This window comes from Diorhabda sublineata, chromosome 3, assembly GCF_026230105.1.
Source record: "Diorhabda sublineata isolate icDioSubl1.1 chromosome 3, icDioSubl1.1, whole genome shotgun sequence".
NCBI classification, from domain to species: domain Eukaryota; kingdom Metazoa; phylum Arthropoda; class Insecta; order Coleoptera; family Chrysomelidae; genus Diorhabda; species Diorhabda sublineata.
In genome coordinates, this window is record NC_079476.1 from 36,841,427 (window position 1) to 36,913,515 (window position 72,089).

The following is a 72,089-nucleotide window of genomic DNA, read 5'->3' on the forward strand; positions in this document are numbered from 1 at the left end:
TTTTTAAATTACCTTTTTCGGAATGTTGAAACGAAAAATTTGTCAGAAAAAATCGTAATTTTTATAAATTTTTTTATTAGGTTAGATAAGGTTAGGTTACGTTTACGTTTCTTAATTTTTTATGCTTTTATTGTAATGTTGCGGAAGTTTCGTCATGATTTAATTAGTGTATTTGTTTCTTATTCCTAAAAGTAATAATATGACTTCGTTTATCAACCATAAAAGTCGAAAAATCTTCAAATTTATCCACTATGTACAAATTTCTTTGTATTAAAAAAAGTAGAATATAAACATCTGTAACAAAAAATGAAATTGTGGAAGTGGGGTCCACTCTAATTTTGGTCATAACAGAACGAAAATTTATTCAATATTTTTTTTTCATTTTTCTAGCGCAATTGAAATGAGATTGAGACCTAAGTTTAAAAACCAAAATATCAACACTTTTTGAATTAATAAAACATATTATTAACAAGAAACAAATTTTTTATATACCAATTAAATCATGGCGAAATTCACGCAACGTTACTAAAAAGCATTAAAAATTAAAAATGAGAATCCTCATCTAACCTAATTTTTTTTTAAAATTGTTCAAATTATGATATACGATTTTTTTTCGAAATGTTAGTTCTCATGTGTAATTCCGAAAAAAAATTTTAATTATAGTTTTCGGAGCCAAATCGAGGAATTTAAGGTTTTTGGATTTTTGCTTGGTTAATTAAGTATTAAAATTTTAATTTTTAAGTTTAAGTCTCATTTTTATCTTAAAAGCTCGGGAAAATGGAATAATGAAAAAAATAGAATGGACCCCATTCATAAACATTTACAGCACATCTTTTTTGAAGAGACTCAACATCTCACTAAACTTTTTTATTTATTGACAAATGACAAGGCATTCCTCCATTATTGTTTTTACCTGTTACATCTTCAAAAAATAGGCATTTTTCGTCACAAACATCGTACTTTTGGTCAAACTCTGTTGGATTATTGGGGATTTGAGTATAAACCAATTGCTCTGAATATTATTTGATCCTTCTATTGCTGTACACGAGTCTAATAATTAGTAAAAACTTATAACTGCTTTGATTGTATGAAAAACATAAAAATTCGCTTCTCCCTTTCTGTTTCTGTTCGCCTCTTTTCAGTGCAAGTCCGCTTCTTGCCGACGCAATCTACTTATTTACTTTAAAAAAAAGCTTTAATACTTGGAATTTAATATGATTTTTATAAACTTAAATATGGTTTTAAAACGATTATAACCATAAAAGACCTGTGCATCACAAGGACGTTTTAATTGGAACTTGATCGTTTACGAGAGTTGTCTGCAAAGTTCCTGATCTCAACCTGAAGATCAATCAATATAAGTTGAGAATATATTTGTCACGCGTTTAGAGATATTCCCTAGATTTTGGACGCTTCGTTTCTGTTTGACCATCGTATAAGTTAGATAGAAGAATTAGACATAAGAGGCCATCCATAAAGTACGTCACACGAATTTTAGAACTTTTGAACTCCTCCCCCCGTCCTCGTCACAGGTTGTCACATTTTTATAACCCCCCCTCCTGATGTGACGTCACACATTTTTTAAATTTATGTATATATTTAAAAATAATCGAGAGAAAACAGCTATTTTCCTTTTTTACTTATTTTTATTAAATAATAATCAACATAAAGTCCAACATTTCATAAAATTTTTTAAATTTTCAATTCACACCCAAAATTTGCGTTTTAGTATTTTAAATTTTAACATGTGGCGTCACAAAACTATTGACCCCCATGCCCCTTGTCACACAATGTCACACTTCGGTGATACCCTCCCTCCCCATTAACGTGTAACGTACTGTATGGATGGCCCTTAAACATAAAATTTTTGAAAGTTGAAAGTGAAAAAAAACGTAGGAAACCCATTGGAAAAGGAGGAGAATATAATGAAAGTGAAACGAAAAATAGTTGACAGTCGTAGTGACAAAGTTTTAGGTAATGAAAAGATCTACAACTTTTGTATTTCTACTTTTCTTAAAATGTATATCAAGAATTGATATATCTAAGATTTTGGTTTTTTGTTTTCATCTTTTACAAAAGACGTTTTTACGAAATTTGGTGAAAACACTTTTTTATGTCCATGACACACTGTAATTTATTTCATTTGGAATATTTATTTTTTTCACCTTATTTTGACTTAATATTGAAAAAGCACCCCAATTTTGAATCGAAAATTCTACCGTCAGCTTTATTTAAAAGTTTTTTGTTCGTCAAAATCTCTACTTTCTGATGATGTAAAAAAATATTACCATTACAATGGTAAATTTTCAGAGAAGTCAAGAAAAAGGAAAAAAACTTTAGAAAAAAAACCATTAGAAAATTCTCTATTAATAATTATTACATTTTTTACATATTTATTAAAATTTTCCACTCTAAATACTTAGGTTTATCAATGTAACAAAGAGAGAGTGTAAAATTTTAATAAAGAACCAAAAATTGTACAGATACTTGAAAACATAAATTCGGATGCGAGCTTTTTTCGTTTATTTTTTTGCCTTTTCTGAGAAAATTTACCATGGTGCTGATAATATATTTTTACACCACCAGAAAGTGGAAATTTCAGTGAACAAAAATCTTACTGATTTTCTGAAAACAGGAGATATTATGACGGGAGAATTTTTTTGATTCAAAATTAGGTTGCTTAATCGATATTAAGTCAAAATAAGATGAAAGAATAAATATTTTAACTCAAATACATTACAACGTGTTTGGGATATCAAAAGGTTTCACCATATTTCATGAAAAAACATGTTTTCTGTAAAATTGAAAATGAAAAACTAAAAAATTGGTTATTTCAATTTTTCACATCAATTTTAAGGTTATGTGAAAAAAGTGTAAATACAAAAATTGTAGATTGTCTTATTACCAACAGCTTTTTCAAACAGTAGTTTTGCTTGAAATCGAGATAAACCGTTTTTTACCCTTAAAAACTAAACGCCTTCCCCTTCCCAACGTCATATCGCCGGGAAATTATTTTTTCTACGACCGTGCGTTTTAACCCACTTTCCCGCACGCATTTTAGTTTTGAAAGTGTCACTTTCCCGCACTAGTGCGGGAAAGTAAAATTATGCAAATTTTGACCTTATTAGATAGTTTCTTACTTCTGAGATTATAACTATTGTTACTACAGGTAAATAAATATTTACGAAATAGTCCATCAAATAAAATTTAAACCTTTTCTAGCTTTTTGTAGCATTTTTAATTTTTTGAAAATATAAAATAATACAGATATTTTTTATATAACCATGTAATTGTTACTAAAACGTTAAAGTTGTTCAAAACGTCTTGAAAGTGACCGAATATGTGGAATCTTCTTCTAAATTAAACCACATTAGACCGAATCCGATACAATAATATTAATGGATTCATCGGACGAAGAACTTCCCGAAGCCATTTTGAAGGCTGCAAATGAAACTAATTCCGAGCTGTTACCTGCCAAATGACTTAAAACCGTTGCCGTCATCGTCATCTTTATGCGACCTGCAACCGATGCCATCCTCATCGACGTCATCTACCTTCCAGTTGAAACCAAATAACTCCACTGGACCGGCAATTCTTACTAGTCTACAGAATACAACAAATTGTGTTTTCAATATTAATATTTATAATAATTAGTAGTTTTTAGTTAAAGTTTTGTATATTATTATGTTTGTTGGAATAAAATAATTTTTGAAAAATGGGTTGGTATACTTTTTTGTATATACGGCCGTAGAAAAAATAATGTTCCTAACTAATGCGTAAAGTGTCTTTCCCGCACTTGACCGCTTGCCCGAACTCCGCTCCGCGTCGTTCGGGACAACTGCAGTCGCGTGCGGGAAAGTATCACTTTCCGCACTTGTTAGGAAAATAACTATTTATTTACAACCATAAATGCAATGCTGTCATTACTAACGTCATTGAAAGTTAAAATGTGTCATATTACACACCTCTACTTCCCGCCCTCACTTACCGCCTTCTAAAATATTGTAATCGTTAAAATTTTTCTCATCTATTCGAGGTGAATATTTTTTATATTTAAAAATATAACGCTTTGACAAATATTTAATGACAAGCAATAAAAACCAACAATGAACTAAAATACAACAAAATACTTATTGAAATGAAGCCCACATTTTGTCGTTTTAGGAAGGCCAACAGTTTTCAATGTTTCGAAACATCAGTTTTTTTCTTCAATTTGTAGCATCATATTGTACATTACCCACTTCGGAGTGTAATATACCATTTCTATTATATTCTCTTCCTTTTAGGGAGGTTTCATCCTTCTATTTTTTTTGGTTTCAAAAATTATCGACCCTGGTCTATAACATTTTCATCAGAAGAGGACGTTATCTCACTCGTAGAAACCTAATTTAAGGAGAAAAAGGTTATTTATCAATAGGAAAACAAATGTATCTGGGATAAGTGTATAATCTATGTTGAAAAATAAAAATGATTATGTAAAAAAGTCTTGTTTCTTTGTTAGTTTGAATACTTTTAAAACAACCTTCGTGAAATGCTATTGGTGCGTTCCATTCTTAAAACTAGGACTGTATCCAATCACATTTAATTTGACAGCAACGTTAACAAAATTAGGAATTTGCTGACAAATTATTTTAATTTCATATTGTCATTAGACTTTTTTTGACGTGAACATTATACAATCTACAAAGAATGTATTATCACAAGTTTTATAATACAGTGATATTCTTTTTCATTTTCGGTGTTTTACATGTAAAAAGTGATCAAGTAAAGAATGAACAATCGAAAAATATTCAACCTGGTAAAGAATCTGCTTTAAGAGAAGGAGATTGCGCGAAAGCTGTATTGGCAGATATGGTGTATCAAGATCATGTTAGAAAACCGGGAATTCCTTTTATCACCAGAAATGCAACTGTAAGTATATTTTGGGTTCATCAATTTCATATCCAAATCAAAAGGAAACTTCGTGAATGAAATAAGGATAATAGCTGCTTTCCATTTACACCAAAACTCAGATTATTTTCACTTGTGACATCATAACTTAGTCCAACGTTGCTTTTCAGTCTCACAAGTGAAACCTAACTGAGTTTTTACTTGCTATCTGCACAAGCTTTAGTGGACTCAGATTGAAAGTGAGGTGAAGGACATCACCTTGTAATCGAAATAAACAAGTAATTACGCAATCCTAAATTATTGTAAAAATTCTTTGATGTAAATAATCTTATAAATAACACTATTTTAATTATGTCGTTTCTTTTGTTTAGAATAACAGTCGGTTGTATCACCAATGATAATGGTGAATTTTTTGAGTTTATTGTGAATATTAATCCACATTATTTGTCGCTTTTATTCACTGGACAGTAACGTCATTATCTGTGTGTCAGTTCACTTGAATGTAGATGGTAGATTTTTAATACTATTGAGCCTTCTTGGACATTTCCTAGCTTCCTATATATGCCGTTTCCAGGATAGTCTGGAGTCAAATATTAAGTAGGTAGGGAAAAATTATTTCAGCGGTGAAAGAGAAACATCTTCCATACAAATTTTTATTTAGTGTGGAAGAGTTGAAGGGATAAAGTTGAATTGAAGAGGTAATATTGTAGCATTATTTGTTAGATTATATTTCGAAGAACTATAAAGAATTGTATTGAATGCCATTTCAATAACGAAGATGGAAAAATCGTTACTAATTCGAGTTTGTTTTAGTTACCATGGCATGGTGATGCTAAAATTTACTGCGTGATCGTGGAACCGGACAGAGAGCAAACACCCGGGGCTCGTGTATTAATTAAAGATGGCGGAATCAATCATACATTTGTAAACTTGGAGATTGTGTCTAAGACAGGTGAAGGATTGGATTATGTCGTACAAGTGTTTGGAAAAAATGTGAAATAATCCTCATTTTTATTGATATTTTATTTTAATAAAAAATAAACTGTATATTCAATTCTTATATATTAAAAATCCAGAATAAATATCGATCATTGTCCGCCATCCATAGATAAAATACTACTTAGTTGGAGTACCTTTTAAATTATTTTTACATGTTTCGTATTAAATTTCTTCACTTGAATTCGGTTATTTTTTTTAAATATCTCTGCTTGCTGCTCGTGAAAATAATATTTAACTTAGTTTTGTTGTACAAAAAATTATATCTTTTATTAGATTATTTTATTGTCCTTCTTTTAATAGTTTTACCAATTCATTTAATTAATGTTTCTTTTATTAATTTTAAATTTCTTCATCCTTGATTTCATATTCAAGATATCAATAGCATTTGAAGGGTTGGGGGGAAAAACCAGGCAACTCAACTTTTATCGAAACTTAGAAAAACGCAATTTAAGGATTCCAACTTAATAACACCATTGCTATTGTTTTAAAATTTTGAAAATTTGATAGAAACTCAAGTTTGGTAAATGAAAAATTGCAATTAGACTTAAAGGATTATTCATAGCCTTCTACAAAGACAGTGAAGCCTCGTTTTACCTCTTTGATCTTAAGCGATGGATTGACATCTTGACGACTTATGCGATGTTGTCTCGACAACAACTTGAGGCCTCTTTGTGAAAAACCAAGCTCGGATCTACGAATGACGGAAATTTGTAGCTCTTGGAAATTATTTAAAAACCGTAAAAGCACGTGTGTGCGTATACAATTGTAGTTGAAAGCTTCTGCAATCTTGTTGATCAAACAAAACTATACTTTTTCTAATATCAATGTTGAGACATAAAACAGACAAATTTGGATACGAAGAACTGAGTAAATAGTCTTCTACACAAACGATGCATTATGGTATGGTCAAATCATAGCTTAAGAATTTGTAAATGGGAAGTTAGTTTTATATATCTATATAATGACAAAATTGTCATTTGAATGGAATTTTCCGATTTTCCAGTACTGTATAAAAATATGTGGTCATTTTTCTAATAATTATTATTTTAATTTTTTTCTTATCATCAATTGCTTCCCCAAAACCACTTAAAGATGATCGTAATTCAATTTAGGCATGCAATTAATTTTAAACTGCAATTTTATTATGTCTACAATGTCTGATACCATTATTGTTTGATGAAACGCCAAGATTGAATAACGTTGTTTACTTACTCTGTTTACTTAACGAGACAATGTTTATTATTGCATCAAGTAATGTGATTCATTAAGAATGTCGATTCTCATTACTGAACATTTTGTAACGATTCTTCCAATTATATTACAGGTTTCTATTTAGACATATGCTTGTTAGCACCATAACTAATGTGGTCTGTAGCATCGCCAGTAGAGGACACTGGTTATAGATCAATGTAATGTGCGTTGCCTAAATTGAGTTGGTATTAATGTTTTATATGAAATAAAATTGATCTTGATAAACGTAGGCAATAATCATTAAATTGAGTTAAAAAAACGCACATCGATGTTATTTACAGGTGTTTTTAAGTACGATATTTGATATTTAGAGGGGCCAAGTTTGGATAAGTTTTTTGGCGCATTTTCTGTAGCGGCGGTTTCTCCTCACAGGAAGCATGTAGTGAGCTCGAGTTTTGTGCCGAAAGAAAGAAGTTTTGGGCATTGTTAGGAAAAAGTAAATTAAACTAACCAAAATGTGCTTTATTTGCCAAATGACCTCAAATGACATGAGATTGTTTTAAATTGCATAAATCTAATAACAATACTTATTATTATTTCTATGAGTAATGAATTTTTATAAATAAAAGTAGTCAATACGTAACGCAATTATATAAAAGTGATTGAATAAGAACAAATAATAATCGTTGTAAAAATGCCCCAAGGTCTTACAAGTAACCGTGTCCTACCCACGTCCATCTCTAGATAGCAGTGTCGCGCCATGGCTATTTCAGGACTACAAGAGAATCAAGCCACTTTATTGGGCTTGGTTTCCAGACCTGTATGTAAAACCGTGATAATAAGATATCGATCAACATCAAATAACAATAGACGTCAATCTGCTTCGATGGACGTCATATTTCATAAATCAAATGTTATGAGAAATGTCAAGAAATAATGAGGATAAAATTATTAAATAAATGAAATTATTTATATTTGTGAAACATATTTTGATGTGGTTCCTGGCTGCATTGCTTGTTGCCTACCCGGTAGGCTGGGTTTTAATTCTTATACCCAACATTGGGAACGCGTTAGTAAAAAAATTGGATGACAAGTGACAGAGATCAATAATAACGTGCACTAGCACGTGATCCTGTAGAACGTTTTCTGATTTATTTTATTTTTCTAAAATAGATTATATTTTTATAACAAAGCACCACAACTATCTTTTGACTAAGCCGTTTGGAAAAATACGACATTGGTTCTTGTTTCGTTTTTCATGGATCCATAGAAGCCATGTTCTTGACATGTCATAGCCAACCGTGAAGTTTGCATTAACCACCTCAGCCCTGCTCGTGGTTAATAATTTTGTGGCTACTCCGTCGATCCACGTCTTCCTACTCATCTTCTTATATAGTTATTACAACTCTTGATACTTAAGATGGCATGAGTACAAATTATAAATTACAGAAATTAAATAAAATACTTTTATTGATAGTCTTTTATTTGTAAAATTAACATTTGGTGTAATATTTTACAAAATACTTTTTATCGAGTCTCTATTTTACTCTCAATATCCTTCAATCTCTCTTCCAACAATCTCTTATCTAATCTATGTTTACACAAAAACTGACCGTTTAAAAATAATACTGGAATTTCGTATCTATACAAGCGTAAATAGCGAACATTTTCTTTTTTTGCTATATCAACTGTATTAAAATTGACCCTTTCCAAAAATGGTGCTAGCTCTGATTTTAGTTCATCACATAAAGGACATGGATCTCTGGTGAATAATGTCAGTTTAGGAAGTTCGTTAGGAAGCAGATCGTCATCTCTGTCAACAAACGCCTATAGTTAATATTTGAAGTATTCTCATAATTAGGCAACACATTATGCAGCAGGAAGTGACGCACATAAATTTGACACAAGTAAATCATAGAATTAATATTGAAGATAAAGTATGAGAGTCCGCCTCCAACTGCTTATAGAGAGAGAGAGAAAACTACTTTCTACTCAATTCTGATTGGATCAACAAGATGTCGAAGTTTCTACTGGTGGAAATGGAAAAGGATAAGAATAATAAGTTTTGATTTCAATGGAGTAGAGAGAGAAAGAAACCGCTGCTTTCTCTCTCCCAATAATACAGTTCCACTTACACGCCTCTCTCTCTATTATAATATTACCTCTACAGGTTATTTATTTTAAGATTCTTCTTCTTTCTTTCTTTGTAATTTTGCTTTTTACTTAGATGATAATACAGTTATCAAATACTCTGCAGTGTTCTATAAATGCTTAGATCTGTTCTATATATATATATATATATATATATATATATATATATATATATATATATATATATATATATATATATATATATATATATATAGTTATAAACCTTGATTTCTGTAATGAAATATAAAAAACAAGGTAACCTTTTTTACTCTCAATAATACAATTCTACTCACATGCCACTCTATCTTTAATATTAACTCTATGAGCTAGACAGGTTTTTCATTTGGAGGTTAATCTTTTATCCTCCATAATTCTGCCTTTAGTCATATTATTATGCAATTATCATATAAACTAGTGTTCTATAAATACTTATACCCGTTCTAAAGAAATTAAGATAATATTTTGGGGCACAGGATAGATAGGCTTTAAAGGCAATATAAGACAGGAGAGACATGACGCGAACAGCAAATGACATAATAATATAGAAAACGACAAAATTCAAAGTGGGTTTTAATACATTTCGGCCAAGAAACAATTCCACTTATATGCCATTCTATCTTTAATATGAACTCTATGAGCTTGACAGGTTTTTCTTCTTCATTTCCTCGTAGTAATTTTGTCTCTGGTTATATGATTATACAGGCACCTATCATTTTAGATTGTTCTAAACTTAAGAGAATATTTTAAAGCATAGGATAGGCAGTGGACAACAGGTGAGACATGAGGTACGAAACAAATGATATAAGATTACAGAATAGCATCAAAATTTGAATTAGATACTTATAAGCGTTGATTTTTGCAAATTAAATTTCAAACCACAGTGGGTTTCTACGCATTTAGCCGAGAAACGTTAATATATGAGAAATTTGTCATTTAACAAATTTTATCTTAACTCAAACTTTATAATTAAAAGGAATCAGTTTCAAAGATAAAAAACGGAATATGCCAAAGGATTAGTCAATAAAATGAACATATTGTAACAATAACAAATATTTTTAATATAAAATTTAATGGAGTAAATTGAATATATAAACAGTTATGTAAACATATATTTATATAAAAAATAAACCTTTAGCCTTATGTTGTTATAAACTTACACTACATTGCCAATAATCCAAATAAATCCGTTTTCACTTACAATTTTTCAATCATCATTGAAGAGGCTCCACCACCTCCATTACAAATAGCCGCTACTCCTTTTTCACCACTTTTCAGAGCATGAACCAAATGAACAATAAGTCTTGCCCCTGACATACCAATGGGATGACCTAAACTTACGGCACCGCCATGTATATTAACTTTGTTGGGATCCAGTCCTAAAATCTTCTGGTTGGCTAGTACTACAACACTAAAAGCCTCATTTATCTCCCACATGGATACATCATCTTTTTTTACACCAGTTTTTTCTAATAGTTTTGGGATTGGTATGGATGGTGCAATAGGGAAATCAACAGGATCACATTCACCGTCTTGGTAACCTAAGACTCTTGCTAGAGGTTTAGCATTTAATGCTGCCGCTTTTTCAGCTGTTGTGAGAATTAAAGCTGCGGCCCCATCATTTATAGTTGAAGCATTACCTGCTGTGACAGTCCCATTTTCTCTCTGGAACACTGTTGGGAGTTTTCCAAATTTTTCAAAATTCACTCGTTTGTATTCTTGATCATTTGAAACTATTACATCCGGTTGTCCTTTTTTCTGTGGCACCTTAACAGAAACTAACTCTGAAGCAAATACATTTTTCTCATATGCTTCAGCGCTTCTCTTATAACTATTAATTGCATAATTGTCTTGTTCCTCTCTTGAAATATTTAGTTTTTTTGCAGTGTTTTCTGCGCAATTTCCCATATGAAATTTATTATAGACATCCCATAAACCATCAACTATTATACCATCACTAAGATTTACGCCTCCATATGGAGTTTGGCCTCTTTTCAAATAATATGGTACATTTGACATAGATTCCATTCCACCAGCTAGTATGACATCTTGATCTCCTAATAAAAGACTTTGTGTGGCAAACATAATTGATTTCATACCGGAGGAACAAACTTTGTTCACTGTTGTGCATACTGTTGACTTTGGAAGCCCTAAAAAGATATGAGAGAACTGATATACAGGATGTCCAAAAATTTGCTACAAATATTAAATATTAACCAAAAGTTCCCACTAAGGCAGCTAGCGCCCTTTGAAGTCGATTATTAGTGATATACCAAAAAACACTTCTCAAAAATTCTTGATAAGTTATATCTGCAGTGATAGATTGTTTGATATAATCTCGTGTTTATTATTGCCATTCAAGGAGCAGTAGGTAGATTTGGTCGAAGGTTTTCTGTATCAGTTTTTCTAAACTTTATTGTATATTATAGCTTTCAAATATTTTCCAAAATATGTCAAAAAAATAATGGCAATTCAAATAGGCAGATTTGTAGCAAACAATTTAAACAACATAAGGAGTATAAAGATAGTTAATAGAAATTTTTTTGAGATTGCTTAAGAAACTGACCCAACGGCGTCATTTTCAAAAAAAGTTTGAAGGTGACATGTCTAGCATCAGCTGCATATGACAGGAATTTCTGAACACCTTTAATGAAATTATTAAAACCTAGGTACTTTACACCTAGTTCATCAGATTTCACAAATATTCATAGCAAGTTTTGTCAATTGTATACCTCTAACAAAACATATTAAGAAATTAAATATTTTTAATATTCTAAACTTTAATTAATATGGATTTTAAATTAAAAGAATATCAATAACCTGCAAATATAGCAGCTTGCCTTGCTGGTGCTTGTCCTGCTCCTCCCTGACAAACATGACCCATATAAACTTCTTGAATTTCGTCTTTGGGGATACAAGCTCTTTCTACAGCCGCTTCAATTGCAACTGCGCCAAGTTGTGTGGCAGATAATGGTCCAAAAGGTCCCAAAAACGTACCAATGGGTGTTCTAACTGCTGATATAATAACCACATCTTTTTTCAAACCACAACTATAAAGCCTTTGGCTCATTTGCATAACCTAGGAAAAAACACAGCAACTTTACAGATATGTCGAATATATAATCTCATGATAGTACCTTGAATGATTTTAATAAAATCATTGTGCTCAGTCTTTATAATAGGATAATCAAATTTGAAATCGTAATATTTCCAAAATGTAAATTATTTTCCCTTCCACTGTACATGAACTTTGACCTCCCTTAATCTAAATGACTTGAAATTTTAAAAGCAATAGTTGAGTTAGATAAAACTATAATATGGACTAGAAAAAATGATTTACAAATTTATATAAAACAATTTAATCATTTATCAACTTTTAATTGAATACTGCTTGGAGCTACGAATTCGGAAAATAGAGGTTATGTTTCTATGGTTTTTTATTGGCATAATATAAATTTATGAACAATATTATTAAATTCATTTTACATTATAAGTAATATCCCGTTTCTGGTATATTTTTGTTCCCGAAAAACTAACTAAAGTTTTTGTTTTGTTCTAATTCTAAAGTTTAAATTGGCCGCGTCTACTTGTCAAACATTTTTTCGCGATTCATTATTAAATACTTGATTAAAAATATTTGAATTTTATTATTACATAATAGTTTTAGATATTCAATTATTTTTTCCGTGTTTTTTCTTAATTTTAAATCGACTATATTAACATATTCTTCGAATTTCATTCCATTCTATAAATATGACGTAATCGTAATACACATTTTACCCGTTCCGGAGAAGTAGCGAAAAAAAATATAACTGGGAAGTGACATATATGAATATAATTTAATGTGAATTGTTTCAAAAGTAAATATTTAAATTTCAGCTTAAATAAACACTATGTTGTTATTTATTTCACTAATAAATATAAAACGATATATCTTCCATCACCATCAAATATTATCAAGTGTCAGCTGTCAGCAAGAAATTGAAAATCCCCTTATTCTGTCAACAGCTGAGCCGAATAAAATTAAAAAATTAATTAAACTAAGCAATACCATATTAAACAAGGTATATATGGTACAGTATCAAACTGTTTTTCATTCAGAAGTATGGGCTGTTTAACTATATTTTTTATAATCAAGAATAACAATTCAACTAGTTACTTAGCATGATTAAACTTACACTACCAAAAAAATGAACGAAGAAGTGCACCGACTTGCAACCTTTAGCGAATGGCCAACTGACGCAGAAGTAAGCCCTGAAAGGATAGCGAAAGCGGGATTTTTCTCAACAAAACAAGGCTTAGAAGTGGAATGTTTTTCTTGTCATATAAAGATATCCGAATGGAACTATGGCGATCAAGTAATGACCAGACATATAGCTTTAAACCCCGAGTGCCCCTTTGTCCTGAATCCCACTACCTCAGGTAATGTTCCTATAATATCACCTACAAATGTACCTTCCACTTCTAGTAGAAATCCTTATAAAACATATGATTCTCGGCTTGCTACGTTTGAAAATTGGCCTGCTTCTGATATTGTTACACCTGCTAGTTTAGCTCAAGCCGGATTTTATTATCTTAAAGAAGGGGATAACACAAAGTGTGCCTTCTGCAAAGGAGTTGTAAGAGCTTGGGAGATTGGAGATGATCCTGAAAAAGAACATATTAAACATTTTCCATGTTGTCCATTTGTTATTTTTGTTATCAAACCTAAGTAAGTACTGAAAGTCATCTCTCACATCTATAAAAAAACAGAAATATCAAAAATATGTAGCTATACATTTGTGTATTTTTATTTATGTTGAAGTTAGACTTTTCATAATTTGGTTTCAAAAGATATGCAAAAGACCTGTAATATATTTATGACTAAAATTATTAAAAAAAATTCCTCACTGATTAGGTGTTGTTGTATTTGCTATTTTGCATGATAAAAAAATATATGGATTAAAAAAATAGTCAATGATTAACATCAATTTTATAAAATAGTTTTAACATCTTAAGCCTTTTATTCTGTAACTTTGTAATCAATAATCTAATAATAATTGGAGTAAAAATTATTAATGTTTCCATAGGTTATTTGCTCATCTCAACTCAATAGCTAAAGAATCTTTTTCTAATATAAATGTAGTTGGAAATGAACAAAATTTGGACGCACTAGGTGTATACGCTCATAGAGGCCCAAAAAAAGCTAACTTTGCAACAGTTGAAGCTAGACTACGATCATTTGTTGGATGGTCTTCAGATTTAATACAAACACCAGAAGTGCTGTCAGAAGCCGGGTTCTATTATGAAGGTACATAATAATTAAACAATTTGATTAATCTCATTTGCCCATAGCATTAAGTAGTTTACTTCTTTAATATCATGGTATTAATTTGTGAATTTAGTACACATTTACTTGTCTTGTGAATGTGATGTATATATAATTTTGTTTTATCATACCTAACTGTTTTTTCCCTCTTTCACTTCCGGTTTATTTAGTCTATTTTTTTTCTTCAGTGGCAGCGCTAGACACCGCAAGGGTATATCAGAGGGGTCCTCCTGCAGAAAATTTTGAAAATTTAGGTGCTGAATTGAAATCATGCATTTTAAGCCTTTCTAGATTACTTTTTTGAGTGTTATATCTCTATAAGTATGGGGAGCATGGCTAAATTAAGAGATTTTCACTAATTTGCACTATATACAAAATTGTTTGTTGCAGACATGCTACAACATTGGCTTTTTTATATGCTTGTCACCCTGGAAGACCTAAATAATAATACAAATGCTTACAATGTGCAGATATTTGTAAAAAGGCTCCAAATTATTTCTGGATGTGTTGTCTGTCAAGTAGCAGGAGCAATTTCGCAATCTTAAAGTTTGATTTCATTCTTCAAAACTTGCGTGGCCCCAGACAATTTTAAAACTTGAAAACCATGTAGACAATATTTACATACAATTGATTTATTTGTATTTATTTTTAAGCATAACATTAAAATAACCTAGAATGGGGAAAATATTAGATAAAACCTCCACAGCTATATTAAAAATACTGACACAATAGTGCTGGGGTCCCGGGAGGAGCGGTGCACTGAGCTGTCGCACTTGCCTGGCGGCGCCACTGTCTTTCTTACATTCCCCTTCAGTTTTTAATGATGTTTCCGGCCCTCATCATTTTTCTATTATCGGTTCTTGATTTGTTACTTTTTGTCTTTGTTATTTATTTATTAACACAAAGTTTTTCTCCATATTTTTTTAGGGGGTTCATATTGTATATCCTATTTCTGCATCTATTTTCTTGACTTCTGTCACTATACCTTCAAGGTATTTGTATCTGTCTTTATATTTTATTTCTTTATTGTATCAATTTTTTGATTTCCATTTATCATGACTTTGATGTTATTTATACAATCAAACTATAATAGATTACAGGTTCTATGTTCTTATACCCAATCTTGTACTTAGATATTTCTTTGTTATGGGTTTTACTTTTGTCCATAATAAATATAAACAGTAGTGTACTGAAACTGACTGCCAATTTAAAATTTAATAATCTATCCTTAATAATTAAATCCTTTTTCAAAATATTTTTCATTACCAAAGTTTAAGTGGCTTTAATATAGCAAATATTATATTATATGTAGAATTTTGATGTGGTATTTTAGGTATGGGGGATCAAGTAAGATGTTTTCACTGTGATGGGGGTTTAAGAACGTGGGACCCACACGACGATCCGTGGACTGAACATGCAAGGTGGTTTCCAAATTGTGCATTTGTTAAATTGGTCAAGGGTCAGGATTTTGTTACTGCTTGTACTCTAGAACATATTACTGAAAGTAATGTGGTAAGTTTGTTAAAAACCGGGTTTTTCAATTATTAAGTTATGTGCTACAAAATGATAGGTACATATAAATATTTCAAAAAGGCTTTTGTGAACTTGATTGATGTGGTTTATCTGGTACTTCCTATAAATTTGAGTTGTTGAAAATATTCGATCCTTTTTTTTTCTACTTCAAGTTCTTAATTATGGTATTAGCTATTGGTAAAGAATGTTGAGTCTAATAACAGAATTCATAAATGACATTGTTTTTTTCCCTTGATTTATAATGGAGGTAGTTGTATGGTTCATATGGATGAAGTTATAGATGGTTTTAAATTCATTCCGTTCTCTTAGGGTACCTCCTCTCATCATGAGTTGAAACGTACATGTGGAACCCACAACTTACTTCAAATAGCCTATATAGTATCAAATGAAAAATATATGTGTGCATTTATACTATTCGTAATGTTAAAGTTCAAATCCTATTCCAAGTATGAAGGCACACATATACTTTTCATTTGATATTTCATTGAACTGAAATCGACCAGAGAACAGTATCATAGAGAAGATGGACCCTTTTTTGCCAGAATCTTTTCAGATCTTTCTCTTCACCACATCACAGATACTTTCTGAAGTGATGAAAACATTTTTCAATAACTGACACATTTTAATTAAACGAAACATTCAAAATAGTTGTTTCTAGGACTCATTTTAAATTTATTCAAATATACTGGTATTAATTTTTTTTTTATTTAGGGTTGGGCTCATACAACATAAGTGCTTACAAACTTAACCACTCTTTGTAAATATAACCATCCCAACAACAATAATTAATTTAACCTCAAGTAGCTGCTATGTAAATTTGCAAGGAAGTCTTTTTCTAAAAAAAATAATATTTATCTTGAAAGCAAGAGCTAATTGGTGATTTTGTACTCAGTAATTGAAAATTTATTGCAAATTCTATTCATTGACTTCAAACAAGCATTCAACAGGAGGTTAATTGTAAAGAACATAGAAATACTGAAAGTACCCCAAGAGATGGGTGAAAATGATTATGTTAAATTCTAAGAGAAGGGTGATGACAATAGAAGGACCATCTGAGAAATTTGAAATAAATGCTGGGGTAAGACAAGATGGACTCTCAACAGCATCGTTCAATATTGTAGTAGAAGGCATAATAAGAGCTTGTAATATCAATGGAAGTATCATTAATATCAAAACAAATAAAAGCATAGGTTGATGATTTAATTCTAATAGTAAGGGACTGGAAAAGTCTTGAAAACACATTAGAAAAGGAGGATTGAAAATAAATCATAAAAAGACAAAATAAATAGAAATCGAAAAAAAAAGTTCACGATCAGAAACAGTTAAGATTACTGACTTCAGCTTTGAAGTAAGTAGTCCACACCATTAAGTACTTGTGAATCATGATTAGCAACAAAACTGGAACAAATTATGAGACAATAAAAAGAATTTATACAGGATGTAGGACATAAAGCAAGTACAAAATCATTGTGCAGAGTAAGAGAATAAGCCGAGCAACTAAATTAAGAGTCTACAAAATACAGAGCAGAAACCATAAGACTAACAAATATGAACGAAGAACAATAAAGAACATATGTAAGGAGAATAATTAGGAGAATTAATGGATCGGTGAAAGTTGGAAATAATGAGTACTGAGGACTATTAAATTAAGAAATGATTACGTTGGCACATGTTTTGAGTGAGAGTTGTAATATCCAGCTCGGTTGCTCGGGCAACGATGAGGAGGACTCACTTGTTAGACTTGGATCGCCGAACTCACCAATGGGCCCAGAACCTATTCTTGATGTAGTTATAATTGTTGCGAAGATGGATAGAAATCCCTGGTTTGCTTCTCTCACTACTGTTCCAATTGAATAGGCATATAATAGGACTTTTAAACGGACAAGGTCAACTAAGACGTCATCTTCACACCATGTGCATTACAGATCATCCGGAGTATCACTGAAGCATGGAGGAGGATGCAGTACTCACACGAGTGCGATTCAAACGCTGTGCGGCTTGCCTAGAGACATCGAAAGATTCAAGCTAAAGCGCCTGATCGGCTTCTCAAAGGACATCGGCTTAAATGGCGCACGACGGGTCAACCATTTGAAATGTGGTTACAGAGACTAATGTTAATTATAACATGAGTGGCTATGCAAGAAATGGAAGACTTCAACAGAGGAAATGCAGTTGGTAAACATTTGATAACAGTTAAATGCAGAAAACTATCATACCTTGATCATGCTCTTAGAGGAAATCGTTAGTTAAATAACTCAATTCATTACTTTGAAAAAAGTATTTATTAAGCAAAAAAAAAACAATTGACTAAACTTGGTTTCAATAATTCGAATCAATGAATGTCAAACTATTAAGAAATTCTTATTTGTATACAAGCTGTCTCAAATACTAAATCCTACTGTATACGATAGCTATAATTAATTATATTTATGGTCGTTAGAGTCCCATCAATATAAAATAAAAGTAAGTAATTTGATACGTTAATGGCCTAAGGGACTATTGGTATCACTTAACTATGAGATGGGTTCCCATTAGGAGTGGTCAGTGTACAACTTGTCATAAGTAATAAATCTTAACGTATACAATAATAATTAAAATATTCAGTAGGCAAGGGAAGTTTATGGTTCTTCAGAGTCACATTAATATGACAAAAACTAGGAAATCCGAGACGTTAATGGGGGGTAAAATAAGGGGCACTCTGTGTTACTTAACTAGATGATTAACAGAGATCAGGTCGCTGTTGTGATTGCCAACGTCAGTGGGACCAAACAGGGCACAAAAAAAGATTTATTTTTGATTACTATCTATTCAATCATTAGTTTTCTTTTTAAGTAATGTTTACTTTTAAAAAAATATATTTGGAAACCTAATCCTTAGGTTTAATGTTACATATAATGTGGTTTGTATATTGCCATTTTACCCAACCGCAAAATTTGCTGATAGTTGATTTACATGCAAGAATAAAATTATAAACAACCACTATATATTCTCTTTCAAAGAAATCTGGGTTTCATTTCAGATTCATTTTTATAAATAAACTCGTTCTGGGAACTTTAAACGTGATGACTCACCGTTTCTCTCAAGGATGAACTAGAAAGGAATTTTATAATGTCGGTAGGAAAGAGAATTGAAAATTGATCCGCCCGATATGTTGCATTCTTGCTAGTTTTAGTAGGGAGGGTCGTTTTGATTAAACATATTTTAATTCTTAAAGGTCCTTTTTGTTGAACTATCTATTTAAAGGTATAATAAATGGATAGATGACAGTTTTTATGAAATCCTAAAAGTCCTAGCAGTTTTTAAGGCCGCCTGACATGATGCAATAAAACGTGTAATGCAATGCAAGATGCAACATTTCTTGATCAAAACCATGCGCAGATGAAGTTCAGCTGATTGTTTCTTGCAAAATATCGCACTTCCAACTTTATCGGTTTGGTGTCATTTTTATTGCATACAAGTTGCAATTTAGAGAGAAATAAATAAAATAATATTTGCTGATTTTTAGTTAGGAGTTTTTTATATGTTTCTTCATCAATTTTCAACTATTTTTTCTATTCTTCTTCTCAGTTAAACTGTCCATCAGACTCCAAAAGTAAGGTAGCATCAGATATAATTATTGCCAGTGATGCACTAATTTTGTTATTTTCATTATTAAAACCGACACAAAATATTAAATAAAGTTTATTTATATTTATTATTTATTTTACAATATTTGCACCTCTTGGAAAAGCTTCAGTTGCTTTCAAAGCTTTTTCTACAGCAAGGTTGAACAGAAGGGGGGACAACCCGTTTCTTTGTCTTACTCCTGTGGTGATATATCGAAGGTATCTGTTTTACAAGTCTTATTATCTTTTCTGGTTATTCTCTCTGAGCACTTTTCTTCTTATTAGGGTATCATAAGCCTTCCTAAAGTCGATAACAAGTATATATAAATCTCTATCATATTCCCAGTACTTTGAGGTCAGCTCGTTCATAAGAAATATTTGGTTAGTAGTTGATTTCTCACTCATAAATCTTGCTTGGTGCTCACCGATTATTTCATCTCCGTATTTTATTAATTTATTTAATATTACTTTAGACAAAATTTTAGTACAGTTCAGTAGAGGTATCCACCTGTAATTTGAGCATTCTAGTTTATCCCCTTTTCTATCATTGCTTCCTTCCATTCTTTGGTTACTGGAAGTGTTTCTGTGAATTCTGTTCAAGTTGTTCAAGACATTTTTTAAAATCGAGATATTAAAAATAATAAATATGAAGTAGCAAAGTAAAGACCTCGGTGAAGACGTAAAACAATGCTTGTTAATATTTTTCTTGTAAGGTAACCGTTCAAACAATCCATCATTTCAAAATAGAAGCCGATTACCAATGAAATTTGACAAAGACGACATAGCTTCTTTAAGGTATTTTTTTTGCTACGAGCCGCCACTGATATACACCTTTGTCATAAAAAAATTGTTTGGAAGTTTTTAACCGTGTCTAGAATAGAGTCGAAACTAACTGTATGAAACTTTAGTTCGGTTAAGTAGTCACTATCTAATTAAAATACGGTATAGGAAAATCGCGACGAGCGGCCAGGCCGGCGGCGCTCTGCGACGATTCATGATTATTTTTATTAAAAAATGTTGGACTTTGCGGCTCCGCTTTGTATAATAGCGACATGTACATGGCTGCCGTGGCGTGGGTTTTCCCCTTTACTCTTCAAGACGTTATATAACGGTGATTCTAATGAAACGACGTAATGCCAGTATTTGGATGACTTTAGAAGACATCGTGGGTGTATGCGTTAACAATATTAAGTTAAACGATTCGGATTCGCATATTTAGTTCAGTCAAATTGGATTTTTTACAAAAGGAAATTAATATATGTGGATGTCACGTGTTTTTTCTTGTTCAAGGAAACCCAAATATACAAAGTACTTATTATACGAATTTTTTGCACTTATCCTTAGTAAAAACACATTACCCAATACGACTATCTAAGAAAAACACATTTTTTGCCGAAAATCGATTTTATTCATCAATGTAATCTCCAATACAATCATTGCAACGCTTCTCTAACCTCTCGAAGCCGTTCTTGTAGAAGAATTTGTCTCTTACCTAAAAATAGGCGTCAGTTTCAGCAATTGCTACTTAATTTGAGCTGGATAGTCAATGGGAGTCAGATCTGGATCATACGGTGGATGAGGAAGCAATTCGTTCAATTTAAGCACCGTTGCCATTGACTTATGAATCTGTACATGGTCTTGGTGAAACAGTGGTTTTTTCTTCGACATTCGAGGCCGTTTTTCCTTCATTTTTGCATTCAAACGATCCAACAACTCTATCTAGAATTCGCTATTGATTGTTTCTTCCTTTTGGAGATAGTCGATGATCAATATTCCATGCGTAAACTTTTCAGCTGACTGTTGTGCCTCTGGTCATGGTTCCGGCTGCAGTCCACTTGATAATGATCGTTTTGATTCCGGAGTGAAGTGATAGATCCATGTTTTATCCATTGTAATTTATCGACGCGAAAAATCTGATTTATTACGTGTAAACATGTCCAAACCCTGCATCATTAACACGTTGTTGGTTTTGATCGACTGTAAGTAAACGCGGCACCCATTTTGAAAAAAGGTTTTTCATGGTCATAGATTCATACATAATTGTAAACACTCTGTCTTATGATATCTTTACGGCCTTAGCTATCTCACGCAATTTCAATTTACGATTAGATATAACTAATTTGTGGACTTTTTCGATGTTTTCTGGAGTAATCACCTCAATTGGACGAACAGAATATTCACCATAATCGGTGTTTGTACGACCACCACGTTTAAATTCAGCAAACCAATAACAATTTTGAAGCCATTTTCATCAAGAAGAATAAATTAACACACGAAATTGTTTTGAAAATAAGGAAAGCAGATTCACTTAAATGGCTGTCACTTTTTTAATACTAATCGAAGTTGGTACTTCGTAAACGTCATATGGACAATGGTAGCGCCATCTGTGTGTAAGTCACACGACTTATTAAGTGACGATATTGCATATTGTGCATAATTAGACAAATTCTGAAAAACGTTTAGCTTTGGCAGGCGTTTCAAGACAAAAATATAAAAGAAAATGTTTGGCTATTCCCAGTCGGAAATCAAAATTCAAAATAAGTCGTATGAAACTCTTAGGCCAAGGATCGGCAACCTTTTGAGTCGGGCAAACTAAAAATCACAATTTACAAAATTTCAAAGTATTTAGACCCACAAAATTTTTTGTTACCAATAGTAAATAGTACTCGCATAAATAAAGTTTTTTGGTACAAAATACTAATGATTTTTCAAGTGATTGTAATATTTAAATTAATCGTTGAAACCTAACCTAACCTAACCTACATACTTTTCTACAAAATGAAATCCAATCACAAGCTGTTATCGAAAACTCTCCCATAGTTTTTTCTTGATGAGGTGGTCGACAATAAATAAAATATGCGATGATTCTACATACAGTTTGTATATCTCTTTATTTATTGTCGACAACCTCATCAAGAAAAAACCATGGAAGAGTTTTCGATAATGGCAACCCCAGCTTGTGATTGGATTTCATTTTGTAGAGAAGTATGTAGGTTAGGTTAGGTTAGGTTTCAACAATTAATTTAAATATTATAATCGCTGAAAAATCATTACAATTATTTGATTCTTTTAACGCAAAAAGGTACCGGAAAGGATGATTTTCGCGCCCTATATATACATATTCTTGTTCAGCATAACTTTCTTTATAACATACTAAAATTTTAACGAAATCGAAGGGGTAACAAACAATTGGAAGAACAAATTCAATGGCTTTGCATAGTTTTAGAAAGTTTGGATAAATTTGATTCATAACTCGTTGTGTTAAGTTTCAAATATGACCCTTCGTGTAGTGATTTATTATGAAATAAAAAAATTGGTAATTTTATACATACATTTTGGAAAAAAAAATTGAAAAATGATTGTTTATTCATTATTTTATCTCTAACAGTCAACTTTAGTAAGATACCATTTTTTTTATGGTGAAAATTTTTCAAAGTTAATTTTTAATATTGTACATTTGATTACAATAAGTGATTTTGAGAATGTTTTTGTTCATGATTACTTAATAAAAAAGGTACAAACGATTATTTGTGATATATCAACATTTTTGAATAATTTTTTTTCGTTTTTTTTTGTGTAAATTATGAAAAAAAAAAAATAAAACAAATTCATTAGATTATTTGGAAAAAAGTTATCAACAATTTTACGTGAATTAGTGCAAACATTTAAAGCCCTGAAACCAATATAAGTTTTCATTTTTTTTATTCCCACAATTTTTTTCGTAAATCCACCATAAAAACGAAGATTTAAAAAAAAATTCATCGAAATCGGATAATTTTTTGATTTTCTAGAGGCAAAAAACGAGGGGATCGCGAAAGTATACAATTACCAAAAAATTGAATCGTTGATGGATTTCTTTACATTGCGAGGGAAAGGGCCCCATCCGATTCAATTACATGGGCCTCGAACAGTATTATTATGCCACTAAATTGAAGTGTTTAAAAAGAGAAAAAACTATACCCCGTGTCGGTATGACATCTAATTCCTGCAATAATTAATTTCAAAGAAAAAGCGTTTTTTTTTGCTTGCAGAATAAATTTTTACAATAATTAATCGCTAATGTCAGCTACATAATTTCATTCGTCGTGAAATGATCTGTAAGAATCTGCAAAATTTCAATTAATAACTTTGATAAACAAGTTTTTGTTGAAAACAATCGAAAAACTTAAATTTCATTACCTAGACACAATAATAGGCGTACCGAACAAGAAAAAACATCCACATATTAAATTTATTAAAAAATAATCTTTTTGCAAGCAAATTTGACTGGACTAAAAACGGAATTTAATGAATGACTACATGCTATGTTTAATTTTCAAGTGTTTGCTGTGAAATGTCCCAGTAAAAATATTTAATTTTATCTTTTCTTCTTGAATTGATTCGTTTTCGTTCAATTGAATTTTTTTATAAACGACATTGATTGTTTGAAAAGTACCGCATCGCATCGTCGTGACTATTAATTAGTTGACAATAACAGTAAGATTAATTACATATCGAATGTACTTCTCCGTTTGGTTTGTGACTCATTCGAATGATATTTGTTTTCGCGAGATTACATTTTCATGCACATTTATGCACACGTCCGCTCCAACCAGGGTCGTCTTATAAAAAACGATGTTTACTTCTCCGCTAGTTTTTTTTTGAACAGATTTGATGAAATTAATGTATGAAAATTGATTTTTCAAACATTTCTTTCTTTCAATACGTCAGTTAAACAATTCAAGGTATTAATCTCCATTCCAAACTAAAATATCAGGTAGTAAGTGTAAATTCACAAGTAACTTAATTGTAGGATCCGATTTTACAATCCGATTTCGTGTCTGGTACAGGATTTCTATCCCGAACTTATCTTTTAACTTCATCCCATAAGTAAATCTTGTTCGATGCAATCCCATTCTTCAGTTAGCTCCGTTTTGAGACCTGATTTTGTAGCTGGTGCAGAATTTCTATCGCGAACTTTTCTCTCAAGTTCATCCCGTAAATGCTAGATATGATTCAAGTCCGAGTTACGTGCTGGCTAATCTATAGCGGCAATTTCGACTCTCTACCTACCTGCAGTATGTGGACGGGCATTATCCTGCGTTATGATGGAAGTTTTCGTCGATGAAACTCTCTTAAGGAACGACATAATCCCCTATGTATCGGTTCGCCATAAATCCACCAGTTTCAATAAATTCAACTCTTCCAATTGGTTCCATTGAAATTCCTCAAAGCATTCAGAAATCTTATCCAAAAGTCACGTCTTCTTTTATGCGCGAATCTTTATCTAGGTCTTCTGTAGCCGTGTCCACTTCTATCACTACCATGCAGACACACTCTACGGAGCCCCATCGTTCGTCAGTCCAATTAACGCGTTTTCTGGCAGAGCGTAGACGATGAGCTGAGTTTAATTTGGGGCCTTTCTAGCTCAAGATTAGCTGCTTATTCAGCTACTCATAGCCACTCCTCGTGTTTCTCTGAGTTCTTATTGGACACCAGTGAAAACCCGATTTGTACTGATGATGATTCGGTCATCTCTCTTGGATGTACACCTTCTTGAACCGCGTCTTCAATGATATTTATCAGTCTCTTGGTAACGACGTTAAATTATGGAAACAACAGACTAACTCATGTTCAGTGCACTGGCCACTTCTCGCTGTGTCTGACTTTGAGCAGCTTCATAATTTGGTGTGTCCATTCTCAGGTAGAATTCTTGGTTAAAGTTTGTTGGCTAACTGATAGTGCTGGGTCAGGGCCGGTGTACATTATAGCTAAGAATGCGACATGATGATTATTTGAATTTATGAAAGAGATCAGCCTTCGTATTTTCCAATGTAAATCCGACACTACGATATCACAATTTCTTTTAAATTCGATTTATAAAAGATGTCGCAGACGATCCTGTGCATTTTATCGTAATAGATATGCACATTCTATGACCACATGATCAATTAGTAATTAGTTTTGTCAACTTGTTCGTACCATGCACGATTACTCAGTACTACGTAAACAATGTTGATATTATATATTACATATTTATAGAATAATTGAAAGATGGATTTGGTTTAATGATAATTATTATGAAAAATACGGTTTTACCGTCTCTATTAAAAGACTTTTTTAATAAAATCTATTAAATTGCTGTCATATAAAAATAATAAAATAATAAAAGTTTCTCCCTCATATAATTTTTCAAGTGGTTACTTCCATAAGAAATTGGAAATAAAATTTCTAAAAATGTATTAGTAGTTATTGAAAATTATTTTCTTAAGGTAACCGTGAAATTAACTTTGATTAAAACAATTATATTGAAAGAATTGTTTTATTGTACTCATTAAACAAAAGAAAATTGATAATATACAGTTATAGAAATAATTAACGATAGAAATATTAAAATTTGCGAATATTTACACTAGAACTTCTTCTAATTTTGAATATTCAGTCTTTTTTTGAGAGTACTAGCTCTCATACCATCTTTTTGGTAGTCTGCCTAGTGGTTTCGTTGTGTTCGGCTTTTGGTTTTTTTCCCATTTTGCAAATCTACTTTCTGGCATTCTTTCAACATGATCTCTTGAACCTCGCCCACGTCCTCTAACCCATCTTACCACATTTTGAATTGCTAGTTCGTCTCGAATATCCTGATTCCTTATTCCATCTTTAAGGCTCAATCCCTTAATTGTTCTCGGCGTTTTCATTTCAGCTGTCTTCATTATTTTTGAGGACCATTTGTTTGATAATGTGCCTAGTGGTTTCGTTGTGTTCGGCTTTTGGTTTTTTTCCCGTTTTGCAAATCTACTTTCTGGCATTCTTTCAACATGATCTCTTGAACCTCGCCCACGTCCTCTAACCCAACTTACCACATTTTGAATTGCTAGTTCGTCTCGAATATCCTGATTCCTTATTCCATCTTTAAGGCTCAGTCCCTTAGTTGTTCTCGGTGTTTCCATTCCAGCTGTCTTCATTATTTTTGAGGACCATTTGTTTGGTAATGTGCCTAGTGGTTTCGTTGTGTTCGGCTTTTGGTTTTTTTCCCGTTTTGCAAATCTACTTTCTGCCATTTTTTCAACACGATCTCTTGAACCTCGTCCACATCCTCTAACCCATCTTACCACATTTTGAATTGCTAGTTCCTCTCGAATATCCTGATTCCTTATTCCATCTTTAAGGCTCAGTCCCTTAATAATTGTTCTAGGTGTTTCCATTCCAGCTGTCTTCATTATTTTTGAGGACCATTTGTTTGATAATGTGCCTAGTGGTTTCGTTGTGTTCGGCTTTTGGTTTTTTTCCCGTTTTGCAAATCTACTTTCTGGCATTCTTTCAACATGATCTCTTGAACCTCGCCCACGTCCTCTAACCCATCTTACCACATTTTGAATTGCTAGTTCGTCTCGAATATCCTGATTCCTTATTCCATCTTTAAGGCTCAATCCCTTAATTGTTCTCGGCGTTTTCATTTCAGCTGTCTTCATTATTTTTGAGGACCATTTGTTTGATAATGTGCCTAGTGGTTTCGTTGTGTTCGGCTTTTGGTTTTTTTCCCGTTTTGCAAATCTACTTTCTGGCATTCTTTCAACATGATCTCTTGAACCTCGCCCACGTCCTCTAACCCATCTTACCACATTTTGAATTGCTAGTTCGTCTCGAATATCCTGATTCCTTATTCCATCTTTAAGGCTCAGTCCCTTAATTGTTCTCGGTGTTTCCATTCCAGCTGTCTTCATTATTTTTGAGGACCATTTGTTTGGTAATGTGCCTAGTGGTTTCGTTGTGTTCGGCTTTTGGTTTTTTTCCCGTTTTGCAAATCTACTTTCTGCCATTCTTTCAATACGATCTCTTGAACCTCGTCCACATCCTCTAACCCATCTTACCACATTTTGAATTGCTAGTTCGTCTCGAATATCCTGATTCCTTATTCCATCTTTAAGGCTCAGTCCCTTAGTTGTTCTCGGTGTTTCCATTCCAGCTGTCTTCATTATTTTTGAGGACCATTTGTTTGGTAATGTGCCTAGTAGTTTCGTTGTGTTCGGCTTTCGGTTTTTTTCCCGTTTTACAAATCTACTTTCTGCCATTCTTTCAACACGATCTCTTGAACCTCGTCCACATCCTCTAACCCATCTTACCACATTTTGAATTGCTAGTTCGTCTCGAATATCCTGATTCCTTATTCCATCTTTAAGGCTCAGTCCCTTAATTGTTCTCGGTGTTTCCATTCCAGCTGTCTTCATTATTTTTGAGGACCATTTGTTTGGTAATGTGCCTAGTGGTTTCGTTGTGTTCGGCTTTTGGTTTTTTTCCCGTTTTGCAAATCTACTTTCTGCCATTCTTTCAATACGATCTCTTGAACCTCGTCCACATCCTCTAACCCATCTTACCACATTTTGAATTGCTAGTTCGTCTCGAATATCCTGATTCCTTATTCCATCTTTAAGGCTCAGTCCCTTAGTTGTTCTCGGTGTTTCCATTCCAGCTGTCTTCATTATTTTTGAGGACCATTTGTTTGGTAATGTGCCTAGTAGTTTCGTTGTGTTCGGCTTTCGGTTTTTTTCCCGTTTTACAAATCTACTTTCTGCCATTCTTTCAACACGATCTCTTGAACCTCGTCCACATCCTCTAACCCATCTTACCACATTTTAAATTGCTAGTTCGTCTCGAATATCCTGATTCCTTATTCCATCTTTAAGGCTCAGTCCCTTAATTGTTCTCGGTGTTTCCATTCCAGCTGTCTTCATTATTTTTGAGGACCATTTGTTTGGTAATGTGCCTAGTGGTTTCGTTGTGTTCGGCTTTTGGTTTTTTTCCCGTTTTGCAAATCTACTTTCTGGCATTCTTTCAACATGATCTCTTGAACCTCGCCCACGTCCTCTAACCCAACTTACCACATTTTGAATTGCTAGTTCGTCTCGAATATCCTGATTCCTTATTCCATCTTTAAGGCTCAGTCCCTTAGTTGTTCTCGGTGTTTCCATTCCAGCTGTCTTCATTATTCTTGAGGACCATTTGTTTGGTAATGTGCCTAGTGGTTTCGTTGGGTTCGGCTTTTGGTTTTTTTCCCATTTTGCAAATCTACTTTCTGCCATTCTTTCAATACGATCTCTTGAACCTCGTCCACATCCTCTAACCCATCTTACCACATTTTGAATTGCTAGTTCGTCTCGAATATCCTGATTCCTTATTCCATCTTTAAGGCTCAGTCCCTTAATTGTTCTCGGTGTTTCCATTCCAGCTGTCTTCATTATTTTTGAGGACCATTTGTTTGGTAATGTGCCTAGTGGTTTCGTTGTGTTCGGCTTTTGGTTTTTTTCCCGTTTTGCAAATCTACTTTCTGGCATTCTTTCAACATGATCTCTTGAACCTCGCCCACGTCCTCTAACCCAACTTACCACATTTTGAATTGCTAGTTCGTCTCGAATATCCTGATTCCTTATTCCATCTTTAAGGCTCAGTCCCTTAGTTGTTCTCGGTGTTTCCATTCCAGCTGTCTTCATTATTTTTGAGGACCATTTGTTTGGTAATGTGCCTAGTGGTTTCGTTGTGTTCGGCTTTTGGTTTTTTTCCCGTTTTGCAAATCTACTTTCTGGCATTCTTTCAACATGATCTCTTGAACCTCGCCCACGTCCTCTAACCCAACTTACCACATTTTGAATTGCTAGTTCGTCTCGAATATCCTGATTCCTTATTCCATCTTTAAGGCTCAGTCCCTTAGTTGTTCTCGGTGTTTCCATTCCAGCTGTCTTCATTATTTTTGAGGACCATTTGTTTGGTAATGTGCCTAGTGGTTTCGTTGTGTTCGGCTTTTGGTTTTTTTCCCATTTTGCAAATCTACTTTCTGCCATTCTTTCAATACGATCTCTTGAACCTCGTCACCATCCTCTAACCCATCTTACCACATTTTGAATTGCTAGTTCGTCTCGAATATCCTGATTCCTTATTCCATCTTTAAGGCTCAGTCCCTTAATTGTTCTCGGTGTTTCCATTCCAGCTGTCTTCATTATTTTTGAGGACCATTTGTTTGGTAATGTGCCTAGTGGTTTCGTTGTGTTCGGCTTTTGGTTTTTTTCCCGTTTTGCAAATCTACTTTCTGGCATTCTTTCAACATGATCTCTTGAACCTCGCCCACGTCCTCTAACCCAACTTACCACATTTTGAATTGCTAGTTCGTCTCGAATATCCTGATTCCTTATTCCATCTTTAAGGCTCAGTCCCTTAGTTGTTCTCGGTGTTTCCATTCCAGCTGTCTTCATTATTTTTGAGGACCATTTGTTTGGTAATGTGCCTAGTGGTTTCGTTGTGTTCGGCTTTTGGTTTTTTTCCCATTTTGCAAATCTACTTTCTGCCATTCTTTCAATACGATCTCTTGAACCTCGTCCACATCCTCTAACCCATCTTACCACATTTTGAATTGCTAGTTCGTCTCGAATATCCTGATTCCTTATTCCATCTTTAAGGCTCAGTCCCTTAGTTGTTCTCGGTGTTTCCATTCGAGCTGTCTTCATTATTTTTGAGGACCATTTGTTTGGTAATGTGCCTAGTAGTTTCGTTGTGTTCGGCTTTCGGTTTTTTTCCCGTTTTACAAATCTACTTTCTGCCATTCTTTCAACACGATCTCTTGAACCTCGTCCACATCCTCTAACCCATCTTACCACATTTTGAATTGCTAGTTCCTCTCGAATATCCTGATTCCTTATTCCATCTTTAAGGCTCAGTCCCTTAATAATTGTTCTAGGTGTTTCCATTCCAGCTGTCTTCATTATTTTTGAGGACCATTTATTTGGTAATGTGCCTAGTAGTTTCGTTGTGTTTGGCTACTGGTTCTTTTCCATTTTGCAAATCTACTTTCTGGTATTCTTCTCGTATATCCTGGCTCCTTATTCTGTATTTAAGACTCAGTATCTTAATTATTCTTAATGCTTCCGTTCCAGCCGTCTTCATTATTTTTTTTGATCATCTTTTGGGTAGTGTGCCTGGATGTCTTTAGTAGGTCCTCAAAGGCTTTAGTGAGGTCAACAGATCATAAAACATAGGCTTCTTGATTTTTCTATTACTTGATCTACTACGAATATTGCGTCGACCGCCGATCTGTTCTGCCAGAAACCCTGTTATTCTTTCGATGTTGGATTCTTATTCTCAAGTTTCATCGCTATGATGTTGGTGAAAAGTTTTCACACTGAGTTTAACAAAGTTACGTTTCTAATATTGTAGAGATCCCATTCGGATGTTCTAATTTTCTGAAATAACGTAACGGATTCTTTTTTCAGTTTCTCTCCTTCATACTCAATGAATTATAATCAGTCGTACTGAAAAACATTGATAAAGTTGATATTTGAAGAATTGGGGAGATTCCTTATCATTTTATGAGTTATTTTGTTAAGACAGATTTTAGATTGGCTGGGGAGTCGTTCTCTTTCTCATTATTCTACTTTCAAAAACGCAGACTCCCCCTAAAGGAGGCCATTTTTCTGAAGATTTAACCATCAGTTTATTGCTGTTTCTGGACATCTCGAGAAGTTCCTCAGATTCCTTACCTATTGTTATGAATCTTTTGAATTGTCTTAGGTATGGATTGTTTTCCAGTAAGACTATTCCTTTAACTATTCATTTAGTTTCTTGTTGACGTGTCATCCCAAGAGGCCACAGAAGATGCAAAATATGCCCTTTTTAGGCAAGATTGTTTCCTAGTATCCATATTAGTCACAATTTTATTTTTGTTGGCCAGTGATTTTAGAGTTTCGTTGTCCTCTTAAGCTAGTTTTTAAGACCGATTGATTATCGGAGAAAATGTTCTTTCTTGCGAAGTGTCTTATCAAAAACTCTTGAGTATATATGTTAACTGCGTTAAAAAGAGTTGTATTTTGGCTATAAAATTACCCAAGCTAACTCCTTGTGCTAGCTTTGAATATCTGTGCCCATTATGCTATGAACGGGATCCATTAGTTTTCAAATGCTTTCTAAATCGAATATAGAGTACTGTAACCTGATTCTCTAACTTTAATTTTCACTATAAGGTGAAGAGGAGGCAGGTTTAGCAGCACCTCTAAGGCTATAGTGGGACATGATAGTAAAACAGATCAATATTTGAATTTTGTTTGTTTACGTCCAAATCAACCAGATTGGAAGAAGATTTTTATTGGAGCCATTTAAAAAATTGGTAGTTCAATCAACATAAAAATATTTTTGGTAAAAAAGCTTTGCTAAAGGACGGCTAAAAGTAGATTTGTTTTTCTACAAGGTGAAACCTCTATACGTTTTTTTTTATTTTTATATTTGTTGTAAATGTCTTTTGTATCTTTCGATTTCATAAAAAGCTTTTCAAATAAAATCAAACGCGGGGATGTGTTAAATAGAACTATGTAGGATATAACATGGAATTGTCTACAAAAGCCAAACGACAGTTGTTAAATTCGAAACATAAAAATAAAAAGTTACAGCTGATTATGGTTCGAACAATCAACTCCGCCATACCGAAAGGTTTAAAATGATCTCTATTCACTCCAACGCTGACCCACCCACCAGATTTATTTTTGACAGTGCTGGAACTTCAAAGATTCAAATAAGGTGATGTGATTTCAAGAATAAGTTGGTTTATACATCGTACTATCATTTTTTAATGATTCGATTGTCAAATATTCACAATCGACTTCGTTATTCTTATATGTTCAAATTATTTTTGACTCTAACAAAAATGTTTTTGTTTGTAAAAAAAAATTTATTTGAATCGACGTAGAGACAGATTCGAGTCGTTAGTTGTTTGATATTAATAAAAAACAAATTCTAAATTTAGTACAGAGTAACATTTGAGGTAATGCCTGGGTCTAAAATGCAATTTACCTTTTTGTTTATGGCAATATCATTTATGTTGGTTATTGACACGTATTAAGAAAGAGTGGATCCAAATTACGAATGCGTGAATGTAGTAAAATGAAGTCTAAACGCCGAATCTTCTTTGAGAAGATTAATAGAGCTCTTGAAAGGACTGTTCGACACTTTTTTACACTAGAAAAACCAAAATCAGACGACATTATGGACAGCGAAAAAGGTGGATTCCTATCATCAACAAGTCTGTTGATGATGCGATTTTTTTAATGATGCAACTGCTCTAAGTGTGCATAGATCCCAATAACACCGCATTTTATATAAAGTATGAAGCTCTACCTGTGGAACATTCAATTGGTTCAAGAATTAGAGCCGCAAAATGACAACTATTCGCAAAAAGTGACTGTATCGTCGATTCTTAAAGAGGAATAGCGATTGGTTATTATAAAACAACATGTTTTAAATTGAAGCTCATTTTGAGCTTGATGGTTACCTCAATAATCAAAACTATAGCTACTGTGATGCGTCGAATCAGAAATAAGTATGAAAAGTCACTTCTTCCGTCAAATGTGACTGTATCATCGCTTCTGTAAGAAGAATAGCGATTATAATAAGTTATGGGCGTTATGTAAATATGTTGGACAATTCCTTGGTACTAGAGCTGCATAACTTTGTTCGCTACAATTGAAGAACTCAATACGTTTTTGGTACGAATACATGAAATTTTTTCTGCTAAATTTATCTCGAGGGGAGGTGACATAAACTGACCTTTACGATATGAATCATCACGTATCACGTGCAGTGTTAATAATATATCGCAGCTATTAGGTGTACCAAAGAAAATTTCCCGATAATTTATTAATATTCATATAATTTTTTTAAAATTTCGTCGAGAATTACGTTCCGCGCTACTGATACTAACAAACGAAAATGCAACTAATGCGCTATTTTCGACCCACACACACAACTCGCGTCATTTTATAACTACCTTTTTAAGAACTATAAACTGTTGAATTAATGTTTTTCAAAAGAATTATGAATCATCCAGAGCAGATTCTGCAGTGTGAAATTTCAAATTTTTTCCAAAACTTTATGGAAATTATTTGTGATATCAACCTCCCAAACAGCTCTTGTTTAATATTGACACGTCCTTGTTATTCATTTAATGTGAATATTTGAGGTCGAAGCACGTCTTCAAACGTTAATAACAGAGATTTTTTTTCTGTCAGCGTTGCATCCGAGGTAATTTTATAATTTTTTTTTCTTCGTTGCACGCGCTTGTTACGTCGAACTTTTTGACTGAAATGGGTATTCCTTGTTGTGATTCATTCCTAATTAGTTATATTAGTAGTGAATTATGCTAACAACACCCATCGTTTTTGCAATACAGCAACTTTTACATATTTATATTACTACTACGCAATTCCTTTAGAATTGCTTCAAATTTTCCAATTATGTTCGCTGTATTCAATTTTTTCAAGACGAAATCCCATATTTTCGTCCCTTTCATGTCAGAACCATGAGCAACCAGCATTGAAGGTTATTACCATTATGCACCAACAATTTGAAAAAACAAAAATGTTAAATCTTTGAGATCAAACATTTTTAATTTGTATTTAATTAAGAATTTTTTTAACGCATCTTGTATTCAAGAAACTGAATATTAGTCCAGTTCCCAGAGACCAAAAAAGGGGTTCACCTTACAAAAGGTGGGGTAGAAGATTTTATTTTTCTATTTCGTTTTAATGAGTTTAAAAAGTAAAATATAAAAAATGTGACTAAATCTGGGCTCGGCACAACTTTTGGTAGCCGAAAAACCTCGAAATTTCCGGACATTTTTCGGTTTTTTCGCAATGTCTCGCAAAAGGAATCTATTCCCCATACGAAGTTGTAGAACATTAAATTCCCTACAAATTTCATACTTAACTTTTCCTTTTACGACTAATAGGCAGCGAGCTACAGCATCTCAAAGATTGACCATTTTTCATGATAAAAAAACCAAGTAACGCCTTCTTTTGTGTGTGTTATTGCGACCCATGCATTCTTTGATTCTATTTTTATGGAATAAGGTTCTCCAGACCCCCCCTTCTTCAGATTTAGTCACATTTTTGATATTTTACTTTTTAAACCCATTAAAACGAAATAATAAAATCTTCTGGACGGAATTTTTTCAGACAACACTATATATGTTATTTGACATACAATTTGGACCAATTGCGTTGAATGTTATGATTTTGGGTATTTTCGATCGTAGAATTTTCGTTACCTTGCAATTATTGTGTCGTATAAAATTATTGAGGCTTTCACTTTGTCGAATGGGCTATAAAAACAATTGGCAATTAATTTTTAATTATGACAGAGACATGAAACAACTACTAAAATTAAACAATTAACACGTCCCACTGAAAATAATGAGATAAACTGCAAGATGACAAAAGCAATTATTTTTGTCAAACGTATTTTTAACAACTTGGATATAAATTTACTCATGAGAAAATATTTCTTTTGGTAGATTAGCAAATAATTACTTTTGTCCTTACGTCGTAGTAACCACTATTGCAAGATTTTTTCTGCGCAAATATTTTTGTTCATCAACAACTTGATGAATATGGAAGACAAGACAAGATGTCCTTCAAAATACCATATAATAAACCGATGAAAGTTTTTTTTGAACTTTTCGTTATGAAATGGCACTCAATATTTAATTTATAGTATAAATATATTTAATTTCTCACCTTTTTCTTTATTGCGTATCATCTTTAATGTATGTCTATTTTGTAGAAAATTAGTTTTTAAAACAGGTAGAAATCTTGATTTTTCGATGTAGATGTGTGGATATTGGGGTATCATATTCACTGCGATCTAAGAAATCTATTGTGTCCCCCTTTCTTGCTGGGCTACTGGGGTTTACAGCTGATCCATCAATCCCTGGCGTCAATTTCCAGAGATCTCCGTCTTCTATTTCAACGTCCCCCGCATTATCTGCTAAGCCTAGCGTCTTCAGGCGTTTGTTGAGGCGACACTGCCCCGAGAGTTTCCCAGAAGAGTCTTTGCCTGTTTCAGTCCCATTAGGTTGTCCCAATAAATGTTTTTGCTCGTATCTATCTTCTTTCCCGGTGCTTTTTCCATTGTTTTGTAGCTGATACCACAGAAGGCTTCAGTTCCCATGAACTGTCTGTCATGTCTGTCCCTTATCATCCTTATTTCATTTCCCTCGACTCCTGTATCCCGGACCGAGATAAATTTCTGCTTGAAAAATGCTTCGTGTGTTCCCTAAGCTTTCAGAGTGATAATTTTTTTGGGGATTACTTTCTCTTAATGCAGTTTGCTCTTTTTGAATAGCTAAATATCTGAATTCAAGATCTGACAGTTGGATAGCTCTTTTCAACCAAACTAACAATTTTTTGTTGCGACATAACACGATGTTTAAATATTTTGGCGGTCAACTTGGTTTTGTATACCATTCTGTTTTTATGTTATTAATAATTTCATGTAATGTTACATCAAAAAAATCAGTCATCGATCATCTACATAACAGAAAAAAAATTAAATATTCATGTTGAATTTGCTTAAGACAGTTTCCTCAAGATCTCCTATTACTAATTGTGCTATAACACTTTATATGGATGTCACCAAGTCTTGTTATGTAATAGTATACTATATAACAAGAGATAAACATTTCACACGAGTGTAATTATCAAAACGAGGCGCTAGCATTATCTGCGAATGTAAGAAAATATTTTCTATCGAGTGCGTTTCATAAAAAAAAACAGTTAAGTCCGGGTTTTTAACTCTTCCATTGCAACATTGAGCTTATATTTGAAAATTGAGCAGAATTTGAATAAAATTCTGTAGGTACAAATACCTAGAGATTCATTCGAGGAAAAAGTAGATTAAATTCTGAAAATAGCAGTTTCCAAATGAACTTATCTTCATTAATGTATATTCTTTATATAGGGCTTCTTTTAAAAATTTTTGGAATTGTTTTGGTATCAATATGTTTTGTTTTTCGAGGACGTAAGGCAGGTGAAATTTTTTTAAAAAGCCATCATTCAAAATGCTAAAAAAAATAACATTTCTAGCGTAAATCTTGATACAATTAGTATATAAGAATTATTTTAATAATTCTACCAAGATTTAAGCTAAAAATTCTATTTTTTTAATACAATATAATTAAAAAATACTTTTGTTAATTAGAGTTGATTTATTACCCATAGGATTGAAAGCTCCATTAGTAAATTGTTTGAAAATAATTTTATAGAATGACCAAAATGCAAATTGGAAGATTCTGTTTCATACAAAAATTATTGATCATACATCGTCGTACATAGTAAGTAATTACGCGAAATATCAATTCATTAAGTTGATTAAAAGAGAAAACACGATTTGAAAATTCCATCTAAACATACAAACTGATAAAGTTGAATAAAGTATCGTGAAAATAAACATAATTTTTGATACGTGGATTGTGCACAAGAATAGTTTTTCTGCTACTCCGTTTTATGAATTTTTTCCTTGAACTTTCCGTTAACAAATCTATCGTTCCTTGACTGTTTTTTCTTTAGGGAATTATTATCAAAATCGTCATTGTTATTATCGGTATTTTAAGTAATTATATGTATTATTGAAATGATATTTAATCGGAATTGCTATTTTTGAACAAAGTACGAATGTGAACTACTTTGAAAGTCGAAGATTCCACAAAGAATTTGGCCAAAAACATTGATTTCAAAAAAAAAATCTACGATGTCTGTTTGTAGATCATTTTATTGTTATACTTTTCCCAATCCTGGTATATTGTTATCTAGCATCAAAACAGTATACGCGAAAAAATAAAACAATCGATGACAGTTTAAATATTTAAAAAATTACTCACGTCAATAATTGAATTGGTAATATTTGTTTCTATTGTTCATATCACAATGTGACATTGCTGATATTTACATTAACATCGACTTATATACTTAGTATTAAAAAAATTTTACATACAATGCTTGGAGCAATGACTGAACAAAAATCCAATTCAATAATTTTTCAAACTACAAATATTTTGAACAATCTATAGTTTGAAATCCATATACGTTTGTTAGCAAAAAAATCAACTTGCAATCGCAAGTCATTGGCAAAGAAACTGAACACGAAATTGTATCTTTCTCATTGAAATCTCTAAGCTAATGGAATTAGCTTCAAAATGATATAAAACATATTTCTTGCTCTCATAATCGCCCTTTTTATGTTTATTTACAATAATGCTAGGTATTGATTAGTAACCCTTATAAAAGGTTATCTACCGATCCACCACTCTCAGTTTACCAACAAATGAAACACATCTCCGTTAACAAAAAACAAGAATTTTACATGAAAATGGACACAAGCGGCACCCTATAGCGACAAGGCCAGGGTCAAAAGTTGACATTGCGCTAAACATGAGTCAGTGTCCTGTTCTAGAGTTTATCGTCGTTACTAAGAGACTGTTAACTTTTATCGCAGACGTGGTTCTAGAACAAAAAAAGTGCACATCTCAGCATATCGCTGAGAAATCAGACCCTCACGGGTGATCAAGTTCAACAAGAGCTCAGAAGGTGGATTTAAGGCAGCCAAAAAGACTATAAATTAACCCTGTGCAGCCTAGCTTGTCTACGATTTGCTGAGAAAAAAGCAGAGTGTGCCTGCATGGTAGTAGTAGAAGAGTCTACAGAAGAAAATATGGCTTTTGGACGAGGTTTCTGGATGCTTTGAGCGGGCATTTCATTGGAAGCAAAAACAGAGTTTATTGAAACTGGCGGTGGATTAATGGCGAACCGATACAAAGAAATTTTAAGGGGATTACGTCGTTCCTTATGCGAAAACATTATCATAATGCAGGTCAATGCCCGTCCACATGCTGCTATGGATTGGCCATCGCGTAGCCCGGTTTTAAATCCTTTCAAAACATTTCTGTGATGAAATTAAGAGAAAAGTTCGCGCCTGCTTCGAAATCGAGTCTCAAAACAGAGCTCACTGAAAAATAGGATAGCATCGAACTAGATCGATTAAAGAAACTTATTCGATCCATGAAACATCGATTAGAAGGTCGGTCCTATTAGGACCAGGAAAAGGAACGCTAAATATTGTTGAGTTAATTTCAAATAAATTATAATTTTGACGAATTTAAGCTTGTATTTTCTTTTCAGTTAATTATAACCTTTTTCATTGCTTAAGATTCCTTTGAATTTAAATGAAAATGAAAAACAGCATTATAAAGATAAGACTTTTAGCTAGCTTGCGACTTGAGTCGATTTTTTTGCTAATGAGTGTACAATAACCACTGGGTTAGGAACATCGAAATTTCATTTTTACGTAATTATCAAATTGTTTTCGCTCGTTACAGAGGCCCTCAATACAAAAAAATCACACGACCCGTCGACGGAGAGAAGTTAGTGAACGCGAAATTCAAAGTTATCTGTCTAGTCCGCAAGCTTTAGCTGCCCTCAGCATAGGGCTGAATGTCGAAAGGGTGAAACGTGCAATAAGAGAAAAGCTAGAACAAACCGGTAGGCCATATCAACAGCCTGACGCTCTAGTAGAGGCAGCACTGAATCTTCAACACGAAGAGGAAGATCCGTCTTCACAAGATCACTACAGTACTCCAATAGACCGTAATACTTTAAGGACTTTTTTTCGTGCGGCTTTGGATCAAATCAATGGTGAGAATAAATATTTTTCCTTAGTGTAGTGTAGTTATTCTTTTATTTCAGAACAACAAAATGAGCAGATAGAAATCCCAACTCCTGATACAACTCAACAACTCCTCCACGACGCTGTTCCGACCCCCCAAGCGGACTTAGATACAACACCTCATCCTAATAACGTATCGCAACTGGTAAAATCCGTTTCACTGGAAGAAGAGAATCGATTATTGAAAGAGGCGCGTTTATGTAAAATTTGTATGGACAACGAGGTCGGAATCGTCTTCCTTCCTTGCGGACATCTAGCTACCTGTGTTAAATGTGCACCTAATTTAGAAGATTGTCCTGTTTGTAGGTCAACAATTAAAGCTACTGTAAGGACGTTCTTGTCATAAATTTTATTGATTGTATTAAAATATTTGTTTGTATCTCTTGTTTCATTTATTGGTCTCCTTAAAACATTATAATTAATCAGGTTGTTTTCTAATCCCGACATTTATGATAAGCAAATGACTACGAAAAGATTAATAATTGAACAACGCTATCTATCAAACTGTTGAGGTTTTTTTTTTCAAAATCAGTCCTCAATTAGCGCCATTTATAGCAAACTTTATGGCGTACTCTATGTAAACGAAAGTGTGGAAAAAATGCGAGAAGGAACAAAACGTTTGGAGACCAAGGAGGACGATTAAGAGCAAAGGATGTCAAAAGACGCCAAGAAAAAATTCCGCGTGATTTGCTTGTTACGAATCTGCCGTTGTTTGTGCTGGGTGAAAATTGACTTACTTGTTTCTCAGAAACGGTTCATTATTTTTTCAATTAGAAGGCACCAAATGATTGCGCCTATTCAAATTATCAATGGATTAAGAACAAAATGAAAATAACAGCTGATACGTGTTAATGAGCATTCTCAGCACATCGTTGGCTGCATACCTACACGGCTTCCCTCGCTCGCCTCAACTCATTATGGGTGCATGACAATCATGACCATAATCAATCCCGTTCCACTTAGTCCAGAGCGTTATAATTGTAAACCCAAGTAGAATGAGGCGCTTTTAGCGTTAGGATAAATATCAACGAATGACAAAAATATAAAGCGAAAGCTTTAAGAGGTTATGTTATAATTTATAAGTCATTGAATTCTTTAGTGGAGTGCCTAACTGATTTATATTAAAGTGAAATTAGAATATCTTCTGCAGCGATAGTAGTTCTTCTATAATTTTCATCTGTCTTTGAAAAATTATATAAGAAACTAATTTTAAATCAGAAGAGACCTAAAATCAAGAACAAGAAGAAGCACAAACATATCAAAAGGTCTAAGAAATTGAAGAAATATTAATATTTATAGAGATACTTCTGTTTTGCTTAATCGTGGATAATTGTAATTATGATACCAGACAGGTTTATATACGTTAACATACTTTGTAGGTATAGTTAAAGTTCACTTAATAGTAAACATGATTCATAACAACATTGTTGTTTCGTCAGTCACATTTTCAATTCCTTTAAATACACACTTTGTATATGGTTTACAGACATCTATGAAATGTGTAGACTAAACTCAACGTTAAAGATAAGTAGTGTATTAATATTTATAACTACCTGAATTGCATATTTATAAATGGAAGCGGCACGTGGAATAAACAGACTAACATAATGGGAAAAGAGATACTTTTAAAATAGAAGCGCGGTTCATTTGAAAATAAAAATTTTAGGATTGAAGGATTATTTTATTTTTCAACCTACCCTTGTCTTAACTTTGTCCAACAATTGTCATTAACGGCGGGTGTAATTTGGGCGCTAACCATCCTTCTTTACCTGTCTGACCAAGAAGGGTAGATAATCCGACATGTATTTTCTGCGCTAAGAAGTGCAGGTAGGTCGAGTCATAAAATAACCCAATAGAGGGAAAGTTGATAGATTTTTAAGTAGGTTAGGTTAGGTTAGGTTATGTAAATCTCTTATTTTATATGTAATATGTACTTAAGTACTAAATAAAAATATAAAGAAATATAAAATTTACTTTATTCTGTAGAGTGTTACAAAAATGTTGGGAGGAAACTTTATTAAGGGCAGATTTTTCATTTAAAAAAAGTGCAAAGTAGCTCTAACGGTAAATTTTTTTCAGACCTTAAGTGATAATAGGTTATTTTTCTTATAGGAAAATCTAAAAATACAAAAATATATCTAATTATAAATGTCGGTGATTTAATAAATAACTGTATTTCATAAATCATGTACTTCAGTCGGTTAGCGCCTAAAATACACATAGGATTAAAATGACCCTTCGGTCTTGGCGCCTAGTTTACATGTTGTAAAAAGTACATTAATCCTTTAGCGCCCAAATTACATCCGCCCGTCATTAAAATAGGCATTTCTATGAGGGATGATTTCATCATTTGGTATCATTTTCCAATAATCTTGAATTGTAATGCACCATATAAAACGAAACTTCCGCAAATACCAACATTTCTTGGACAGTTAGCAGTTTCCATAAGGTAATTCGCAACTATGACCACATCGGAATATATGGAATCGTTGGTGACATTTAAATTGAACACAGTTTTCACACTACAACTACACCAACACAAACACACTATCTGATAAGCATTTATATAACCAAATTAGTTTTTCTTAGAGTAAACGTTCAAGACGACAACTTTACTTCAACTTCAGTCTCTGAAGACGGTATCTAGGTTATCAAAACGCGTGTCTGACATGTCGATTCTGATAAATTATATTTTTGGCATCTAAATTTGTTTGGTCTACCAGTAATTATGGCGTAGGTAAAATCCATAACTAATCTATTCTTCTAATATACAATCATCCTGGCTTCTTTCATTTAAATCTGAATTTGATTCTGATCACTCCAATCTACGAGACGTATTTTGACGTCCAGTTTTGGGCTACTTCTTCGAGTATGTTGTTGGCCTCCAAAGCGTCAATGAAGTATCATAAGCCAGTGATTTCGTGTGGCCCTGTAGAAAATAATCGGTAGGAATCAAATTGCATTATGTTGGAGGTCAATTGAGAGATTAATTTCTTGAAATTATGTTATCGTTCGATGGTTGTAGTCGCTATCTTGTTGAAAGGCTCCCATACTGTCGAAGAAGTCTCTCGCCAAACAGTTGAGAGACTTCTTCGCCGCTCTTGGAATGTTTGCCTCCAAAAGGGCTCCTTTATCATGGGGAAGAGGTGGGAAAGGTTTTGGGATCGGAGGAGCGTACCCCTCATCCACTTCTTGTAATCTAGGACGACAGATACAGTGAAGCATTGACCAAAATCAGAAAAGCAATCTAGAATCGGCGAAGAGGGCGAATAGTGCTTATTCATGACAATGCTGGAACCCACAACACTCGTCAAAAACAGAAGCTGTTGGACCATCTCCTGCTTAGCACGGACTCAGCGCCTAGCGATTATCACTTCTTTCCCAAGGTAAAAGAGCCTGTTAGGTGGCAAATGCTTCAAAAGCTACGATGAAGCTCAAGCAGAGGTTACACGCTTCCTCAACTGATTGACAGGAGATTTTTTCGAATTGGAAGTACAAAAGCTGGAGTGACGTCTTTAAAAGAATCAGATTTTGTTGAAAAATAAACAACTTTTTACGATGTGTAAATTAATAACAATAAACAATGTTTTATATGGGAACCTTACTTTGGTGCACCACTGGTGCAAGCGAGCTGTGTAAACTCAACCTTGCTGCTTTTCGATTCAATAAGGATCGAGAAAATTCTCTTCCGCCCAAATTTATAAGCGTGGATGATTTAATGTTATAAATACCCCATAAAATACAAATTGTAGTTAGGGCTACTTGAATTAGAGCAGCAATATATTGAATTTCAAATAAAATGGTTGATGAAAATAAAGCGGTCAAAAATTAATTGAAGTAATAACATCAAGAACCTCAATGTTACGACAACAAAGAAGTAGTAGGAACAGACCTACCTATTCCAATATTCAAAATTTAGTAATAAATAAGGAGAAGGTCCAAATAATGATTTGAACTAAAAAATATAAATAGACTCAATTCAATTAACAATTAATTTCCTGTTTTCACAAGAAAAATAATCATTTTAACGTTGTTTAACGAGATAACATCACACAAAGAACAACGTCGTAAACATTTCAAAGTTCATTTTGATCATAATGCAATTATTATCGGTTTCAATATACATTTGTACAGTTGTCGCCATAACCTAGCAAAATAGACCAACTAAGATTTGGGTAGTGATCGTTATATTTATAAATTAATCTAATTCCTAACTGCCATAACATCATCTATTATGAGGCGCTTTTCGATGACTCAGTTATCGTCTTCAGGGACCAAAAGTAGTTTGTCCCTTTCTTGTAAAGATAAGGAACTCGCGCATCAAACACTGCAAGTGCTCGGCATAAATATCACAGTTACTAAAATTCCAATTAACTTGTAGTCTAAACAGATATCTGCTAATAAACAACCCATATGTTTAAGCATTGTACCGATCCCTTTATAGCAAATTCGGCATCCTCGTAGTTACTTTCTTAGCGTGACGGAAATTTTCCTGGACTAGTTATTGAAAGACCTTCAGCACGGATACGACTTTTCAACCTTTCTATGTCATTTATTTAACACGATTTTCCTCAGCTCTTAAAATTATGATCTGAATCTAGTCTATAGTTGTTGAAGGTCAGACCTGGAGGTTACGGTGAAAGCAACACAAATATCTTGTGTGATTTCTTTCTCTAATGGACCCAATAATGTACATTGATGGTTTTTACCTCCTCCAAATGGCAGGTGAAACAATATATCTTGTTTAGCCAGCCGCCCTTCTCGAACGGATCCAGTAGTCTCAAATGACATCCGTTTTGATCCAAGTGTATAATGGTAAATCCTCTCCATACGAATCAGCCTCAGTAATTTTCTGAAGTTGATCAGTTTAGAACCATGATTACAGCTTCTTTAGCCTTTTCTACGTCATCAAGTTACTTTCAATTCATCTTGACAAATGAGAACAGGTTTTTGGTCAAAAGCTCTTACACTATCCAAGAAAAACCAGACGTTGCGTTGTCGATGAGCAATATACAGCTTATCTTGGCGAGTTTTGTCTGTACACGGGAAATGTATCCCCATAAGCAGATAACATTGACTTGTCCTGCCACCATTTGCTAGACAGGAACATATTCACATTATATGATGTCTTGGTATCACAAAAAGTCATATTGCTTTCAATCCCTACCCAGGGTCATTATCTTGAAACAGTTAATAATACTACAAAACATGCAGAAACACACCGACAGATTAAACGTCAATGACAGCCTAAGTGTTCTACCATTAGTAGATTATAGGTTGTTATGGGGATTCGTTTTGGCTTGATATTGTATAGACTATAAGACTTTGCATCTCATTTTTTCGCTTCCAACGGGGGCTATTTTTTGGGGATTTTATGTCCCACTTTCCAAAGTGTTATTACTTCTTTTTCGAGGTGCAGGGTATTCCAAGAGTATTCAGAATTCTTAGATAATATGGTTATGAATCTTTTGGATTGATTTAAGCCTGGAATATTTCTCCAGTAAAACTCCATCTGATTCTATAGCTATTCGTTCAGTTCGTAATTAATGTGACATCTCAAGAGGCCAAAGTAGAGCTCTCGTCCAAAATTTGAAGTCGTTGACCCTTTGTACTGAAGGCTGTCTGCTTCCTAACTGTCTGGTATACTCTGGTGGTATGGTAGCCACATTTTAGAATTTGTTTACACTACTACGCTAGCTTCTATCCAAATTTTCCTGGGCACATATTTCTAGTTGAAAAATAGTGGTTTTTCCAGAGAGCATTTTATTTCAAAACTGCCCAATGTCGCTCATTGCTTCGAAGCACTTGTATACCAGAAAGATGCGGAGCTTGCGGAAGATCCATGAATGACGATTACCACTTTGAATGAAAAGTCAGTGATTTAATTACGTGTTACTGCTTTCCAGTTTTAACAAATCTAGAATCCTTACTGGATCTGTCAGATCCCCTGACTTGAATTTTCTGTCATAATTTGCCTCTTTGTTAATATCAATTGAGGGGATTACCAATTTAATTCTTTTGGTGAATCTATGGGTAATTATTTCAACCTCTGTCTCAGATAAGGGATCAAGTAAAATATTTTTATGCTGTAAAGGGCAGAAGCGCCATTTGTAGTCAATTAGAAGTTACTACAAACGGAATTATTCACATATTCCTTGGATAAGAGGGCAAACACCCCATTGCTAATACGACCATGAAACGATAAGCGGGATTTTTACAATAAGTATATCGATGATTTATAAATTTACAGGATGTTACTGTCAACAATAACAACATATTTTTAGTATTATTTATCACACGTGCAATTCAACATACCGTACAAAGAATTATTCGCTTATATGTTTCCAAGTCGCTAATATAGTGTGTTTTCAATTTGAAAAATCTCTTCTCATCATACACGATGGCACACGGTCCGAACGACAGATGTTACCTTAGACAGGTGTAGAGTACAAACAGCTGTTTATTGAAAGCATACCACGGACGACGGCAGAATTTCTTGGTTTGAAGGTCTATCAGCTGCTGTGGTTCTTGTATATTACATGGAACACTGAATACCATATTTTATACCCGGACTCGTGTTTGAAATAACTTGAACCTTTCGTCGTTATTATTTAAAAAAAAAGGTGAGTACAATCTGCTTGTTCAGAGTATGTGTGTTTTTCAAACATATCAGGAATAATCAATTTTAGTTTCAATAAAGCATCGACATAAATCGGATAAAGGGTTAATAATTCTAGACGTTACACAAACATTCAAAACCAGAAAACTAATAAAGAAATTATAATAATTATTATATTCCCTGAAATTTTTAAGTATTTTTCTAAAAAAATACCAATCTCCATTATTTACCACCTAATTAAGATTTTCGAACAAATTTGTCGAGTGAATAGGTGACTTGAATATAATTCTGTGACATGAAACAAATTTTTTCATGCCATCCTTCGTTTCTGAGTTATAGGCGTTTAAATTTTCGAAACCAGAACTTATATTTAAGTAAATTTTCTAAATTATATAGTCGAACATTACGAAAAACAAAGGGGAACACCCTGTAGATCCTGTAGATAAAAACGGAAATCATAAGGTCTTTTCAAATTGTACCTTTATCTCACAAATATGGCTAAAATGATCAAAAAATTATTAAGACAATAAAATATACCAAAAAATTCAAACTACTTTGGTTTTAGACATATACACCAATATCGGAGATATTTCTATAGACGAAAAAGTAATAATTTCATGGGTATTTTCTTCGACTTGGCCGAAGCCTTCAACCCTGTTAATCACATGACTATAAAAAAAGCTTCGTTCTTTGTCGTAAAATTTATTTTATAATTTTTCGGTTGATTCAAAATTAGTTTCAACAACCCAACGAATAATTCACGAACTCAGAATTACTTATACGAGGGTTGTATGAAAAGTTTTCGACTTAACAAACAAAGGAGACATTCTTTTCCATAACATAACCATTTATAGTTTTCAACAGTTTATACACTGAGTCAACGAATGCGCTAGTCTAATAGTTACCGACTTTTTTCTCAAAATAAGCATTTCTGAATGTAACTGGAAAAATCGTTGGTGGTCAGATCTGGTTAACCATTGCGGTAACCCAATCGTAAGATGTCCTGATCAAAATCACTTTCTTTTTCCTCGAATGCGGTTGATTTTTTGAAATTTCTATTTTTCTGTTACTGTTTTTTCGTTCCATTCAAATGCGATTTTGGTTCAAGGTCAGCAAACAAGGCACCCAACTCGCCCATAAGTCACACATACATAATTCTTCAGGCAGTCGGATGATGTAGAGTCCCAGTACACAGCGTCTAACTTCTTTTTTATTTGTGTAGGCTTATTGCTGAGAAAAATCCGTCCCAAAAGCGTCCCAAATGGCTGAAAATATAGTAACGCATGCGAAAAAAATATATTTCTCAATTTTTATTGCTAATATGTTCAGCTAACAACAAAAAATATATCTTCTTTCAGATCCCGATGCTGAATACATAGGTATTCGAAATCTAGTATATATATATATATATATATATATTAATAAGATTATACTTGTATTGCTTTGCCACAATTCCACAACATATATGGTTATAATTGTTGCGGGATAGTGGTAATCAAACACCAAAGTATACTTTTTTCAATATATAGTTCTTTAGCTTTCGAATAACTATAATTTCATTATTTCTTTATTTTTAAGTAAAATAATAAATTTGATTGTATGCGTTTCATTTATACTTGTTGTATAGATGAAAAAAAATTTTTAGTTTAAATTAACTCTTGAGGGGTTTGAAATTCTTTTTCAAAGCTTCTGTGCTGCTCCGGAGCAATGACTATGTGCATAATTATACCTTCGTCATCAGATTATTATGTCGTCAGAGGGATATAAAAAGTATCAGAGCACATTATGCTGAATGTCTGCACTTAACTCTCCTCCGACTAAGACAATTTACTCATATCATATCTCGAATGGAAGGGCTTGATTTACTGAGTGTTCTTGGACCAAAACGAACAACTTACTTCAATTAGAACTTGAAATATGAAACGAAAACTCAGAAAAAGTGAAAAATGATCTTGAATATCCGCGTGTAACTTTCCTTAGTTTCAGCGAATTTACTCATATTATATCTCAAATGAAAGAGTTTGATTTACTGAGCGTTCTTAGACCAAAACGAACAACAAGCAAAACGTCAGAAAAAGTGAAAAGTGATCTTGAATTTCCGCGCATAACTCTCCTCGGACTCAGGGAATTTACTCATATTATATCTCAAATGGAAGGGCTTGATTTACTGAGCGATCTTAGACCAAAACGAACAACTTACTTCAATTAGAACTTGAAATATGAAACGAAAACTCAGAAAAAGTGAAAAATGATCTTGAATATCCGCGTGTAACTTTCCTCAGTTTCAGCGAATTTACTCATATTATATCTCAAATGAAAGAGTTTGATTTACTGAGCGTTCTTAGACCAAAACGAACAACAAGCAAAACGTCAGAAAAAGTGAAAAGTGATCTTGAATATCCGCGTGTAACTTTCCTCAGATTCAGTGAGTTTACTCATATTATATCTCAAATGGAAGAGCTTGATTTACTGAGTGTTCTGAGACCAAAACGAACAACAAACAAAACGTCAGAAAAAGTGAAAAGTGATCTTGAATCTCCGCGCATAACTTTCCTCGGACTCAGTGAATTTACTCATATTATATCTCAAATGAAAGAGCTTGATTTACTGAGTGTTCTTGTATACCGCGCAGTAAAAAAAGTGGAAGGAAATCGGCCGAACGGACTGCCATTAGATTTCAACAATTTTTTTTAATATAGAGATAGTTTTACCATGTTATAGAGTAAAAAATGTCCCTACGAATTAGATGCTTAACATTTTTGACGAGCTCACATGAATGAGGTATCAGCGTAAAATGCCCAAATTTTGATTGCTATAAGTTGTACTTTCAACCTGCGCCGCCAACTTCATTAGAATTTGATAGAGAATTAAAAAAAATATGACGGTCTACATATTTTCAACTATCTCCAATAAAATTGATGTGTATTTCCCAGCATCACAGATTCCCAAGTTGTTATTGCTTTAACTTTTGCTGAGATATATTTTCTCTACACGTTTTAACAACACCTGCTATTCTTAGTTTTATAGTACTGTATTTGTTAAATAAAAAGCCAGTTTTTTAAGTACAGTTATGAGCTAATGAGTACACTAAAATTATAAGCACTCAAAATTGTGAAACTACTATTTTAAGAGTTTAATCAACACCTAAGTCATACATGAACAGTATTATTGACACATCACTTAAAATTTCATGCTGATCAAGATCAATAAACTTAAATCTGATAAGTATTGAATAACATTTCCGTTCTGGTTAATAAAGCAAATAAAGGAGTACGCAAATTATTGGATTTATCGTATCACGTTAACATTTCGTAATTATTCCGCGAATTTTACATTTACGATTACTGAATTCTATTCAGTAATTTAAAAAACCACTAATACATAATCAATGGATCAGTAACAATTGTTGAACATTATAACTTTTGTGGAAATATATGTCACGTTCGCACAAAAAGTCTTGTATTTCACTTTTGTATGGTAGGATGCAATATCCATCGCAATACGAGGATGGTCCAAGAAGTACCTGGCATAACAAAGAAAACACAAAAATTTTGGAACAAAATATACTTTTCCCAGCGATGTTCAATAAGTTCGAAACCTTTTTTACAATAGGAATCGTCCAGCTCCTAAAAATAGCTATTAACTGTCTATGTCACCTCGTCATTGTTGGAAAATCTTTGACCACCGAGGGATTTTTTTAAGTCTAGGAATAGAAAATAATACGAGGGGACTAAATCTGGCGAAGAGGGTGCTTAAGATAGTAATTCATTAATTTTGTCCATTCTAATAACCAATCTGGGAGCTTGTGCATTGTCTTGAAGAAACAATACTTCTTCTTAGTCAAATGAGGCCGTTTTTTCTTGATTCCTTCGCTTAAACATTGCATGATACTCGCCGTTGATAGTTTTTCCTTTTTCGAGGTAGTCAATGAGAATTATATCACGCGCATTCCGAAAAACCGACGTCATGTCCTTGCCTGCTGTTAGAACAATCTTTGCCTTCTTTGGAGCCGGTTCTCCCTATTTAGTGTATTGTTTTAATTGTTCTTTTGCTTCGGGTGTGAAGTGATGGACCCACGTTTCATCTATGGTCATGAAACGGTACAAAAATTATGTGCAACATTACCAATCACTCGATGCTGGTCTTCGCAGGTCGTACGGCCTGATTTGAACTCTACCACCCAATATTTTACTGTTGATAACGAAGAAGTAGTCTCAGCCAGAGTAGAATCTTGTTCTGCTTTTATTTTGGTCGGGCTAATGCCTTTTAAATTCACTATTGATGGTTGTCAAAAAAATACTAAACAACGTGACGTCTTCAAACTTGAAACATTTGCTATATAAACACTATTTTTCAAGCAACTACCGCCATCTCTAGTTCAGGCCAGGTACTTCTGGAACCATCCTCATGTAGTTATTCGCTGGTATAATTAGCAATAATTAATTTTGAAACCAATCTGCGAAAAAAACCGTAGTTATATCGCAGTGAAATATTCTTGACTGCTGAAAACATTCTCGTATCTACCCTTCTTCTGACTCCGCATGTTGATTAGTTATTATATCACTTTTATCAGCTTTCATGTATCATTTTTGTGAACCATCAACTCATTTTTTACTAGATGTATAATGGATGTCGTACCAAGTCTCATCTAGGTAGACCATTATAACTTAACTTTTGTCTATTCTTCTGAATAAAAACCCCAACCCATGAAGATTGCGGCGAATTAAGTCTTCTTGAAAGAAATTATACATTATCGTCGTTTTTTTTACGAGCTATCGAACTATTCACAATTTTCCAAACAGTATTCATGGCCTCGCTCACTAACTTCATGTAAACGCTTTTAACTATCATTCCAATCTCATTTGGCAAACATTTGCGCTGTTTGGTAGACACTTTTAGAGACACTATCGAACTTGTTTTATGGCTTGAAATGAACTTACACAGACAAAAGCGTTGGAACCATACGTAATCCGACCCTGGTAGGGTCAAGGATACATTTAAGGGTATAAAAAATTTGAAAAAGTGTTCTCGATAAATAACAGTTCAAAAATCTTCCAGAATGACCCTGGCGTAAACAAAAGGTATGGTTAGCAATGTTTGTGAATTTCTATCTTGATTTCTGTTTCTTTCGCGTACCAGATGAAACTACGATTAATACGAGTGTTTTTGATATAGTCCTAACATATTGGAGTTAGCCCCAAACCATATATATATATATATATATATATATATATATATATATATATAAATATAGTACATCGGTATTTTGATAAGGACTGAATGAGGTCAAAACGTCCATTTTTACATGTTATATTGAACTGATTTTCAAAGGAAAGAAGAGAAATCATCACAAAAAACATCTAAAAAGATCTGATATGGAAATAGTTCAGAAAACAGATCTATATTTCAATATGATCATCTAGTATTATTTGAATTTGAATCGAACTATTTTCAACAAAAACTCCCAAAATTCAATATAAAAACTTTTTTTCTACGAGTATCTATGGTTTTCCATTGTCGATTTAAAAATAAAATTTTTTAAAATATTTTCGTTCCATCTCAATCGAACAATATCTTAAAGAATCTATAATATTGTTTCTCTAGTATGGCCTGTGCGGTACGGTATAAAAGCCAAAGGCCTTAAGGAGTGTTAATGTTGAACCACGTAGATCGCATTCCCACGGAGTTCGTGTCGGTCCAAAATGCCCTGAGGCGAATTCCTAAGAAACGAGATTTTTTTTATGGTACTCCGCACAGCGGAAGTCAGGGATTATAATAAAACCGCTAAGGTATCCTTTCACATCTGATACATTTCTTGCATATGTAATATACAGTATGTCCTACGACAAAAGCTAACATACAAATGCAGATATAAGACCAAGACATTTTTCCGATGGATTTTACGACACAATCGTATTTAAAGCTTTTAAGGGTGGAAGTGCTATAATTAAATAATTAAAGAAAATATCATGAATCATTCACAATATAAAACTGAAGAAATTCAAGCTATGTCTGTAATTATCAACAGTAAATATCAAAAAGTGACTGGGACAGCATTATACAGCCCCCCAAAACATGCGCCGAAAAAACATCAATATGTTACGTTTTTGAAATTTCTAAGGGAAAAGATTTAACGATTAAAACATACAATGAAGATCATGGCTAACGATTAATGAGGTAAATAAGCCCACCTACTGGCCTAACGATCCACAAAACATTCCTGATTTGATAGACTTCCTCATCATAAGAAACTTATCTATAAACTATCTGCAAATAGAAGACGGGTGGGATATGAACTCTGATCATTCACCAATTTAGTTACTAACCAAACAGTTAGTGAACATATTATAACAAAAGAAAATAATTTAATAAATAAACTAACCGATTAGCATAGTTTTAAGTTAGAAATAGAAGAAGAAATTAACTTAGAAATACCCTTGAAAAATAAGCAACAACAAGATCCTGAAATCGAATCATTCGTTAAACAAATGGTAAATATATATCCAAAGGTAACAATTTTCTATAAGAAATTAGAAATTTAATCTGTGAAAAGAGAAAACTGAGGCGAAAATGGCACCAATCTAGAGCCCCTATCAACAAAACAAATTTCAATAATACTACGCAGATACTAAAGATAGAAATCAATAAGTATAAAAACAAATCAATTAGTACTTACTTGAGTGAATTAACAACGTTTGCAGCACAGACTATGGAAAGTTTAAAGGATTAAAAAAATCTATGATACAAACACCGCCAATTAAAATGCCAAACGGCATATGGGAAAAAAATAAACTGATAAACTTGCCAATCATATAAAGGACACTTTTCCAGCCAATTGAAGAAGACAATCTTCTAATAATATAATATTTTTCACTTCAAAATAGATTGATGAAGTGTGGTATTATAAATATTTGTTTAATATAAACAAATGGATTATCAGAGGTCTTTTTAAGAAAAATATTTGCATCACAATTTACCTATGACTACCAAATTACATAAAAACACTTTTGGAGTATACTAAAAACGTCGTGGGACACCATGTACATGAAGACTTCAAGAGAATAATTTTATGAAAATAGTGTTGGTCGTAATTTTCAGTAGTTCATTCATAAAACTATAAATCAGTCGCGTGATCTCGTTAAGGACTGAGATAAGTACTACGTATAAAAACAATGACTAAATGAATACGTTATTTACATTTAAAAAATTATACAACAGGTAATGAAACTATATTACTTGTGGATAGATAAGTTCTAATAAGAAACTCATTTTCTTGACCAAATCTCTGACGTATTTTTCAAGGAAAAACAACTACTTTTCTCGCTATGTGTCTGGACAGATAATTGAAATAATAATCAGAATTTCAGTACAAATACACGAATAAAAATGTTTTTACGTCATCTTAATACTACCAAACTAATTAAAACGTCCAAGCTAATAATCGGAAAATGTCAAAAGCATTCATGAACGTAGACACGTTGATAAAAAGCCGAAAAATGTTATAATATTATTTGGATCATACCGAAATTATTCCAATTATTCTTGATACAAATATAAAATGAATTCATCATCATGTATCATTTAGAATCAGGAATCAACTGGAAAACACATATCATTACTAAAAGGAAACAGCTACTGGTTAATAGGACGTAAATCCAAATTATCGTTGCAAAATAAACTCTTAGTTTACAAAGCTAATATGGGTCTAGGCGATCCAGAAATGGAGGACAGCAACCTCGAGATTATAGAGATTTATACCCAACAATGAAATCAGAAAAGATCCCCAAGTGAATTCTGTCAAAGAAAAAATAAGTGAACGCTGCTTAACATTATTGGTTTTAGACTTTATCTGGCAACTTTTCAATTTTTTCTCTACGTTAGAACCATCCTCGTACTTCGAGGAATATTATAAAAAATTAATTGGTGATTGTGTTGCTAAGCGCAAATATCGAGAATAGCTGAACCAATTTCGCTAATTCTTTTTTTATAATATTTCTTGAAGTACGAGAATTGTTCTTCCGGAGAAAAAAATTGCCTGAAAAAGTCTAAAAACAAAATTTGTTCTATAATAAATAATCAAGTGTTAGTGGAGAGGTTCAGGGAAGGCAGAACAATCTAGTGACGTTAGTATCAATCAATGTCAATGTCAATATTCATACGATGGTATATATATTTGTCTGTGGTAAAATGTCACTTGGAATGTAAACTTCTTTTTGATCCAATACTCAGAATTAAAACATATGGCAAGTAGCCTTTATTTTTGTGTAAAAATTGCCAAAAACAATTATTTTCATTCATTTGTCCAGTATTTTGGACAGACTATATTGTGTAATTATTGCTTCCAACTACTAAGAGAACATATTGAAAAATTCTTAGCCTACATATTCTCCTCTTAATTGGATACATTTATTACAGCGAATCTGCAATGTCTCTAGACCTTTCAAAAAAAAATGTTTCTTCTTGCTCTGCAAATCAGACCTCCACAGCTTTTATTACCTCCTCGTTGGATGAAAATTTACGATCTTTTCAACTTTTTTTCAGTTGAGTAAAGAGATGATAGTCGGAGTCGGAGACAAATCTGGTGGATAAGGGGGGTGTTCTAGTAATTCAAACACTGAATCACGAATTTTTTGCGTGGCAAAATGAGATTTGTGTGCAGGGGCGTTGTCCTACAAAAACAAAACACCTTTGGATAGCTTTCCGCGTCTTTCCTCTTTAATTTTTCCCGTAGAGTGGTCAATTATGTCGAATAGTAATCTCCAATTATTGTTCTACCCTTATCCAAAAAATCAATCATGATTACTCCATGGCAATATCAAAAAACTGCAGCAAGAACTTTTCCAGAAGATTTTGGAACACGAAACTTCTTAGGTCTTGGAGAACCGGAGTGCCGCCATTCTATCGATTGTTGCTTTGTTTCTGGATCGTAGAAATGTACCCAAGTCTCATCCATAGTAACAATTCGGTTTAAGAAGTCTACATCGTTTTCAAATCAAGCACAGATCGAATGCGATGCTTCTACCCTTGCACGCTTTTAGTCAACATTCAAACATTTGGGGATCCATTTTGCAGCAATTTCTCTCATGTCCAAATTGACGTGAACTGTATGATGAACGCGTTCGTATGAAATAATCAGTGCTTCAGATATCCGCTTTAGCCCAATCCGACGGTCTGATAAAAGCATGATATGAACTGCATCGATATTTTCGGGGACATTGATCACCAAGGGTATTATCTTCGTAAATCTGCTTCCCTCTTAACCCTTTTAAGTACAGGTACTTGATGATATCTCGATACTCCAATTTTTCGATTTTCACAATTTCGGTTTACTTTTTTGACGTCAAACTTCACACTTACACTTCTAATAATTTATTGTTCGTTGCTATGGTAATGCAATATTTTGTTTATGCATGGAACTGGTCTAGGCTAACTAGATATCAATATATCCTCATATAATATAATGTTTTTCTTATTTTCTTTATATGATTTCTATTCGAGGGGTGAATGAATGGACACAGTCTCTTACTTTCTCAATTTATTTAAATACCTTACACTACACTAATTTCTATAATTCACTTATCACTATCACCACTAAGTTAAATTATTTATTTTAATTCTTCGATTACTTTCTATTTCGGTCTGTTTACTACGACGATTTATTATAAAACACCTTATATATATCCCAAAAGTAAAACTTGAAGAAAATGAAGGAACAAAACAAATAAATAAATAAATAAATAAACCGCCTGCTATAAAAAATTAATACAACAAACATCAATCGGATTCCGTGGTTTATAAAAAGTATGCCAAATACGCCGCTCGTCTTCGCTGAATTTTGGAATTCAGCTACATCTATGTAGGACTGGTTCCAGGGCTGAGACGCGTTCCTAATAATAAGGAAAGTAAGTGAGATTAATTACAGGCCAAAAGATAGTTTGATGCTCACGATCTTGTTAGAGATTCATCAAATATTCCTATTTTCAGTTTTTCCGTGTACATCCGAGCAATATACCTATAAAAATGTTCCGTGTCGATTTGAAATTTCCACAAATTGCTTCATCAGTCCCAACAATTGATATTTTTGATATATCATTTTTTTCCAAATATAGTGCAGTGAAAAATGCCGGAAATATTGGCCTCCTATTTCAAATGCTTCCATGTGTAAAGTCCTGGAGCTCTGTGGTTTTTCACACTTCGAGGGAATGTGGATAGAGGTTTCGTCCTCTCCGTAACATAATCTGAACATTGCACTCTGCTAAACTCAGCTTCTTCGTGTGTCTAATAAAGAAGCAATGCCCCGACAAGTCTTCTGGTAGTATTCCTAGATTGTTCTCGCTTTTGTTGACACCTTCAACAGGTTATTTCTGGTTATACTTTCCCAGAAGCATCATTTCAGTCTTAACATCTATAGATTGTATCTGGTCTAATTTATCTTACGATATTGTTCAATTCCTTGTGAATACTGAGAAGTTGTTGAATCTCTTTCAAATTTGCTGTTGTTATAAGATCGAATATTTCAATCTTTACTGATCTTCTGAAAAATGGAACGTGTATTTGAATGCATTATATGTCTTGCTGGAAAATCTTCATCAGAGTATGTCTATTTGTCTGTACGATTTCTATTTATGCCTCTAGTATTATTGATTCAAAACAGGTAGTCGTCATGATGGTTTCGCTATCATCTTCGAATATTTAGTACATGGAACTTCATTTCCCACTATCGCAAATGTCCATTACATAGAAATGTGTAGCGCAAGCTCAAAACGACCAAGGAACAAAGTTCCTGATTTAAAAATTAGTGACAATGAAGCAGATTTGGAATGGAAGGATAATAAACAATTTCAGGAATATGATACGTAATTTAAACCATCGATTTCTTGTAATACAGCTATCATTCCATTAATGTCTTTGGATAATGAGATTCTAATTGTCTGTAGGAAGTTCCTACTTTCGCTGTGAAATATGAAGTTTATTTCCAAACGCTACTAAAAAATTATATGCAAACTTTGTGCAATTTTTGACAAATTTCAATGAAAAAAAAAACGATTTTAAATTCATCTGCAATATTCTAGACTATAAACCAAATCAAAAAGCATAACCTAACAATATAGAAACTTTTTGGACTATTTTGGAATTCGGAAAGGTGACGTCATAAATTATATGTGACGAGTAAACGTGTAAATAGTATTCATATTATAAATTCTGTATGTGTTCATCTATTGGTGTTTGTTTTCTATGAACTAGAAGTATTACTAAATACGGCGTCACTCAATTTACAAATGAGTAACATTTCTTAGTAATCGAATCTGTTTACTAAACTGAACGATAAATGTATTTATGATTGTGTTAGAGATCAAAGTCCTATGCAAAAATTTAACATAGTGATTATGTCCCATTCATTAAATTTAAATGAGCAATTTGTTGATAAGACCCTCGAATGTGAATAAATGGTATTTTTATCCAATGTGTCCGACTGAAGTTAGTGATAATCAAAACATATGAGCAATGGAATAAAAAAATATCACGTTGCTCGTGAAAACAGGAACAGAATTTGGTTGGCAAAAGTTAATGGAATTTCCTTATTCAAAATAACCATTATCTAAATTCGGCTTTCAAAAACGATTTTTTGAACTCGAAAACGTTAAATCTATTGTACCTATAATATAATGAGTAATCTGACATCAGTAGATAACCTCAAAAAATAGTAGTTTTTTCCGGTTTATTTTTAGGTCAGAAAATCTCATTTTGTCGGACCGAACCAGAAAATTATTGAGATAGTCCGGTAAAAGCTTTTACCGGACTCATTTTTATTTACTTTCCTGCCTATCTTTAATGAAAAAAATAATAAAATAGTTAGTCAATTGGTTTCTATAATAACCGAGTTTTGTACTATTTAAAACTATAAAATAAGTTTATGGTACAACAATGCCCGTTTTAAAAAAATATTGTATGTAACACGTCCCGAAACTGGTTTTTTACTGGACTCGCAGGCTTGCAGGACTCGCCCCTAATGGAAGATGCAATTATACCAGATGAAATTGTTAAGGCGGTCACCCAAGTAACGTTTGATTTATTACCGTCGAAGTCTCGGACACGATATGAACAAACATACCAAATTTTTGAAAAGTGGTGCCTGGAAGAGAAGGTTTGTGAGAGTGTGTTATTGGCGTATTTGTCAGAAAAATCAGAAACTCTGAAATCTTCTTCGTTGTGGAGTTTATATTCGATGCTGAAGGCCATGTTACGTACCAGAAGAAATATCGACATAAATATTTTAAATTAACAACGATTATGAAGAAAAAATTCGTAGGGTATAAAGCAAAGAAGTCTATACTAATTAATAAAGAGGATATCGATAAGTTTTCAGTAGAAGCTTCGGACCAACAATATCTAATGACCAAAGTGATGTTGATTATGGGTTACACTGGTGCATGTCGACGGGAAGAAATCACTAATATATTAATTGACGACATAGAAGACAAACAAACTATGCTTTTGGTTAAATTTTCACGAACAAACACCAAAACGAACAAATCAAGATCATTTATTATTAATGGGAAAAAAGAGCTAAAACCAACGTTACTCATCGACGTCTCTTTATTAATTACAATAAAGGAAAATGTAATAATCAACCTCCCTCAAAAATAGCTACATTTTTGAGATTGCCAAACCCAAAGGAATACACATGGCATTGCTTTGGGCGTAGTTCGGCGACTTTGCTAGTTAACGAAGGTGCTGTCATCATAAACTTAAAACGACATGGTGGTTGGAGTTCATCTCAAGTTGCCGAAGGCTACATTGAGGATTCAGTTCAGAATAAGATTGATATAGCTAACAAAATTCAAAAAACAAGTAACTCAAACACAGAAATTGTCTCAGAAACTCATTATAATGTAAGCAATTCAAAAAATCTCACGTCAACGAATAATTTTGAAATAACGTGCTTACAGATAAGTAATGCTAATATTTTTACGTTTAATATAACTATTCAAAAATAATGTTTAGATTTGTAAACCAAAAATTAACGATTGTTAGAAAAATAGTTAAAATTAATTAATAAAGAGTTTTTGTTATTAAAATATAAACTAAACAATATGAAGTTTATGGTACAGCAATGCCAGTTTTAAGAAAATATTGTACGTAATACGTCCCGAAAGTGACTTTTACTGGACGAGTGGACAAATTGCATGGCGAGTTGCAGGCGAGTCCTGCAAGCCTGCAAGTTCAGTAAAAAACCAGTTTCGGGACTTAGTTTATAGTTTTAAATAATTCAAAACTCGGTTATTATAGAAACCAATTGATCATTATCTTAGATTAAGTATTTTATTATTTTTTTCATTAAAGATAGGCCGGAAAGTAAATAAAAATGAGTCCGGTAAAAGCTTTTACCGGACTATCACAATAATTTTCTAGCTCGGTCCGACAAAATTACATTTTCTGATCTAAAAATAAACCGGAAAGTACTAATTTCTAGCCCACTTTAAAAAATATATTTTACAAGCTTTTTTCAAATATTCAAAATCTTAATTGACTATGAAAAGTATAGTTAGTGTTGAATGAAATAATTATAATTTAATTTTTTCGAAAATACTATTTAAATTAATACTGTTAACGTTTTCGGAAGTCAGTCAGATTTATTTTCCTCTAATGCATCTCCTAATAATTTTGAAAAGGTTTCCGTTAATGATAATTCATTTCCTCAACGTAACCACCAACTACCATTCAAGCTGTCGTTGAATTTGATCTATTATCATATCAAACACTTGATTAGTGCACTTTCCTTTATAAATACTGTTTCACCAAACGCAAATAACTGATTTCATCACTGACGGTTACAGTAAAAACGTGACCCTGTATTGAAAAGTCGGATACTAATTATTAAAATGCTTTTTTCCCTAAACGCATAAATTGCTCCAATCACAACTTACACTAAAACCAAAGCCGCAAATGGACACCATCTCCAGAATTAATTTCGTAATATAAAGGGTATTAAAGACAAATTTCCGAATACTTTTTTATTTGGTTACATATTTCTAAATCTATAATTTTGCTTCTCCTTAACATTCTTTGCTTTCATACATCCAGACAATATAAATTATTTAATAACTGATTTCATTAACCATACATCAAGACTTAAATCATCCCAGTTCCAAAATTTCAGTTTTTTTATGTAAAAAACAAGTACCCATTTAGACTCGAGTGGTACAGATACCTGTGGATATTGGTCTAGAAATTCTGTAGGTTGTAATGCTCGGGAAAAACATACCTTAGTAGCCACAGGCTTGCACTTCTCCAGAGAAATGAGATGAATCCAAGTTCTGGGCGTCTGCAGGTTAACTCGGTGTTCATAAGCCACGTGTGACTGTCGAGTAGATCTTGAATATACTGCTCAAGGTGGGATTATGTTGGACAGCTCGGATTAGCATTTGCCGTGGTATCATCGGTAAAAAAGAGTCAGGTCGGCGACCTTTCTTCTATGCTCTAAGCTGTCCAAGTTTCTGGTCAACTCTGGATCGCCTTCTGCATTGAGTCGAGCATCTTCAGGGTATCTTGGGAGCCGAGCTTCAAATGTGCGAACAATATTCTAAAAATGAACGAATCTGGGCCTTGTAGAGGATGAGAAGCTCTTACGGAGTATATATATTTCAGTTTAATTTGATCTGTTTCTAATTACCTAAGTACCCTATAATCTATGGATTACCCAGAGAAAATTGGCAAATAATGGCATTAATACTCAATCAACAAACTAAAACATCATATTTCAACATATACTTGTTTAAAAGATCATAGTTGGGGCATCATGCTTCAATCACCTGAATATTTTTATCACTTTAATTGCGAATAAGGTGAAAGATTGTTTCAACGAGTTTGGTTGCACCGTGAACGTCAAATTCCATTACTTCAACTCTCATGAATATCCTGGTCACTTTGGAGATAAATAAGAAGATTTTCTAAGGGAGGTTTGTCTTTCGAATAAGGGGAAAGATTGTTTGAAGGAGGTAGGTTGCAGCATGATCGTCAAATTCCACTACTGAAGTCTTATTTGGACGATTTTCCTGAAAATCTTGGGCTCATTGATGATGAACAAGGACAAAGATTGTCTGAAGGAGAAAAAGAAATTTGTATCAGGGAGAAACCATTAAAATAGGACGTGTATGTTACTACTTGGGTTTAGAATTAGATTACTAGGGTTTTGGCCGTCTATCTATAGCAGCGATATCTCCTAACACAAAGCATGTTATTGCAAGCTCGAGTTTTTTGCATTTAATTCCTGTATAGCTGTATATGTGCCGACTGTGGAGTTTCCAATCTTCACAAAAGAGGCATTTGTCGCCTGATACCTAGGAAATAGTCAACTTGTACCAATGATGTAGATAGAACGATTTTGTTCAAATCCAATCAAAACTACCGGATACCTGACCATGGTACCATATTCAACGGTGAAAAATACAGTGACAACTTCGTCTTTGACAGAAAAAAACGAAATATTTCTGAAGATTAATGATTCGCTGGAACTGGAAATAAAATATACTATATACGATGTTATCTGTATCTGTGTATTTGGAAATTGGTTATATAAGTTTGTCGAATTAAACTGTGTAATCCTGGCATTTGTTTCTTTCGCTTGGAATGGGCTTCAGACGGACATGCATTCAAGTGTCAGGCAATTATTGGGATCGATCAAGGGTTGGCATCTGGTTTATTACATGATGAAAAAATCGCTTCTAAATGGTCATGATTTGCTGTAAGCAGTTTTATAGCCCCGAGTACGACAATTTTTGTACTTGTTAACAATTTCTATGTCAAAAATTACTTACCTAAGAACTATACTTTAGCTGATATCATAAAGAATGAATTGAAGTCAGTTGTAGAATCTTTTCTAATATTTACAGCTAACGTTACATTGAACTACACCCATTTATAATTTGATATAGATTCCTGCGGTAATATCTAAACCTGTCAGTTTACTTCCACCTTAATCTCTTTCAATTTCAACATTCGCATCTTCACGGGTCATAACCGAACTCACTATTCATGCCAAAGTTATAGGTTAACTAGAATTATAACACCCTTAAAAATCTTTTGTAATGTTAATAATAACGACCATTACGCCGTTACTTAAAGGGGGTTGTTACTCCTATATACAAATTTAATGTAAATTTTTTTCATTTTTTATAATGCGTGATCTGGTTTTCAAAAGGGGGCAGTTTTTATATGGATTTCAATCGATAATGCTTTTTAAAACTTGTTATATTCAGTTTGTATAAAACTTTGTATCCTAAAGGTCATTTATACGGAATGTTTGAAAGTGTTTCTGCTAACTATTTTCATATGTAATTTTAAAAAGAATAATAATAAATTGTTACATAATTCTTAGTTATTAATTATATACAGGGTGTTTCAAAATAAACGTGACCATGTCTTTAGAATAGGTAGAATAATTTAGCTTTGCTTAGTCGTTGTGAAGAGTTTTCGTCAAAAACTAATTTTGAAACAGAAGATATCTAAAATCAAGAATATTCGAAAACATAAAGATAAAAATGTACATACATTTTTTACTATTTGGCCAGAGATGCTGGCAACATTATAATGAAATTTTATACCAATATATTCCCATGAAATTGTTTTTATATCTGACTCTCGTGAAGGGCGCTAGTTACCGGGTTCTTACCAAGTAAGATTGAATATAACTTTTTAAAGGTTAGATTTATCACGTCTTCTTCAAGTACTTGGAGGATACTTCAAGAACGAGTACAGTTATTGAAAGACTCTCCGTTCTCTGATCAGACTGGATTTTTGTCAATCATTACAAGAAATGACGGGCCTCCAAATGATTTATATACTTTGATATTGAATATTGAATTATATTCTAAATCCTTAGTCTTAATTTTCATTTTTTTCTCTCCAAGCTTAACAACACTTATACCAACATCGATTATTACTACATAATTTCCCTATCAAAATATTCCGAAAACGATAGTAGTATTGAGTTTTACAAAAAGTATTTCATGTGAAATTGAATAATGTTTGAATTTACTTGAAATTTTGATTAATGAATCAAACGTAAAAGTTATATTCAAATCCATTTAGTACGAACTATTTAATATAGATTTTTTCTGAATACCAAAGGCGTTCAGAAAATTTTTTTACTACATAAATTGTAATTATTTATCATTTTTCTACCTGTCCTAGAGACGAGGTCACCTTTTCTAGAATCAACCTGTATATATATAACTTTTGATATGTCCTATTTTCAAGAAATTACCAAAATTATGTCATGGAAATTGTTCAGTAATTTTTATGAATATATTAATTTTTCCAGATGAACTTAACTACGTAAAAATGTAAAAATGTGGAAAACCACAACTGATTCGAAAAGAAAAATTTCTCTCATTTTTTTTAGTTTCGTCTCATTTCTCCCAGTGTCATGTTAATTCAATTATTTAAATAAGTTTCTTACTGCGTTTTGTTTGTCTCCTTTATGATTATTCTATAATAAAATTATGCATGCTGCATAAAAAACAAATTATTATAACGCTCCTCATTGTAAAAACGGTCGTTAAGCGAAAATTCATTCAAATACTCATTCATATAACAGTTAATTTTATGTTTTTTATAAAGGAACTTTTCAGAAAAACAATATTCTTTCGTTACATAATTAGAAAAGTTTTGAAAACATTGGAGTTAATTAAACTTTATAACTTAAATATCCCTAATTATATATCTGGATATAATAGTTGTCTATACATTTAATTTATTCAATAAAACTATTCTTTGATCAAAAATTAGTTGTTATTTGCTATATAGAATTGCTTCTCTTAAAAGAAACTTTGAGATTCACGAAGTCCTTTTTAAGTGAGGCTCAAACCCTGTCTTCTTACACCTTCAATTTGTTTACCAGATCTTGCCGTTTCTGCAATTAATTTTCGGTTTATTTATAGTAAAATGTAAAAGTGTTATATTGAAGTTATTTTTCTCTAAAAATCTAATAAATTAGAGAATTCAATTATCAGAACTAAGCTATTATGGAGGCAATTTAACTCATCAAAACTAGCAACAAAAATTTTATAGAAATTCTAATAAGATCCTATATGAAATTACACAGTTTACTGTATAAATAACTGAGAAAAATAAAGTGGTTATAAGATAAATTTCATCCAGAACTTTGAGGTATAGTGAATTACAGTTGATAAAAGAGTGAGATCCTGGAACAAACATAGCAATGGAGAAACATTTCCATATGTTTGTAATCAAATACAAGGTGAGCCAGAAAGTTTTGAGAATTTAAAAAAATAATAATAAAAAAACTAAATATAATTCACTACAATTTTTCAATGTATTTGAAATATATATATATATATATATATATATATATATATATATATATATATATATATATCTGGCAAATTCATTTCTCAAAAATAACATCATCCAGGTGTGCACCATCGGGCTGCAAACATTCCTCGAATATAGATCTCAAATTGGTAAGAACTCGCTGGCACATTGAGCGGGGAATAGCTGCTATTTCCTCTCGAAAGTTGGTCTTCAATTGATTAAGCGTGGTTGGTAGAGTAGACTCTACTGTTCAGGTATCCCCACATAAAAAAAATCCGGTGGTGCTAGGTCCAGACTTCTAGGCGAACATGCAATGTCGTCTCAGCGAGATATCAGTTTCCCGGCAAACATTTGGTTTACGACCGCCATGACATGATAGGATTCAAATTGTTGCAGAAAAAATCCCTCGACATGGCTATGTATCGTTCAGAATTTACAGTGACTATTGATTTTTAAAGAAATAGGGTCCGATAATTCCGTGCGCTGATATGGCCTCCCAAATGGTTACTTTCGGCAAATGCAGAGACTTTTGATGTTTTACACGTGGGTTCTCTGCAGCCCAGTAACGGCAATTCTTTCTATTGACATGCCCATTTAAGTGAAAATTTTATATATATTTTATACGGGTGTAATTTCAGATCTTTCGACAAAATGCGACACAAAGAAGTTCTGGATACCACAAGTTCGGCTGATCGCTTGCCAGTCGATAGACCAGGATTACGTTGAACTTAAGCTCTAACTTGTTGAATTTTGTCTTCTTTTCTTGTTGATCTTGGGCCTCCAGTAGGCTTCTGATTGAGAATCGAACTTTCCCTCGGACACTGATTTATGTCATGTAATCCAAACATTTAAGAAAGCTTGCAAAATCGTACGCTTTTCTGGCTCACCCTGTATATGTGACCATTACTTCATAAAAATTCTTGTAACAGAGGATATTTTGGAGCGCCTTGAAGGCTTTGGTATCACTTATACTACAATAAGATAGACTACAAATTTTATATAGCTGCTTGAGTCGATAACCCACCATTTATTTTTTCCGTAAGTGATGATTCTGATTATTTTCATGAAATAAAAAATTTAATATCACTCATATTACATGATTATATTCTGTGGTATAGGTTTCTTCAAGGTTTGGCTCCTGCCATTCCGCTTCCTAGTGCTGCTGTTTTCTGCACCAGCTCAAACGATAACGACATTATATATGTGTGTAAAAAGAAACGGTTTAGAAGCAATTCCATCAGCCACAGAATTTTTCAATGATTCTATCTAAACATCTGATTTAATATCTATGATAAAATTTACTAATAGATCTAAACTATGTCGGTTATCTATGCTCAACAGGTATATGACGTTCAAAAGGAGGAGTGGCTTTATTTGTTTTATGAATGTGATTGCCGCATCAGAAAAAAATGTGATTGAGATCAGCACAGGCCAAGCTGGCGAGAGGCGGTTACCTCCCATGACCAGTCTTCATTCTAAGTATACTTGCTGAGTGAAATTTCGATGTTGTGTATTTAAAAATATAGTTCGAAGGCGATAAATTTGAAAATAGGTGTTATTTGAGGAACGTGAAGCGGTGTTCCAGATTTTATCTTTCAATGAATTAATCGCATCTTTTCCTGTATCTACGGTACAAAAATATGCCCTTTAACCCAAATAAATGTCACATAAAATAGAACAGATGCACACTGTGCTGATCTAGAGTCAAATAAAATCACACCATCTTTTTTATTTGACTCCAACCAGGAAAGACTCTAAGACAGCAAGATTCCTTCATATTCTGAATTTATGCTGCACATCCAGCTCCATCTTTCCTCTTAGATCCATCATCCATTGATCCGTGGATGGTATGAAACATGTCTCTCTTTCTCTTCAAACAATTATTTTAGTATGTTGACGCATATCAGCAAAATCATAGAGATTCCTACACACGCTAACATGGTGACAATTTTGACGTCTCCGAATTGAGGCAATTTGTTAAGTTTAACGGAATATCTTCACTATTCGACTTACCTAAACAGGTTTCTTCGGAAGAAACAAAGTTCGAGGCTAGACATTTTCACAAAACATACTATGCTGTGTTTTCACTGAATTCAATTTAATATAATTCAATGTCCAATAAAATAACGTTATACAATATTCATGAGTCACTGTATCTTTTTGTTCATTATATTTATAATTAGTTGTTTAACAGAATTGAGATATGACTCGTCATAAATATATGTAGTAATTCAAATATTATTTCATTCAACTCCGTAGATTGCGTTTCAGAAAGCCTTATTATTGCAAAATTTTTATTTGTTACATGCGGCGCTTTTGAAGGATTAGCAGTTTCGACATAGACATATTTTTTTATGACTTGTTTCAAAACTCAAAAGTCAACAGTCTTAATTAATACAAAAGAATACGTATTTTATTTAATTTATTTATCCAATATAAATAAAACATGTAGAATACATTCGAGCTTATATTTCACTACCCGCTAACCTAAATAAACAAAAATATTAGAAATACAAAAAAATCAATGACAAGAATTGATCAAACAACAAAAAAATATCACCAATATCTGCGAAGATCCGTTTTTTTTTTGTATTTGGAGTTTCTTTCTTTTTCAAGATTATTTTAATACATACAACTCTATCATCCACCACAACTGCAGCTCTGTAGAGGACAAACTCAATAAATCCCTTCCCCTACATGAATATTCCTTCAACCCATCCGAAAAAATCGAACGAACCTCTCCCCCTTTTTAAACCTAACATTGCCGTCTTTGTTTGTTTTGTTTCTAGTTGCATTTTCGGTATTTTGTACTGTCCATAGAAAACGAATGCCCCTTCCATATTTCCACTTCATTATCATCACCAAGTCGATTAGCTATTACTCAAGCTTCTTATTTTTTAGCTTTTTATAACATTTTTTCTATTCTAGCTTACATTCTCATGTGTGCTCTTAATTTAGAGTGTAAAAAGTTACAGCAACATAAAACAGAATTGTCTCGAGTGTGCACAGCTTGAATTAACTCGAGCGGACAAGTTAAGAGGTTCAGGACGAGGAACGGTGGGATATGCTACTTCAAAAAACATGGAATTGTGCAAAAAGTGGACAAAATCAAAACTATTCGAGATTTTAGTGAAGAAAGGATAACGGTTTGGCACTATTCCTGATATTTAGAAAGTCAAGTCAGAAAGCAATTCTGCAGAAGCTAAGATAAAAGCATTGTTAGCCAAGATCTAACACTTGCACACGCTAATGGGCTGAAGGGGCCTAGAAATGAGACCTAGATATTTGAATCGAATCAGCAGTGGGTAAAGCAAAGATGTTCAAGTCGTTATTGGAGGAAATGTTGATCCATGGCATCGTTCATCGTGAATATGTTACACTATGTTAGCTTCTTTTTGAGAGCAACGCACTGAACCATTCTACATTGAGTGAGCTGAAAAGATTTTGGCCAAAAAACGCATTCCAACGATTCCACGCCCACCCTTTAGTTCCAATATTCCCAAGATGAATCCACACCTGAAAGGAACTTATCATAATCGAACCGTAATTTTAAACGAGTTGATTTGTGACGATTACCAAAGATGTTTTGAATTGTTAGAGCATCACTAAAATATGGAGTTGAATAGAATGAGAAAAGAATAATAAGAATTTGAGATAATACAATATTCAAAAAGTTGTTAAATAACTTGCTTGGTCCTAATCAAGCCTCTACTTCCAACTTCTTCGAGTAAAAATGTTTCAAATAACGAAAACTAAACAATAATTACTTATGCTTTGGAATGTTCTTGGTTTTAGGTACCTCAAATTATTTTCAAGAACATTTAGAAGCGCAAACATCTCAAAAGGTATAAGAAATTAAAGAAATCAATAATTCTTTCTAGAGCAATAGCGTGTTTTAGTTTAAAAATAATTTTTATTTATTTATTAAGTTTGTTATAGCCGTTTCTACCCAAGAATCGTTTCTACTCGGTTAATTCTTCAATTTTCAACTTTCATATTACTTTCCCGTCACTAGCGAGGTCTTCGGTTCATTAAACAAGTTTTATTTCCTAGTAATAAGCAGGGATTGTACAATTATTGGTTTATTGTTAGAAATAATAACGAACATACCGATCATTAAACTTTGAACGACCTTAACGATCAGCCGTAATCACTTCAATATCCTGTATACGATCACGCTCCGGATTTATGAATGAAACAGGAGAATTAGCCTCAAGTGTTATTATAGAATAAGAAGAAGACAGCATAAGAAACAGAAATTTACATTTATGTTAATTATATTTTGTTTTTACCCGTTTTATGGACAAAAATTAGAAACAATCATATTTTTATATTAAAATCATACCTGAATAAGTGAGTGACAAAATAATAGAATGAAAATTTTCACAATTTATACAAAAACTCTAATAAAAAATAAATAAAAACGATCCAAACCCAAAACGGGTCCTAGAAATCGTGACAGAAATCCGAAGAAGCATGTTTTGTTGGAATTTTGAGTTATGCTGACTGGAAACAAGCATTAACAATTGGAACGAAATGTCTGCCTGCTAGAAAATAGTCTAGAAAAATAATACATATGTACAGAAATAAGGAAGTTATGAAAAAAGATATCGAAGCTTTTCAATTTAAGTATGAAAAATTGGTATTTAAATTCGAAAATTAGTTTATTTTCACTTTTGTCAAAGATAGAATTCACAAAATTAAAATTGGATTGTCTTGTATTAAATTGTCTTCAATGATTCCAGAATTGTTTATGGCAATTTTTATGGATCCAATCAGTAACAACTCATCTACTTATAACAGCTGCTCCATTTACATCCTATATTTTGTCCTAGTTATGTTTGTTATGTTCTACAACAATACCTTATATTGAAACATCAATATTTTCAGTATCAGAACTGTAAACCTTCAATCTAATGTATTCCATCAGAAAAAATCCAAAGGTTTGTGATCAGGTGTCCTAGACGGCCATTCGTTATGCAATCCTTCTACCACAATATTCCTCAACTAAATTCCAACACCGTAATAGTGCGAAGTATAATTTTGTTAAAACGTTGTTTTAAAATAACCGAAATCATCTAAGTTATTTTCCAAAATTTCGCTCTTTGGCATTTTGCAAAACCTCAACGATAAAGTTGGTATTCTGATAAAGTATGTTTCCCAGGATACCCGGTCAAATATCCTTTTTGGGGACCTCTGTGTATGTTTATTGACAAAACATGTAAGAATTTACTACTACAAAGCCTCATATTTTGAGTATTTACATTTCCATTGAGAGACAACGTATTTTTGTAGATAAAACTAAGTGTTTTGACATTATTTCGATTTTAGTTAATTTTAGTCATCATATTTAGTAGATTCAACAAGGGTAATAGAAAAAATAGGTATTACTACTATTTTTGCGGATAACTTAAAAAATTTCTGATCTGCTTATGTTCTTTCAAGGAGAAATTCGACAGTTGATAACAGCCATGTTGAAGCTACAAATGTCAAATTAGTTACTATTTAATCAGTCTATTTTGTCAAATCACCGAGGACGGATACCTCGCTCAATAACACGTGCAAATTATTTAGTTTTATTCGGTGTTCTGTTTAAACAACGTTCAACGCGTAAACATTCTACTAAAAGGACTGTTTCTAGTGAAGAAGATGAATATGATGAAATTAAAACAATTAAATCAACAAAACGCTATATCAATCAACACAGACCGCAAAGAGAAAATCTTTAAGTGCTCTGCAGACAAAATTCAACTAACGCAGACACTAAAGTTTTAACGATTAGAGACAAAAAAAAATGATTTCGCTGAATGAGCTTCTTCGAAACAAATTGAAGATGGTAGCAATACATACCCAGACAAGAGCGTCCAATACATTAAGAAACAGGCTGTGTTTGGTAAGAATATTGGATTAGTGGCTATTTCTTAAAGAACAATTTCTTTTTGGTGGAATTGAACTATAAGGACACCAACAAGTGGTTTTAACAAGATAGATCCACACAGCTTATGTCATAGTGGATATTTTGTTTGAGCAATTTGAACGGGCCACAGAAATCGTGCGATTTGATTCCCTTCGAGTTGTCTCTTAAGAGTTCTTTTAATTATTATAGCCATAATCTTAGAAGCTCTTAAATCCAATATAACCTTAACCATGGATGAAAAACAGTCCAATTTATACTCCAGAATTATGGAAAACTTCCGATTACACAGTCAGGTTTTTTAAATTTGAAGAAAGTGTTTAATGATAGTTTCTACAAGTATTTAGCTACTTTCATCACCCGAAGCACGTACCATTTTAAGAAAATACAAAAAATTTCTTAACCTTTCTTGAGAGACGAACCTTAAATTTCAAATTTGTTGTACACGTATTTAAACAGGTAATCAAGTTGAAGACGATACAATGAATATCCAAATAAGAGCCTCTAATATATTAGGAAAAAATTATTGTTTGGTGAAGGTATTGGGCTAGTACATATTTCCTTAAAATCGATGTAAGCCAGGCCATTTCATTAAGGAAGAGTGCTGTAAGGTCCATGATTACCATTTTCTTTTAGGAAAAATTGAATTATATGGACACCAACAACATGTGGTATCAACATGCACAACGAGCCATACTTAGACTTTGGAATTGGGGCTGATTCATGCGTTAGAGTTATGGAAACATGGAAATTTCGCATGCAAGCAAATATTTGATATTTCGATATACACACTTGAGTTTTTTTTAATTTGAAAGAGGCTCTTAATGACACACCTATAGCTTCACCAAGTATATATCTGCTTCTTTATCTCCTAGAATCTAGAAATTTTTTGCTGAGGCTAAACGAAATCGACTGAATGATTAAACGTACAAAAAACACAGAATTTTCAACCATAATCCAGAGGCAAACCTTAAATTCTGAATTTATCGAACGCTTAACTTTTTATTGTGATTGTACACCTACAATATATACCAACAAGTTTACGAGACATCATGTATAAAAGTTATCAAATAATTCCTATAATAAAAATTTCGGTCTTAATTTTGCATAATTTTTTCGATATTGATGACGTTGCCGCCAAGACCAGTGAAAAGTATGATATTAAACTTTTATCTACGACAACTAAACTGCATTATGATAAATTCATAGTTACGTAAATCGTACCTGTTTCTTGACATTTTACTCGGACTCGCCTCCACAACCAACCGTTCAATAGAACTTACCGTTTCATTCATACTTTTACACTTAGATCTCATTAATTTCATTATGACCTTCTCGACCACCTTCACACACATTTTAAAAATTATAAATAGCTATTTGCAGTCTCTTAGTTGCAGCCTTGCAACGGGTGATTTCATCGTACGATCTTTTTTTTTCTGTTGTTTGTTGTTGCGATAAAGCGGCGTTTAGAATGTCGCTTTGACCGTTTTTATCATTCTATAAATAATTGCACAGAAACTAGGTTATATCAGACTTAGTTGTGTTATTAATAAACGGTTTTCAATAGAATATTTTCGTTATTAACGAAACAAAAAATTTAATATCTACGATCAGATCGAATAGAGTTCATTAAGTACGAGGTCTGGCTATTAAATAACGAGACTGGTTACGAAAAAGGGTTTTATTATAAAAATTATTCTACATTTTTTCCATTAATCGAAGCAGTCTTCTTTGGTGAGTGCTTCTAGGAGCTCCGTCGTTTTTTTGCTTCACCGCTTCCATAGACTCAAATCGGGTCCCTTTCAAAGCAGATCTTTTTCTAACCTTTCAAGGAAATCTAAGCAGACCCGTTGACGCTTTTCTTTCTATTGTTAACATGTTTATTAAAAAACAGCAATTTCGAATCTGATAATAACATCTGCGATGACGCATTTTTCTGTTCTAAATTTAAGTAGAGCAGCTCAATTCGTTGTATAGGGATTCAAGTCATGTGCACTTATTGTATTGTAAGGTTTGGTTAGAAAAAACATGTTCTTTGAT

The 72,089-nt window shown here is 32.9% G+C and overlaps 2 protein-coding genes across 4 annotated transcripts; one reads left to right on the forward strand and one right to left on the reverse strand.

Annotated features, from left to right (window-relative positions):
- Positions 1-7,777: 7,777 nt before the first annotated feature.
- On the reverse strand, positions 7,778-12,651 carry LOC130441052 (acetyl-CoA acetyltransferase, mitochondrial). Of its 3 annotated transcripts, none has more exons than XM_056774538.1 (4): positions 12,366-12,624; positions 12,049-12,307; positions 10,430-11,378; positions 7,778-7,898 (listed from the first exon to the last, which is right to left on the reverse strand). In XM_056774538.1, the coding sequence occupies exons 1-4, from the start codon at positions 12,387-12,389 to the stop codon at positions 7,877-7,879; spliced, it is 1,254 nt and encodes a 417-aa protein (XP_056630516.1). In that variant the 5' UTR covers positions 12,390-12,624; the 3' UTR covers positions 7,778-7,876. The 3 variants fall into 3 exon arrangements, with proteins under 3 accessions (XP_056630516.1, XP_056630515.1, XP_056630517.1); XM_056774537.1 differs by lacking the exon at positions 7,778-7,898 and adding an exon at positions 8,533-8,893 and having other exon boundaries at positions 12,366-12,627; XM_056774539.1 differs by lacking the exon at positions 7,778-7,898 and having other exon boundaries at positions 10,272-11,378; positions 12,366-12,651.
- Positions 12,652-13,180: 529 nt separating this feature from the next.
- On the forward strand, positions 13,181-39,559 carry LOC130441051 (death-associated inhibitor of apoptosis 2). Its single transcript, XM_056774536.1, has 5 exons — positions 13,181-13,939; positions 14,298-14,518; positions 15,870-16,048; positions 38,834-39,149; positions 39,201-39,559. Exons 1-5 carry the CDS (start codon positions 13,419-13,421, stop codon positions 39,524-39,526), a joined length of 1,563 nt encoding a protein of 520 aa, XP_056630514.1. The 5' UTR covers positions 13,181-13,418; the 3' UTR covers positions 39,527-39,559.
- The last annotated feature ends 32,530 nt before the right edge of the window (positions 39,560-72,089 follow it).

Bases quoted from the DNA above. Each gene is read 5' to 3' on its own strand.
- LOC130441052 (XM_056774537.1), bottom strand. From the start codon at position 12,389: ATGATTTTATTAAAATCATTCAAG. The intron at 11,379-12,048 runs GTTATTGATATT...ATATCTTTTTAG, and splicing joins GCAAGCTGCTATATTTGCAG to GGCTTCCAAAGTCAACAGTA. The intron at 8,894-10,429 runs GTAAGTGAAAAC...GTTTGTTGACAG, and splicing joins TCAATGATGATTGAAAAATT to AGATGACGATCTGCTTCCTA.
- LOC130441051 (XM_056774536.1), top strand. From the start codon at position 13,419: ATGAACGAAGAAGTGCACCGACTTGCAACCTTTAGCGAATGGCCAACT. The intron at 16,049-38,833 runs GTAAGTTTGTTA...CGCTCGTTACAG, and splicing joins ATATTACTGAAAGTAATGTG to AGGCCCTCAATACAAAAAAA. The intron at 39,150-39,200 runs GTGAGAATAAAT...CTTTTATTTCAG, and splicing joins GGCTTTGGATCAAATCAATG to AACAACAAAATGAGCAGATA.